At 43.6% G+C, this 71,738-nt stretch overlaps 5 protein-coding genes, 1 long non-coding RNA gene and 1 other non-coding gene across 7 annotated transcripts; 2 read left to right on the top strand and 5 right to left on the bottom strand.

Annotated features, from left to right (window-relative positions):
- Positions 1–5,106: 5,106 nt before the first annotated feature.
- LOC121776068 lies at positions 5,107–5,913 on the top strand. Its single transcript, XM_042173196.1, has one exon. The coding sequence runs from the start codon at positions 5,107–5,109 to the stop codon at positions 5,911–5,913; it is 807 nt and encodes a 268-aa protein (XP_042029130.1).
- A 5,812-nt stretch (positions 5,914–11,725) lies between these two features.
- Positions 11,726–13,027, bottom strand: LOC121776047. Its single transcript, XM_042173168.1, has one exon. It carries the CDS (start codon positions 13,025–13,027, stop codon positions 11,726–11,728), a length of 1,302 nt encoding a protein of 433 aa, XP_042029102.1.
- Positions 13,028–32,193: 19,166 nt separating this feature from the next.
- On the top strand, positions 32,194–34,250 carry LOC121791709 (protein ETHYLENE INSENSITIVE 3-like). Its single transcript, XM_042189568.1, has one exon. The coding sequence runs from the start codon at positions 32,194–32,196 to the stop codon at positions 33,997–33,999; it is 1,806 nt and encodes a 601-aa protein (XP_042045502.1). The 3' UTR covers positions 34,000–34,250.
- Positions 34,251–41,276: 7,026 nt separating this feature from the next.
- On the bottom strand, positions 41,277–41,759 carry LOC121776008. Its single transcript, XM_042173131.1, has one exon. The coding sequence runs from the start codon at positions 41,757–41,759 to the stop codon at positions 41,277–41,279; it is 483 nt and encodes a 160-aa protein (XP_042029065.1).
- A 2,949-nt stretch (positions 41,760–44,708) lies between these two features.
- Positions 44,709–46,170, bottom strand: LOC121775987. The gene is made up of 2 exons (XM_042173110.1): positions 45,985–46,170; positions 44,709–45,578 (listed from the first exon to the last, which is right to left on the bottom strand). The coding sequence occupies exons 1-2, from the start codon at positions 46,168–46,170 to the stop codon at positions 44,709–44,711; spliced, it is 1,056 nt and encodes a 351-aa protein (XP_042029044.1).
- An 8,188-nt stretch (positions 46,171–54,358) lies between these two features.
- LOC121780659 lies at positions 54,359–55,661 on the bottom strand. Its single transcript, XR_006046076.1, has 3 exons — positions 55,252–55,661; positions 55,051–55,148; positions 54,359–54,489 (listed from the first exon to the last, which is right to left on the bottom strand). It is a non-coding gene; the product is annotated as an uncharacterized LOC121780659 (long non-coding RNA).
- A 10,080-nt stretch (positions 55,662–65,741) lies between these two features.
- Positions 65,742–65,842, bottom strand: LOC121793178. Its single transcript, XR_006049018.1, has one exon. It is a non-coding gene; the product is annotated as a U6 spliceosomal RNA (small nuclear RNA).
- Positions 65,843–71,738: the final 5,896 nt, after the last annotated feature.

The raw sequence follows: 71,738 nt of genomic DNA, 5'->3' as shown, positions 1-71,738 counted from the left end.
GTGGTGTCAAGGAAGAGGAAAGGTAAGGTCCACGAGGGTGATGGGTATATCAAAGCTCTCCACAACGATAAGTTGCATCTTAAGGAGAACGTAGCAACGGTTACTTTTGGGGTCGACAACTCGGGTGCAAATGAGCCGGGCATTGGCTCAATGAGTGTATCATGTGGGTTCCCAAGCCAGGAAATGGAGGGCTTCATCGAGGATCTTGATCCAGGAGGGGTTGTCCCATGTGGAGGCACCCCTATCGCGGGCCTCAATTAGGTGACGGACTTAAGTTTTGGGCTGCATCATTGTAATTGTAATAGGGATGCTAAGAGTACATAGATCCACCCTAGTTAATAGGAAGGCCCTCGTTGTACTCTAATTGATCGTGGTGAACCGTCACTTTTGGGCGGCTCAATGGCTGTTTGTTTTAGTTGCAAAAAAAAAAAAACATCAGTAAGGTTGGAGGAAATAAGTATAATCTCACAGTCAAATATGAACTCGGTCTGGTCAACAAAGACAAATTACCCCAATGTCTCGTGCACGGATAACGACGTCCTACTGGACCTAGTCAGCTCCCAACCTCTAGTTTGCGCGCCCCCCTCAATTTTGAATAGTCAACACACACAATCTGAAGATGGGGATGCGGTCATGAGGGAGGAGTTGGAACATACGGCGGAATTTGAAAAAATTTTCCCCCCTTGGCGCAAGGATCCACAAAGCTACTGGCGGCAAGATTCGAGGGGTTAACACATGGCAGTAAGGAATGGGAACGGGTGAGGAACGGTACAGGATCATCGCGGCAGCCCAACGAACCAGCTGAAGGAGAAATTAGAGAGGTGCAACATAAGAACCCACACAAAGATGTTACAAAAGGGCCGACCCTACATACCCCCACGGGGGCGAGTAAGGTGAAGAATGGAGGACCGTCGAGCAAGTGAAACGAATGTATTGTGCTGCAGCCTGAAAAAATCGCAAAAATTAGTTGTGTGGGAATAAGTGAAGGCCGACCATCGCTATGCCTCTCGGTAGAAGACACGAGCTACCTCTCGGCCAAAATGGGGCATGCCATTGTAGGTAAGTTCTCACACTCAATACCATCATCTAACCAAGTGCAGAAAATGCTTGAAAATATCAGGTTCACAAGGAGCTACAGCTGGAACTACATAAACGCCAAACATATCATCGTCCAGCTCGAGGATGTAGAAGACTACGTGAAGATGCTTCAAATGGCTCTCCAGTGTGGTTCATCGACCATCACCCGAAGAGGGTGCTCAAATGGACTCCTACATTTGACTCCTTCTTTGAGACAGCCATTGCAGCCGTGTGATGCAATGTGATTGCACTGCCGATCCAATTGTTTGAAGTCTCGACATTATACGCAATCGGCTCCCTACTGGGTAACCCCATCCAACTGGATCAAGATACGGCCAACAGAAAATGCCTATCTTTCGCTCGCACCTACGTGGAGATAGATATCTCCAAACCTCCAACGGAAGAAGTGGTTCTTGACTTCAAGGGCAAAGAGATGGTACTCAAAGTTAAATGGGACAAAATTCCGCTCTATTGTAGGGACTGCAAACATGTTGGGCATGCAAGCCGGAACTGCCACGCATACGGCAAGAAAGAGGCGTAACCAGAAAGACATCCTAGGCCAACATTCTTCGGGGGCGCAAGGAGAGTATAGGAGGAAACAACTGAAGTGCACAGAGGGGAGAGAGATCTAACGTGCCTCGTCGTCAAAAAATACCCGAGGAGATGAAAATGAAGTGGGGAAACAAAAGGGGCAAGAAAAAGCTAGAGAATTCGACCACAGACGCCAAGGGGTCCTCAACCCACCACCCCGTCCGACATCCCCGACCTTTGCAGACTACGTTTGGGACGAGGGATTCATCAAACAAGGAGGTAAAGGGAGAAGAGGCAAACAGGGGAATATCGTCGAGAAAAATATCAAGAGGTCGAACTCGGCAAATCAAGTTATTCTAGTAGGAAAACACAAGGAGGCAGTAGGAGTGGAAGGGAGGATCTACTTAGCCACAACAGAAAACTTGCAACAGGGGAACTCGGTAGTGCAAAAGCTGAACGCAGCCACAGAATGGGTGCTACAACAGTTTGAGGAAAGTAACCCTTTTCAGCAACTTGAACATGAAGAATATATGGTGGAGGAAGGTAGAACGGTAACACACATGGAAGAAGAAACATGGGGCAGGAGAAAGAGCACAACTACGTTATAACAAGGGAGATCATAGCCCGGGCAGCCAAGTTGAAAACAGGGAAAGAACCACTACTATTGACAGAGGGGCAATCTGCCCCGAAGTTAGTGTAATTGAACCTTGATGCAAAGCTTAATGATTTGGAACGCACGAGGCATGGCTAATGCTAAGACCCAGAGTGTGCTAAATCATTTAATTATACTACATAAATTGTCCTTCGTTGCTGTAATCGAGCCAATAACTCTACCGAGACCAGAGACCTGCAGGCTGGCCAAACTGGAATTCAAAGGGGGGAACATGTCCAATAAAATATGGGTCTTTGCGGAGCGAGAATGGAAGGTAGAGGCCTTGATTGATATAGAACAAATGATCCACGTGCAGGTCACAGCTAGCTGCTTCAGAAAGCCAATCTTCATATCTGTGGTCTACGGCAAATGCTCTCGGGGGGGGGGGGCAGAGTACCTCTGTGGGAATCTTTACGTGACATTGCAGAAGGGATGGAGGAGCAGTCGTGGGCAGTAGGGGAAGATTTCAATATCTATTTAAATGAAATGGAAAGACGGGGTGGAGCATCGGAGGTGTCGAGGACCAAGTCAATGGAAATGTTGGATTTTGTAGAGGCAATTAGCGACTGCCATCTACTTGACCCCCGGCATGATGGTCCCTTGTTCACTTGGGCGAGGGGGGAACTCTTTGAAAGGCTTGATAGAGTCCTCATCAACGAAGGCTGGGCAACTAGCTTCGATGCAACAAGAGTCTCGGTCTTGCCAAGGATTGTATCGGACCATGGGCCACTCTTGATCCGTACCAAGGAGTCGGGAACCAGAGGAAGATGCCCTTTTAGATTCCAAGTCATCTGGACCAGACATCACTTATTCCTCGAGGAAATCAAGAGATTATAGAACGTGGAAACTGGATTCCTCGGAATGAAAAGTCTACAAATCAAACTGGGGCTAGTCAAAGAGGGACTGAAACGATGGAACAAGGAAGTGTTTGGGAATTTGTTCGTATACCTCAAAAATGCAGAGCTAGAGGCTGCTAATGCTCAGACCAATTATGAAATGGTTCCATCGGCTGAAAACAAAGAGTGCTTCAACACAAAAACAACGGAGTATCTGCTATGGCTCATAATGGAAGAAACAACATCACAAAGAACAACAACAGTCGACCAATCAGCCAAATCCTCTCGCCCCTCTCTAGTTTCTCTCTCTAAGCCTTGCACGTACAAAAACGGTCACTGGCGGCCACCACCGTCGTACGGTATACCCGGCACTCCCTCTACCATCCTAGGGGGTCCGGACACCACCGAACGGTCACCGGCGACCTCCCCGCCGCCAACACCACCGAAGCGAAACGTGCCCTACACCTATGGAGGAACCCGACCCCAACGAGAGCCCCCCCGGAGGCCGTCTTTCAATCTGCCGGAGAGGCCATAACAAATGCTTCCATATACAAGAAGGAAGCTCGGAGGAGCGTTGGTGAGCGCTTGAGGCTGAGGAGGTCGACTCCAAGGCAGACCATGAAAGGCATAGGGAATAAACAGTTCATCACTACTCCCTCCCCATGGGCCAAGCCGAAATTCAAGAGAGCCGCGGCTAAAGAAGAAGAAGAGAACATAACAAGGAGCTCTAAGTATAAGAAAAATCTCTTGGAGGAGCTAAATCTGGCCAAGGATATGTCCGGCCAAGGGTTGGACGATGAAGATGACAACAAACCGGAGGACGGGGGGAAGTCTATTCCGATGGAGCCCGAACTCTCATCTCTACACGTGAAGAACTCTTCGCCTGACGGAGCACTTTTCAGCGACGGAGCAGCCACGGCGGCGCCGGAACCGGCTCACGACCCCGACGTTGATGAAGACTTCGTCAGCGAAGCCATGGCTAAGGATCCTCATAGTCCAAGGCGCGTGGTAAAGGGTACAACCGAAGTACAAGTGTCCTTGGGGGATGTGGAAGTCAAACTGCCCGAAATGGATACAACAACAAAATCACTTTCTGAAAGTAGTTTGGTGGCTCTCCAAACCGAGCCATCACATGATGAACAAGCCGTTGCAGCCTATGTGCTGCCAAAAAACGACCCCATCCTGAACCTTGTGTCCCTAGACACGCCGGAGATGCTAGACTCCATGGCGGCGCAACCGCTTTGCATCGACAACCAGTCGGTGGTCCGTACCAAGAATGCCGGACCGTGCTTTCAACTTCCATGGGTGTCCGGTCTGACCTCGGAACCCTCCTTGGCTGCTACGGGCCCATCATTGGAGGATTTCCCTCCTCTTGAATGCGGTAGAACACGGAAAATTCGAGATGTGTTCGAAAATGGTCGACCGCATCCGAGCCAGCAACCAAATCTCGACGAGTACCCCTCTCGGGACAAGGTGAGCTCCTCGGCCCTTAACAAGATTCCCTTGGCAGCTTCGAACCAACTCCCGGATGTCGGCTCGAAAATACACCAAATTGACACGATAATGACCGAATTTGCCGAGGCCCACAGACCCCAAGGTGCGGCTTGTGCCGAGAAGAATGGTAATGCATGGGTGGCTCGGAACAAGAACCCATTGACAAACTCTCGGCCCGAAGGAGATGCGGCGGCCGTGGGAAACTCAAGCGCTCCGAAGACCATAGCTGATATGGTCCGAGAATCCCCGAGCCTCAAAGGGCCGAAGGTCTTCGAACCGGAAAAGATCCAAAGCATCGGCCTTGCAACTATGTCAAACGACATCCCGACAATCTATTTCTCCTGATCGGAAATCCAAAAGTTAGCCACGAGCCTTGGTCATGACATTGTTGGTAAGTTCTCTCATTCCATTCCCGCTTCGCATCACATACAAAAGGCTTTAGATAATATCAAATTTAGTCATGGTTTCACTTGGAAATACATTAATGCCAAGCATATTCTTGTTCAATTTGAGGACATGGCGGATTATGCCCGATTGCTTAGTGGACCGAAAGGTACTCCGGTAAGGTTCATTGATCGTCACCCCATGAGAGTTTTCAAATGGTCCCCGGATTTTGATGCATATTGCGAGTCCCTGGTCGCGGCAATTTGGTGCAATCTTATCGGCCTCCCTATTCACCTATTCGACCATGCTGCCCTATTTGCCATTGGCAAACTTCTCGGAAACCCTATACAAGTGGATCGTGCGATGGCCAACAAGTCAAGACTCTCTTTTGCTCGTATTAGCGTTGAGATTGACATCACAAAGCCTCCACCCGAGGAAATTATTTGTGGCCGTGAGACGATACAACAAGTAAAGTGGGATAAGATCCCAGCCTATTGCATGGAATGTAGGCATGTCGGCCATAGAAGTGAGGTTTGCTATGCGGCGGGCAAGGCGGAGCGACCCCTGAAGAGGAACTACAACAACGTTACGCCGAAACAACAACACCATGTGGGCCATGGATCGCAAGGGGAAACCGTAATAACGAATCATAAGGACCGGACACATCAAGGGAAAGCTAAGGAAATGGAGGAACAACTGAGTAGGATCCCGAATAAAAGTGTCCCCTTGAACCGGGAGTGGTCGGGGCCGGACATCATGGGCGAGTTGCAAGATGGGAGTGGCACGGCGCCCGTCTCCCGAGCCGGGGATGAGGGACGAGGTGGCCGAGGGGGCTTCAATCTTAGTAGAGGCTCGGCATTTAGATCCTTTTCCCAGAGGAGGGGGTCGCGGGGGATCACACAGAGGCTATGCCGAGGGTCGGATTTCATCCGACCCTGAGGGACCGAAGAGTGGCCAACCCGCAAAGACTAAGGATGGGGGTGAACAAGGCTCCCAAAACTTCATGTCCGCCAATCGATACTTCTCTCTTATGGAAAATGAGGGCTTCGGGGAGGACGAGTTAGAAAGGGAGGATGACTTGGATCATGAGATGCCTCCTAACATTGATAACATAGGCGCAAAGTCTCCCCTTAAGGAGATCGGCCTAGATGGTGATGGAGATGCTTTACCAATTGTCGCATTTCAAAGGGGGACTTCAAGCCTGCCGGGTAAGGACCTTTCTTGTTAATCATGTCACTCAATTTCTTATTTTGGAACGCTAGGGGGATCGCGAATGCGTCAACCCAAAACGTCCTCAAAAGAATAATTGACACTTACCATATTATTTTTCTTGCTATTTTGGAGCCTCTCACTACTCCAAACCCGGAGTGGTTCTCTAGAGCTCTAAGGCTGACCTTCAAATGCTCGAATTCAAATGGGAAGATCTGGATTTTTGTGGAGGAGGGAGCTACCTTTGAGATTGAGGTGGACGCGGAGCAAATTCTCCATGGGAGGTTCTCGTGTCCTCGGCTTCCAAATCCTATCTTGATCTCGGCTGTATATGCCAAGTGCACTCGAGGGGAGAGACATGATCTTTGGGACCAAATAAGAGAGATTGCGTGCATTGATGATGGTGTGCCATGGATGATCGGGGGGGACTTCAATACCATCCTCTCTCCCCGGGAAAGAGTTGGAAGTAATACAAACCGCCTAGCGGAGATGATTGTTTTTGCGGAAGCTATTGAGGAGTGTCGACTCCTTGACCCGGGCTATGATGGCTCGTAATTCACTTGGGCCAAAAATGGGCTATTCGAAAGGCTGGATAGGGTGATGGTGAACGAAGCAAGGGCCCTAGAGTTCGAGGGAACAAGAGTGACCAACCTCCCTCGGGTCTCCTCCGACCATGGGCCGGTCCTAGCTCGATGTAAGCTGATGAATTCCCCAACGGGGGGGGAGGGCCTTCCGATTCCAAAATATGTGGCTAAGGCACGAGGGGTTTGCTGGTTTTGTACGTGAAAATTGGGCGCACCCTACCGAGGCGGACGGGCTACTAAATCTTCAAATCAAACTTTCAAGGCTCAAAAAGGCCCTCAAAGTGTGGAACAAGGAGGTGTTTGGGAATGTTCATATTAACCTCAGAAATCTCGAGGAAAGCATTGTCGTGGCCAAAGCCAAATTTGAAGAGGAGCCAACACCGAGTAACAGAACGGAGATGAACAAGCTCATTGCTAACTACATCCTATCGCTTAAAATGGAGGAAGATTTTTGGCGTCAAAAGGCGACTTTGAGGTGGCTTGCGGAAGGTGATAACAACACCAGGTTCTTCCAAAGCTGGGTCAAACAAAAAAGGACCAGGTTGAGAATCCATAGGATTGAAGAGAATGGACAAGAGCTTACGGATGAAACGGAGATTAGGAACTCGGCAGCCAACTTCTTCCAAGGCCTTCTTGCGCCTGAATGCCCGGATCTTGCCGTCCCGGACCTTGACCTCCTACATCACCTGCCCCCCTCGGATCAACTGGAAGACCTCTCCAAGACTCCAGTTTCGGAAGAAATTAAAGGAGCCGTCTTTGATATTTCTAGAAACAGTGCGCTGGGGCCGGACGGCTTCACGGCTACCTTCTTTCAAGCTTGCTGGGAGACCGTGGGGCCGGATGTGGAGGGAGCCATCGACCAATTCTTTCTCGGGGCTTTCCTTCCTCGAAGCATCACTGCTACGAGCATCGTGTTAATTCCTAAGAAGTCAGCCCCTAGGACTTGGGGGGACTACCGGCCCATCAGCCTTTGCAACGTTATCAATAAGGTAATCACAAAGATGCTTGTTAAAAGGCTAACGCCGTTTTTGCCGCAGGTTATCGCCCCCAACCAAAGTGGCTTCGTGAAAGGAAGGCTCCTAAACGACAATGTGCTTTTGGCGCAAGAAATGTTCCACGAGTTAGCCAGATGCTCCCCAGCCCCAAATGTTGCGATTAAGATTGATATGGCTAAGGCTTACGATCGGGTCCAGTGGCCATTCTTACTTAAAGTCCTTAGTAAGATGGGATTCCCGGATGCTTGGATTTTGCTGATTGAAAGATGCATTAGCACATGTTAGTTCTCCGTTCTAGTAAATGGTGCACTGGCGGGCTTCTTCAAATCCTCGCGGGGACTGCGTCAAGGAGACCCCATCTCCCCAGCCCTGTTAGTGATACCGGCGGATTACCTCTCGAGAGCCCTTGATAAGCTTATTTTGGGGCAAAAGGGAATGACTTTCAAGGCGACTCGGGGATGCATGGAGATCAGCCACCTTGCGTATGCCGACGACATCATCATTTTCACGCAAGCGGCCGCGACCCCATTGTGGAGACTTAGAGCTTGTCTTGACCACTACGCTGAAGTTTCGGGGGCAGCAAATTAATCTTGGCAAGAGCAACTTTTATATTGCCGAGAAACATGAAGGTTGGGCGAATGCAATACAGAGTAAAGGAGGCTTCTCCCGAGGTACCTTCCCTTTCCTTTACATGGGAGTTCCTCTCTATCGTGGTGTAAAACGTTCAGATATGTTCATGTTCCTCCGGGAAAAGATCGCCGCTAGGGTCTCAGGATGGGCCCACAGACATCTATCTTTTGGGGGACGTCTAACGCTCATCAAGAGTACCCTTGAGGCTGTGCCGATCCACATCTTCCAGGCTATTGAACCAACGGCCGAGGCTCTGAAGCAATTTGATCAACAAATGGCTCGATTCTTTTGGGGCTCTACCTCCGAGAAGAAAAAGACACACTGGATCGGTTGGGACCAAATATGCCGACCTACTTCTAAGGGAGGACTCGGTGTTCGGAAGTTTAAGGAAGTGTTACGCACGTTCAACCTCAAGATGTGGTGGAGATTTCGGGAGCAAAACTCCCTGTGGGCCAAGTATATGATGGATAAATATTGTAATAAGACCTCCTCCCTTGCTGCAAGACCTAAGAGCAGAAATAGCCCCACGTGGAGAAGACTATTGAGGGTCCGGGGCCAAGCTCAACCACATGTTCGGTGGCTGGTGGGGCTCGGAAATATCTACTTTTGGGATGACATATGGCTTAATAACACGGTTATCAGGGATGCTTGCTTGGATGATAGGGGAGACCCCCGCACCCTTGTGGCGGACTTTATCAAAGATGGAGCATGGGATGAGCCGAAACTACAAGTCTTACATGAGCAAGCTGGTCTGCCGCGATGGATCATCTCAACAATCCTTGCCATGCCAATCAACCCCGGGAGGCCGGACATTCCGAGATGGAAACTCTCTAGTTCGGGAGATTTCTCACTTGCGACAACGTGGGAAACTACTAGGTGCCGAGGGCCGATCATCCATGGCTTAGCCGATGTGTGGAAGGCGGGCTTAACTTCATCCATATCTATCTTTATTTGGAGACTCCTTTCCAATCGTATACCGGTGGATACTAAACTCCAATGGCGGAGAATGGAGTTGGCTTCCAAATGCCAATGTTGTCTCGTTAGACCATCCATCGAGTCCCTACAACACCTATTCATTCAAGGCGAGGGAGCTATAAAAGTTTGGAGAGAATTTGACTCTTGGTTCACGGAGGCGCCCCCCCCCCTCCGATTCAATGACACCATCCCGGAGAGAATTGAGGTATGGTCTCGCCGAACCCAACAGCCGGGTAAGATGCATCTATCCCTGGCCATGCCGTACCTTGTCTTTTAGTTCCTCTGGGTGGAACGAAATAGGAGTCGACACCAATCGGTCCAATTTAAGGCCTATAATGTAGTTTGGCAGGTACAGATGTTTATCCAAAACAGCTTGGCCAATGGTAGATTGAAGCCCAAACATTGGAAGGGCGTGCACTTGCGAATCGCCGTCCCGAGCCATGCGGATATCAGGAGGCCGCGGCCGCTTGTTATGCCGATTAAGTGGAATCCTCCAGATGAGCCATGGATAAAACTTAACACTGATGGGGCGTTTGGTGAAGAGTCAGGAAAAGCGGGAGGGGGCGGAGTTGTCCGAGATCATGAGGGCAAGGTACTTGCAGCCTTCGCCACCCCACTTGAAGCCCACTCAGCCCTTGAAGCGGAGCTCTTGGCTATCCACCACGGCCTGGTACTTGCCTCGGAATTCAGGCTCACAATTTGGGTTGAATCGGATGCGGCCAAAGCCGTTAGACTCCTCAATGGACCAGATTGGGGTCCGGCCCATGTGTGCCGTGCCATGGCTTTTCTTGCCAATCACAAGAGTAATCTTACCATCCGGGTGTCCTTCATTCATCAGGAGGGGAACAAGCCAGCGGACCTCCTTGCAAAGATGGGCCTTAATGGAGATGAGTATCAACGTATGCATGGAGGCTCCCTACCGAGACTTCTTAAAGTTGTGCTCCGGCTGGACGAGATGGGAGTCCCTAACCTCCGCGTCCAAGAAGAAGACCCAGATCCACCCCGATAGCCCTACCGATCGGACCCACCGAACCGTGTGCAAGATTGGATACCGTAGAGTACCTTGGTGTCGGGCCAGCCATGGCGTGTCCCCGTCCTACTCTATAGTGCATCTTTTAATTTTGTGTTGCCGTGTAACTCTTGTGTGTAATTGTCCGAACACTTTGTAATTTTGGGTTTCATTGGCAATATAGGGATGAGGGACCCACGAACCCTCCACCGTAAAGGTGTTTGATTAAAAAAAATGGCTCAGAATGGAAGAAGAATTTTGGCGCCAGAAGGCGGCGGTTCGTTGGATGGTCGAGGGGGAGCGAAATACCAAGTTCTTTCAAGGTTGGGCTCGACAAAGAAGAACCAAATTCCGCATACATGAAATTCAAGTGGGAGATACTGCAATCACAAATGAAGAGGAGATAAGGAACTCAACAGCAACATTCTATGGAAACCTCCTCACATCAGATGATCTCACGCTTGAGGAGCCGCACACCAACATCCTCAAACCAAAGCCAGAGAACATGGATACCGAGAGTTTGAGTGACACGCCGACAATGGAGGAAGTTAAGAGGGTGGTATTCGGGATTTCATCAGATAGCACCCCAGGGCCAGATGGATTCTCCTCGCTCTTCTTCCAGGTCTGCTGGGAGATAGTTAAGGAAGACATCTTAGCAGCAGTAGGAGATTTCTTCAACGGGGCGTACATGCCTCGGAGCTTCACCGCGACCATGATTGTGCTGCTACCAAAAAAGGACAACCCCCACAAGTGGTCGGACTTTCGGCCGATCAGCCTCTGTAACGTTACAAACAAAATTATCTCCAAAGTTATCTCGGAGAGACTCGCGCCCCTACTGCCCACCCTCACAGCACCAAATCAGAGCGGATTCATCAAAGACAGACTCCTAAGCGACAATGTCCTTCTTACGCAAGAAATAATCGGTGACTTTTTTTTTAATCAAACACCTTCACGGTGGAGGGTTCGTGGGTCCTTCATCCCTATATTTCATGGCAAAAAGATGTACAAAACAAGGCCGTGCCCAAAAGTAGCACTCCTACACAAATTAAGCAAGAGTAGTAAAAGGTCCGAGCCTGCAAGCCCCGGACCTCATCATACTCTCTCTTCAAAAAACAATTAAGCACCAAGAAGGTTCCGGAGCTAATTGTGGCCATCTCCTCGAACCCGGATATTATGGATCCCCGTTTCTTCCAAGCGGATCATTGCCTTGGGGAGCCGTGGGGCTGTGATGTTAGTCATGCGGTATATTTCAGCTTTCTCCATGCCCATCTTGGCGAGGAAATCAGCCGCCTTGTTACCTTCGCGGTGGATGAAGGAGGCACGAGGTTCGGTTTGGCGCTTGAGGATCATCAGACGTGCAACTTCATTCGGGTATGAGCCGGACCCCGACTTGCGCCGTTGAGTAGTCTGAGCGCTTGCTCGGAGTCTGATTCAATCCAAATTGGTTGATTGAATTCCATTGCCACGGTCAAGCCTAGGTGGATGGCCTTGAGCTTTGCCTCTAGGGCCGAGTGGCCATTAAGAGGTGTGGCAAAGACGATAATCATCTTCCCCGCGGAGTCCCGGATAATCCCTCCCCCTCTGGCTCTGTCTGTTGCTTCCACATAGGCTCCGTCTGGGTTAACTTTGATCCAGGGCCAATTTCGGGGTTGCCTCTTGATCAGCATGGCAAGTGGTCTCGGTAATCTCGGCTCGACCTCGATAGGTATGTTCATCTTGAGCTTCACACCCTTCCAATGTTTTGGCTTGGTGGATCCATTGGCCATGCTATTTCGGACATACGTTTGGACCTGCCAGACCACATTGAACGGCTTGAATTGTACCATTTGATGTCGGCTCCGATTCCGCTCTGCCCATAGGAACCACAAAATGAGATACGACATGACATGGCTGAGGTGTGTTTTGCTTGGCTGCTGGATTCTTCGTGACCAGACCTCAAGTCTATCTGGAATGGTGTCATTGATCCTAATTGGTGGGGTGGCCCCTTCAAACCCGGCGTCGAATTCTCTCCAAACGCTGGTTGCCCCCGAGCCTTGGATGAAGAGATGCTGGAGTGACTCAGTGCCCGGACGGCGCGGGCAGCATTGGCATTTGGATGCCAACTCCATTATCCGCCATTGGAGTTTTGTGTCGACCGGTATTCGGTTTGATAGCAGCCTCCAAATGAAGATTGAGATTGAGGGGGAGAGGCCAACCTTACAAATATCATCAAGGCCCCGGATTATGGGTCTTTGTGTTCGAATGGTCTCCCAAGCCGTGGCGAGCGAGAAGTCCCCAAGTCGGATGAGGTTCCACCTTGGAATATCCGGCTCTCCGGAGCCAATTGGTGTGTCGAGAATTTGAGTAATAGCCCGCTGTGGCAACCCGGCCTGTGCGTGCAACAACTGGAGCTTGGGTTCGTCCCTTACCCCGTTCCGGATAAAGTCCTCAACCATGGCCTTCGGGTCTCCCCTTTCGTCAAGAGATAATCCCCTAAGGTCGACTTTGTCGAGCCAAATATCGTCCCAAAAGTAGATCTTGCCTCGTCCCACCGTCCATCGAATGTGAGGCTGAGCTTGGGCGCGGACTTTTAAAAGCCTTTTCCATGTTGCACTATTTCTTCCCGTAGGGCAAACCGTGAGCAGAGAAGCATTGCTGCAGTATTTGGTCATCATATATTTTGCCCATAGTGAGGTCTGCTCACGGAAGCGCCGCCACAACTTGATGCTGAAGGCTCGCAGAACCTCTTTGAACTTGCGTATGCCTAAACCTCCCTCGACGGTAGGAAGGCAAACTTGGTCCCATCCGATCCAATGGGTCCTTTTCTAGTCATTGGATGATCCCCAAAAGAACCTAGCCAATTGTTGGTCCAGCTGCTTGAGAGCACCGGCGGTTGGTTCAATGGCTTGAAAGATGTGAATTGGCACTGCTTCGAGAGTGCTCTTGATAAGCACCAGCCTCCCCCCAAAAGAGAGGTGTTGGTGAGCCCATCCGGAGATTCTTGCGGATATTTTCTCACGAAGGAACATAAACATGTTAGTCCGTTTAACGCCACAATAAATGGCCACGCCTAAATAAAGGAAAGGGAATGTACCTCGTGAGAAACCCTCTTCCATCTGGATTGAGTTGGCCCATTGTTTGTGACACTCGGCGATGTAGAAGTTACTCTTGGTGAGGTTAATTTGTTGGCCCGACACCTTCGCATATTCATCAAGGCATGATCTCAGTCGTCTCAAGGATCTTGGGGCCGCTTGAGTGAAAATGATGATATCATCGGCGTAGGCTAGATGGCTTATCTCCATGTAGTGTCGAGAAGCCTTGAAAGTCATGTCTCGATGTCCCAGGATCAGCTTATCAAGCGCCCGCGAGAGGTAGTCTGCCGCGATCACAAACAAGGCCGGGGATATGGGGTCTCCTTGCCTTAGCCCTCGAGTGGATTTGAAGAATCCCGATGGAGCCCCATTGACTAATACCGAGAACCAACATGTGCCAATGCATCTTTCAATCAAGGAGATCCATGCCTCCGAGAAGCCCATCTGTCGAAGGATCTTGAGGAGGAAGGGCCATTTGACACGGTCATAGGCCTTGACCATGTCGATTTTAATTACCACATTCGGGGTTGGCTCGCATCTTGGTATCTCGTGGAACATCTCTTGGGCAAGGAGGGCATTGTCGTTTTAGAGCCGCCCCTTCACGAAGCCACTTTGGTTCGGGGCGATAACCCGAGGGATGAAGGGCGTGAGTCTCTTTGTGAGTATTTTTGTGATGACTTTATTGATGACGTTACATAGGCTGATAGGCCGGTAATCCCCCCAAGTCTCCGGCACATGCTTCTTAGGAATCAGAACAATGCTCGTCGCCGTGATGCCTCAGGGGAGGAAAGCACCAATAAAGAATTGTCTCACCGCCTTCACCACGTCCGGACCCACGATGTCCCAGCATGTTTGGTAAAAGGTGGCTGGAAAACTATCCGGCCCCGGTGCACTATTTCCAGAAATGTCAAAAATGGCCCTCTTGACTTCATCCTCATCCGGAGGTTTAAGAAGGCCCTCCAGATGGTCCTAGGGGGGGAGTTGTTGGATCAGATTGAGGTCTGGTTCGGCGAGCTCCTGGTTTGCCGGGGCAAGCAACTTTTGGAAGAAATCGATCGCTGAATCCTTGATCTTGTTCTGATCCGTGACTTCTTGCCCATTCACACTGATTCTATGGATACGCAGGCGGATCCTCTTTTGTTTTACCCAACTTTGATAGAATCTCGTATTCTTGTCTCCATCCGCTAGACATCGGAGCGCCGCTTTCTGGCGCCAAAAATCTTCCTCCATCTTGAGAAGGAGTATGTATTCGGCGATAAGCTTGTTCACAAGTGTCCTGTTTTCTGGTGACGGATGTGTCTCGAACTCGCTTTGAGATAGTGCCACATTCTCCTCCATGGACCTAAGGTTCATGTGTATGTTCCCAAACACTTCTCTATTCCACCGCTTGAGTGCCCATTTTACCCTTGCGAGCTTTATCTGGAGGTTGAGGAGGCCCTCCGCCTCGGTGGGTTGCCTCCAACTCTAGGACTAATCCACATGTTTTGGAATTTAAAGGCCCTTCCTCCTGTGTGGTTGTTGGCTCTTTTACATCTAACCAGCACCGGTCCGTTGTCCGAGGATACTCGCGGCAAGTTAGTGACCCTTGTGGCTTCGAAGATCTGGGTCCATGCCTCGCTCTCCAAAATACTATCGAGCCTTTCAAATCCCGGTCAAGTAATCTGCAGTCCTCAATGGCCTCGGCGAAGTCGATCATCTCGGCTTGCCGGTTGGTGTCGCTGCCAACTCTATCTTGGGGTATCAAAATGGAATTGAAGTCTCCACCGACATCCATGGGTAACCTTCGGTGAGGAGATGAAGGTCCCTCATCTTATCCCAAAGGTATTGTCTTTGCGTCCTTGTACACTTAGCATAAATAGCCGAAACATGAATGTGACTAGGAAGGCGAGGTGAGGAGAATTTACCGGAGAGGACCTGATCCGAGTCATCCTCCGTGGCAAAGCTCGCCCCCTCCTCCACAAAAATCCAAATCTTTCCAATAGCATTCCAGCCCATATAGACCAGCCCCAACGCTTTAGAGAACCTCTCCGGGTTAGGGCTTGTGAGCGGCTCCATTATTGCAAGAAAAATTACATTATGAGACTTGATTAATCTTTTCAAAACGTTTTGGGTTGGCGCATTCGCGATTCCCCTAACCTTCCAAAACATGAAATTAAAAGACATAATTAACAAAGGTGGTTCGTACCCGGTGGGTGTGAAGACCCCCCCTGAAATTCAGTGATTTGTTGATCATGGCATCCTCGGCTTGTCTCTGGCCCCATCCTATCCGAATCCTCGGTTTTGTTAGACGCCGAGGCATTGTTGCTGTGACCCCCCTTCCCCTTTGCTTTTTTTAACACACCAACGGTGGAGGGTTCGCGGGTCCCTCATCCCTTTATATCAGACAAAATCAAATTACACGAGACATGTCCGAAAGTGACATCAGAAATGGGTGGGAGTAAGAAGATGTCGCGACTCAACCAAGTGGCCGGACACCAACCTATTCCATCCCGGAGTACAATTAACCACAGCTATCAAATGTGAAAAGACCCTAGTTCTACGCCAAAACGTCCTTCATTCGTCCTCTTATTCAATCCTTACATAGGGTGTGCCCATTTGTTCGAGGCGGATGGTTGCTCGGAGTAATGTCGATACGGACTGTGCTGACTAGACTTCCATGTTCCGCGAAGGGGACCCCATTTCAACCAGAAGGGTTGCTGCTTTGTTGCCCTCTTTATGGGTGAGAGAAAACCTGCATCTGCATAGCTTTTGGATCAGCCGAATTTTTGACAAAGAGTGGCGGCTATGGGCCGGACCCAAGGCTCCTTTGTTGATCAAGGAGATCGCTTGGTGTGCGTCGGTTTCAATCCACACCGGTTGCCCTGTTTAGCATGGAGCAGACCTAATTCAATGGTCATTAATGCGGCCTCAAGTGCGGATTTCGCCTTAAGCGGGGAGGTGAAAGCCGACACCATGGCGCCCTCATGGTTCCGTAAAATCCCTCCCCCCTGACGGGGTGTATGGTGGGAGCCTCAACACCACGTAAAACCCATAAGGACGTACCAATCCCACTCGACGCCGGCAAGGTCACACCTTTTGGGACAGCCGGAGACTTTGAAGGTACACCTTATCTCTCCTTTACCGATGTTGAAACGGAATATCTCTCGGATAAACTAGGACTAGCCATTGTTGGGAAGTTTTCCCACTCACTCCCTTCTTCTTTCCAAATTCAAAAAAAGCTTAGGGGGTATGGGGCTAGTTGGTTCTTTCACTTGGAAATACTTGAATGCCAAGCACATCCTACTTCAATTCCAAGATATGGCTGATTATGCTAAGGTCTTAAGTGGCCCTAATGGGAGTCCGGTTTGGTTTGTTGACATTCACCCAATGAGGGTGTTCAAATGGGCGCCGGACTTTGATACGTTCTTTGAGTCGCCCATCGTTGCCGTGTGGTGCAATATCATGGGACTACCGGCCCATCTTTTTGAGGAATCGGCCCTCATGGCGATCGGCAAGCTACTAGGCAAGCCGTTACAAGCGGACCATGCCACAATCAATCAAACCCGGCTCTCTTTTGCTAGGATATGTGTTGAGATTGATATCTCCAACCCCCCGACGGAGGAGATCATGCTAAACATCCTAGGCAAAAATTCAAGACACAAAGTAGCATGGGACCGTATCCCATTGTTTTGCGAGAAGTGTAAGCATGTTGGGCATGTCATTGATGAGTGTCATGCGTTGGGAAGGAAGGGTCGTGTTGGAGGCAAGGATTACCGAACACCAACCAAGGCGTTCTACCCTAGCCACGATCACAAGATCATCCGTCGAGAATGGCGTGCAAAGGTGGAAATTAGGGTTGGCACCTCACCGAACATTGATCACACAAACAAGGAAAAAGATAGTGGCAACCAAGAGAAGAACAAGGAGGGTACAATGAACGTCGATCCGTTGGCTCCTCGAGCGTCCCTTGGGAGTCAACCAAGCATGGATGAGGATGAATTCCAATTGGTGTCGAGGAAGAGGAAAAGCAAGGCACATATGGGAGTCAACCAAGCATGGATGAGGATGAATTCCAATTGGTGTCGAGGAAGAGGAAAAGCAAGGCACATATGGGATACATGCACTCCAAAGCTCAACACATCGACAATTTGAGTTTGAAAGACAATGTCGCCACGGTGTCATTTGATCGGGATGACTCTAGTGCGAACGAGCCGAGCACTTGCTCAATGAATATCTCATGTGGGCTCCCCAACCGGAAGAAGGAAGGCTTCATCGAGGAACTTGATCCGGGAGGGATCGTCCATCGCGGGGGTATCCCTATTGTGGGCCTCAATTAAGTGACGGACCTTGGATTTTGTGATGTGAAGGTTGCACCATGTTAATTGTAATAGAATAGTGAAGAGTACATTGATGACCACTCTAGTTGGTAGGGAGGCCCTCGTTGTACTCTAATTGGTTTTGGCGAGCCGTCACTTTTAGGCGGCTCGGTGTTCCTGGTTGTTCGTTGCAATTGTCCTTAGTAATGCACAGGTGTGGGTCCGCCTGAACCCTCCACCCTCGTGGTGCTTTTGATTAAAAAAAATCCCTCCCCCCCTAGCCGCGCCCGTGGCTGGGAAGAAGGCTCCATGGGTATTCATTTTCAGCCAAGGAGTGTCTGGGGGGTGCCACTTAATGGGGAAAACCAAGCTGATCTACAAGGACAAGAAGATGGATCCATTGATCATTCCAAGTGGGCCAATTACAAGAGCTAGAGCTAAGAAGATAAAGGAGTCCATGTTGCTTTTAGTTGTTGAAATAAAAGCCCAATTACAAGACCATTCTACATTTGGCCAAGTGGTGAATATTATTCAAGTTTGTGGGCAGCCAAAGACGGAGTCACTACATATCACATTTTGGAGGCCCAAATTGATGATACATGATGTATTTTCGTCCAAGTTGGAGCAGCCAAAATGAAAGGTCTATTTTAGTTACATTTTATGTTAAATAAGTGACTTTAGATATCCTAGAGTTACACCAAAGGTTTAGGAGTTACTTTTCTTTTATTATGAGTCATTTTTAAGTGTCTTAAGCTGTACTAATGATGTGACACTTTCAAGAGTCCATTCTAGCCTATAAATAGGCTTGTAAGCATGTCATTTGAAGACACCATTGATCAAATACGAAATAGACTTTGTCTTGTGAGTTGAATTCTCTTTGTAGAGGTTTTCACTTGTTTGGAACTTATCAAGATACTTTGAGCAAGTTCTTGTGGCGTTCAACCATACCGAGGTTCTTGGCTGATCATATAGCCAACGGGTCGAGGTTTTCTAAGCTCTGGAAGTGGATCAAACCAGATTATCAATCAAGGGAGTCCGCTGCCAAACCTTATACGTGGGGTTCTTGGATCAATATATCCAACGGGTCCTTTGTCGTGTCCCAATCTATATCATTTGGTATCACGAGCCAACTGGTATTGATCTATCCTTAGCTTTATCTTACATTGTTTATCTTTCATATCCTTGAAAAAAAAACTGAAAAAAAAGAAAATAAAATGAAATACATATTTCACCTCATATTTTCTTGACCATTTCCTTTCATCCTTCATTCAAGGGCTGAAGTTTGGTTGGTCGTTATTAGTTCTTGATTTGTTTTTTACTTGTGTTATCTTTGCAAAAGAGAAAGAGTGGTGAAAGGCTTGAGTGGTGAGATTATTTGAGGGGAGGTAAAAGCCAACGAGTGATATACACGAGTGTTTTGTGAGGTTTATTTTTGTGTGATACATGAGTGAACTGTGAGGATGGATTCTACTGATGAAAATCAAATTGATCCTACGTTGCAAGCCATCCAACAACATTTTAGAAGGCTTGGAAGTGTTCTGGAAAGTGTTTCAGAGCGCTTGGAGAGGCTGGAACTTCAAGCAAATGTAAACAATAACGAGGAAGAAGAGAGTGGAGGAGAAGGATAAGCAATTAGAGGAGATTGGACCAGAACATGGAGAACTTTTGGTGGTTCGAAGGGCTCTAAACATGCAAAACAGAAACGATGATCAACAAAGGGAGAACATCTTCCACACAAGGTGTTTGGTCCAAGGTAAACTTTGCATAATGATTATTGATGGTGGTAGTTGTGCAAATGTTGCAAGTTCTGAACACTTTGTAGAGAGAGAAGCTCTCCCTTCTCTCTAGATTTCATCCGATTGAACCACCTGCCCCTTACCATCTCACGTCCGAACACACCCACCGAACCATCCCACTCCCGACCACCATCCACCAAAGCGCAGCTCGACCGGCTCCCGCTGAACCACCGCTCGGTTTTTGATCTTTGCTCTACAACTCCGGCTGCCAAAGTTGGTCTTGTCATCCTCGCCCATCCTCCGGAATTGCCTTCGTACCCCCCCTCCGGCATCTTCCGGCCATGCCGGACCCGTCTCCACAACCTTCCCCTCCACCGCCGGACCTCGAAGTGGCAAGGACTATTCCGGACCAACAAATGGTCTTCCTCTCGCGAGAAGATCCAACTCCGAAGCTACCATCCAAAGTCATGAAGAAGAAGACTCAAAAAAACCGGATTGAGGATAGAAAGAACACTCCCGCTCCTTTCTCCAAAGGCACCGGTCGGAAAAGGTTTAAGCCTTCGCCTCTCCCGGAGGACAAGCAATTACGGAAGAAACTTTCCTTCTGTGCGGATGAGTGTCCTACACCCAAGAACTTGAAACCCAAGGGTCTCACTTTTCCGGCGAACCCTCAAGTGATCAAGGAAGGGACACTCATTGAACCCAAGAGCCACCATACGATTCAAGAAGAGGTAACGAAAGGAGACACCAGCTCCGACGAGAATCCGAACTCCGGCCAAGGGTCCGGCGACGGTCGGCCGACCGGTGACACAATTGAAGATCCAACCTCGGCCGCCTCCCCGCCCATTGTCGTAGGTGCATGTGAGGCTCAACACCCTATGGGGGTTGGTGTGGTCAACTTGCCAAAATTGGATATAGGTACAGATTCACTTTAGAAAAGCTCTTTTGTTCCTTACCAACCTAATAGTGGAGTCACATGTGCTGCAAAGGATACCTTGGGAGGTACAATTGTCTCATTTCCAAATTCGGTAGAAAGCACAAAACAACCATTAGAAAGTAGCATTGTCCCTTACCATGAAGGGGGTTCGAGCGAAGCACTAGCCGTTGAGACCATTATGCAGCCACACACACACGAACTCACCTGTCTTGCTAACCCCCACTTGGCGGAAGCCCTTGACGTAATGGCAGCACAGCCTCTACTTTCCGGCGACCCTTTGGAGCATGGATGTTCGGGTCGTGCGGCACGCACCAGCCAGGCGCCGAGGCTCGAGCCACTGAGATCTTCACTTGAGACAACCTTCATCGCCTCACTTGAGGAATTCCCACCCCTTGAGAAGGGTAGAACACTCAGAATTAGGGACATATTTGAGAAGGGTACATCGCCTCGGAAGGAGGAGCTGGCTGCGACGAAACCAAAATGGGGAAGTCCCGTGCACCAAGGAATATAACCGAATTCGCCACTACGACTAGGACATGGAGAACCGAACAATGAAGCAGCCACACCGATGGTAATCGAAGATAGGGAGCCGGAGTTGGGTAATAACTACGAACCACCGAGTTTGCATGGGCCGAACCAACAAAATTCCGAGTTAGGTGCGGGACCTAGCACGGGACCGAACCATGCGAAACAGCCCAAGAAACATGAGCCACACTCGGAACATGCCGGGAGGCCGATAACCATGGCCGATATGCTAAAAGGCTCATCCGACACAAATGGCCCGCAAGTGTTCGAACCGGAGAAAATACAAAACATTGGTTTCGTGTCGTCATCTAACGGCATCCCGGCCATATACTTTTCCGGGACGGAGACACGAAGGTTGGCCGAGAGCATGGGGCACGCAATTGTGGGTAAGTTCTCTCACTCTATCCCCACGGGGCATCAAATACAAAAGGCTCTAGACAATATCAAATTGAGTCGTGGCTTTAATTGGAAATATATTAATGCGAAGCACATTCTTATTCAATGCGATGATATTGCGGATTATGCCCGCCTTCTTAGTGGCCCGAGGGGCTCCCCCATATGGTTCATTGATCGTCACCCGATGAGGGTATTCAAATGGTCCCCGGAGTTTGATGCGTATTGTGAGTCTCCGATTGCGGCAATTTGGTGCAACCTAATAGGCCTTCCTATCCATCTCTATGACCATTCGGCCTTATTCGCCATCGGCAAGCTGCTCGGCAACCCAATTCAAATCGACCGTGCCAGGCCAACAAGTCTCGGCTGTCCTTTGCGCGCATTTGCATTGAGATAGATATAACCAAGCCACCTCCCGAGGAGTTCATTCTCGACATTTGTGGGCGGGAGCTGGTACAACAAGTCCGATGGGATAAAATTCCATCATATTGTCAAGAGTGTAAACATGTTGGCCATACGAGGGAGGCTTGCTATGCAACGGGCAAAAAGGAGCGACCGGCCAAGAGGAACTATAATGTCGCCCCACCCAAACAGCCGCATATGGATGATAGAGGTACAAAAGATATGCAATACATGGATGCTAATCCCAATGAATGGAAACACCAAGGGAGGAAAAAGAATAATGGTGCTGATCGAACATATTACAAAGCAAAAGGGACTAACGGCGTGGAAACAAATTGGCAAGGCCCGGACATCTTGGGCGATTTTAACGTTACCAATGAAGCACCGCCGGAACCGCACCTTGCGGACGGAACGCGAAAAGGCCGAGAGTCCCCAAGCCACCGCAAAGGGTTCAAGCCTTTTATCTACACACACGAGGATGAGACAATGGGTGCTACTAGTCACGACTCGGCCAACAGGGGTGGAAAGTCCGCCTCGGCCTCCAATGGCCCACGCGGCTCACCAACCAAACCCCCTGGGACTAAGGGCAAAAAACAAGAAAAGGCGAGCTACTTGAGTACTAATCAATATTACTCCCTCATGGAAGATGAAGATTATGAGGCGGGTGATCATGAGGATAACGAGACCTTTGAGATGGGCACACATTCTAATGACGATGCTGGTGGTATGAGCAACCGAACCTTGGAGGCCGGGACGGATCATGAAGTGCACGACCAACAAATGATTGAACTCCGAGGAGGCCTTTGCACCCGCCTGGTACGGAACCTCATTGTTAATTATGTCTATTAATTACATGTTTTGGAACGTTAGGGGTATAGCAAATGCTTCAACCCAAAACGTCCTAAAAAGATTAATCAAGACTCACAATGTTTAATTTCTTGCAATAATGGAACCGTTTACTTGCCCCAACCCGGACAAATTCTCTAGGGCGTTGGGGCTAGTGTGGAAGGTTTCGAATGCTAATGGAAAAATTTAGATTTTTGTCGAGGAGGGCGCAAACTTTGTGGTGGAGGATGACTCGGACCAGATGCTTCACGGCCGTTTCACGTCTCCGCGTCTAGAAAGCCACATTTATGTCTCGGCTGTCTACGCGAAGTGCTCGCGGTCGGAAAGATACCTTGTTTGGGATAAGTTGAGGGAGATTGTGGCCCTCACTAATGGGACTCCTTGGCTCGTCGGCAGGGACTTTAATACCATTTTATCCCCACATGATAGAGCCGGGAGTGACACCAACTGGCAGGCTGAGATGGTTGACTTTGCCGAGACTATTGAAGATTGTAGGCTACTCGACCAGGGGTTCGACGGCTCGGCATACCCGTGGGCAAAGAACGGACTCATGGAGAGGCTTGATAGAATCTTGGTAAATGATGCTTGGCCACAAGTCTTCGAGGCAACAAGAGTGTCTAACCTCCCCCGCGTCTCTTCGGACCACGGGCCGGTGTTGGCTACATGTAGAGGCCCTACCCGGCGCCCCGGAGGAAAGGCCTTTCGATTCCAAAATATGTGGATCCGACACGAAGGTTTCTTGAACCTTGTACGACAGACTTGGAGCCAGCCTACTGAGGCCGAGGGTTTGCTTAATCTACAAATAAAGCTTGGGAGAACCAAACAAATGCTCAAACTCTGGAATAAAGAAGTCTTTGGGAACATACATGCCAACCTAAAGGAAATGGAGGAGAAGGTGGCCGGGGCACAGTATGAGTTTGAACTGAACCCGTCTGGTGAAAACCGAACCTTGGTGAACAAGCTCATTGTTAACTACATCCTTCTCCTCAAAATGGAGGAAGACTATTGGCTACAAAAAGCGGCCCTCAGATGGCTAGCGGATGGGAACAAGAATACAAGGTTCTATCAAAATTGGGTTAAACAGAAGAGGATCCGACTGCGGATTCATAAAATATCCGTGAATGGAGTGGAAATCACCGGGGAGGAGGAGATCAAGAACTCGGCGGTGGACTTCTTTAAGGGCCTCCTCGCTCCCACACCCTCGGCCCTCGGTGACCCGGAACTAGATCTTATCCACCAACTCCCACCTTAGAATGAACTTCGGGACCTCCCTGAACCGCCTGAAGGGGAAGAAATTAAACGAGCTGTGTTTGATATATCCGGAGATAGTGCGCCGGGACCGGATGGATTTACCGCTACCTTCTACCAATTGTGCTGGGATATCGTGGGGCACGATGTGGTGCGTGTGGTGAGACAATTCTTCCTTGGGGCGTTCCTCCCACGGAGTGTCACGGCAACAAGTATTGTCTTGATCCCCAAAAAGCTCACTCCTGAATCGTGGGGGGATTACCGCCCCATCAGCTTGTGCAATGTGATCAATAAGATAATAACGAAGGTCCTCACAAAGAGGCTAACCCCCTTCCATCCCCGTGTCATTGCTCCGAACCAAAACGGGTTTGTGAAAGGCCGACTCTTGAACGACAACGTGTTCCTGGCCCAGGAAATGTTCCATGATCTTTCACGGTGCGCCCCTGCCCCGAATGTTGCGCTAAAAATTGATATGGCAAAGGCCTATGACCGCGTTCAATGGCCGTTTCTCATCAAGGTCATACGGCGAATGGGGTTCCCAGAAACTTGGATATCCCTCATCGAAAGATGTGTTAGCACCTGCTGGTTTTCGGTGCTAATTAATGGCGCCTCCTCAAGTTTCTTCAGGTCTACCTGAGGGCTTCGACAGGGCGACCCCATATCTCCAGCCTTGTTCGTGATTGCGGCGGAGTACCTCTCAAGGGCGCTTGACAAACTTATTTTAGGTCATAAAGAGATGGCTTTTAAGGCGGCTCGACACTGCATGGAGATAAGTCACCGTGCCTATGCCGATGACATCATCATCTTCACCCAAGCGGCAGCGTCCTCTATTAGGCGCTTAAGATCATGCCTTGAAGATTATGCGGAGGTCTCGGGTCAACAAATCAACCTCACTAAGAGTAATTTTTACATAGCAGAGATACATGAAGGATGGGCAAGATCAATACATTCGGAAGGACGATTCTCACAAGGTACGTTCCCCTTCCTATACTTGGGAGTTCCCATTTATCGAGGTGTTAAACGCACGGACATGTTCATGTTCATTCGGGAGAAAGTTGCGTCGCGGATATCTGGATGGGCTCATAGGCACCTTTCATTCGGGGGGAGGCTTACATTAATCAAGAGTACTTTGGAAGCGGTTCCCCTTCACATCTTTCAAGCTATCGAGCCAACAGCCGGCGCCCTCAAACAGATTGATCAACAGTTGGCTAGGTTCTTCTGGGGCTCGTCAAATGAAAGGAAGAAGACACATTGGATCGGGTGGGACCAGATTTGCCTACCCACCGCCGAGGGAGGACTTGGCTTCCGCAAGTCGAAGGAGGTCCTCCAAGCCTTCAATGTCAAATTGTGGTGGCGATTTAGGGAGCAAAATTCTCTTTGGGCAAATTATATAATGACCAAGTATTGTAGCACGGAATCCCCACTTGTGGCTAGGCCCTTGGGAAGAAGTAGCCCAACTTGGAAACGGCTCATGAAAGTTCGGGCACAAGCACAGCCGCACATTAGATGGGTGGTGGGACAAGGCAAGATTTACTTATAGGATGACATATGGCTCGGCAATTGTACTTTGAGGGATCTAGCGCTTGATGATCACAGATGCGCGAGGGACATGATCGGGGACTACATCCGGGATGGACTATGGGATGAACCCAAACTCCAACTCCTCCATGCACAAGCCGGACTCCCGCAACATATTATCCAGAAGATTCTTGGGACCCCAATTGTACATGGGGAACCGGACATCCCAAGATGGAACATCTCTCGCCTTGGGGACTTCTCCCTAGCCACAACATGGGAGACCTTCCGTAATCAAGGGCCTATCATCCAGGGCTTGGACGAGATTTGGAAGGCAGGCCTCACCCACTCAATTTCCATCTTCATTTGGAGGCTGCACTCCAACCATATCCCGGTCGACACAAAGCTTCAGTGGAGGAAAATTGAGATGGCTTCTAAATGCCAATGTTGCCCACATTGGCCAAGCATTGAATCCCTACAACATCTCTTCATTCAAGGCTCCGGGGCTACTAAAGTGTGGAGGGAATTCGATGGTTGGTTCGAAGGATCATCACCACCAATCCGGATCAATGATACAATACCGGATTGTTTGGAGGTCTGGGCGAGAAGAACCCGGCAAAATTGCAAGAAACACCTTAGCCACGTCATGCCATACCTTATCATGTGGTTGCTTTGGGCCGAGAGGAACCGCAGCCGTCACCAAATGACCCAATTCAAGGCTCACAACGTGGTCTGGCAGATACAAACTTATATCAGAAATAGCATGAGCAATGGGAGCATCAAGAAAAAGCATTGGAAGGGTGTGAGAATCAACTTACACGTTCCGGTCGAAGCTGAGCCCAGGCTGCCGAGGCCTCTTGCCGTGTCAATCAAATGGCACCCTCCGGATAGAGCATGGATAAAGATCAACACGGACGGTGCGTTCTTGCATTCCGTGGATAAGGCCGGAGGGGGAGGAATTGTCCCGGACTGCGAGGGAAGGATGCTTGCTGCCTTCGCCACACCACTTCAAGCCCATTCGGCCCTTGAGGCCGAGCTCAAGGCCATCTACCACGGAATTATCGTGGCGAAGGAGTTCAATCGACCAATTTGGCTCGAGGTGGACTCCGAACAAGCGCTTAACCTCCTTAATGGTGCTAGCTGGGGGCCGCCCCAAGTTAGACATGATGTTGCTCGCCTAATCATCCTCAAACGGAATACACCGCTTCGAACATCTTTTATTCACCGAGAAGGGAACAAGGTGGTTGACTTCCTTGCGAAAATGGGTGTGGACAAATCAGAGTATCACCGATTGGCCGTTAGCACAACCCCACGCCTTTTAAAGGCCATGATCCGCATGGAGGAGATGGGTATTCCGAATATCCGAGTCCGAGATGAAGAGTCTATCTAGTCTAGGTGCTTTTGAGATTTTGAGCTTTGAATGGAGTAGGGTGTGGTCCTCGCCATGCTGGCACGGACCGTTCAATACTCTAGTTGTACTTTCTATTGGGACACCAATTTCGGGTGTGGCCATGAATTGTAACTTCTTCTTGATGAAATATAGGGATGAGGGACCCACGAACCCTCCACCATGACGGTGTTTGATTAAAAACAGATGTTGCAAGTTCTGAAATGGTGGAAAAGTTGAGCTTAACAACGGAAAAACATCCTAATCCATACAAGCTACAATGGCTTAATGAATGTTGAGAAATTCGAGTAACTAAGCGAGTTCTAATTTCGTTTTCAATTGGCAATTATAAAGATGATGTTCTTTGTGATGTTGTGCCAATGCATGCAAGTCACATTCTTTTGGGGAGGCCATGGCAGTTTGATCGTAGGGTGATTTATGATGGATTTCACAACCACTACACCTTCAAGCACAACAACAAGTCTATTATGCTTGTCTCATTGACACCTCAAAAAGTTCAAGAGGACCAACAGAAATTGTCACAAGCAAGGAGAGCTCGTGAGGTTGAGAGAAAAAAAAAAGTGAGGGCATTGAAAAAGAGTCGAGTGAAAAAAAGAGTCGAGAGAAAAGTAAGAATGGAAGAAAAAAAAGGTGAGGGCATTGAAAAAGAGTCAAGTGAAAAGAGTCCGAGTGTAAAAAAAAATTTTATGTGGGAGCAAAAGAAATAAAGAGTGCAATAGTTGAAAAGGAGAGTGTTTTCATCTTAGTGTACAAACAGTCTTTGTTTACCACTAACGAGTTAACCACTTCTTTGCCAAGTACTTTTGTGTCTCTTTTATAGGAATTCGAAGATATTTTTCCAGTGGAATAATCAAGTGGATTACCTCTATTAAGAGGTATTGAACACCAAATTGACCTTGTTCCCGGGGTAGTTCTACCAAACCGACCAGCCTATAGAGCCAATCCCGAAGAGGCTAAGGAAATTCAAAGGAAAGTGCAAGAGTTGTTGGACAATGGAAAAATCCGTGAGAGCATGAGTCCATGTGTTGTTCAGGTAATTGTTGTTTCTAAGAAAGATGGATCATGGAGGATGTGCATCGACTGTCGAGCAATCAACAAAATCACGGTAAAATATCGCTATCCTATTCCTAGGCTAGATGATATGCTTGATGAATTGCATGGATCTGTTGTGTTTAGTAAGATCGATTTGAAAAGTGGTTATCATCAAATTCGAATTAGAGAAGGAGACGAATGGAAAACAGCCTTTAAAACAAAATTTGGTCTATATGACTAACGCCTTTTGGTTTAACTAATGCACCAAGTACTTTCATGAGATTGATGCACCATGTTTTGAGAAATTTCATTGGAAAATTTGTGGTTGTTTATTTTGATGATATTCTTGTCTATAGCAAAAATGTGGATGAACATCTTAACCATGTGCATGCAGTTTTGGATACCTTATGAAAAGAATCATTGTATGCAAATCTCAAAAAGTGTTCTTTTTGCATGGATAAAGTTGTTTTTCTGGGTTTTGTTATAAGTGCTAATGGGATTGAAATGGAAAAAGAGAAGGTGAAAGCTATTTAAGAATGACCAATTCCTCAAAATGTAGCACAAGTTAGAAGTTTTCATGGTCTTGCAAGTTTTTATAAGAGGTTTTTTTTTTTATCCAAACACCTTCACGGTGGAGGGTTCGTGGGTCCCTCATCCCTATATTTCAAAAGGTTGTGAACTACAGAACGTGGCCATACCCAAAAGTGGTATGCCATAGCGAAGGCAAGAGTAGTATGCGGTCCGAAACCGCAGGGACCGGACCTCATCACACTCTCTTCAAAATTACTATTGCAAGGCACATACAAGAAATTACACATCTTTCCTCGGCACTCAAACCTAATCTTCATCCTCGGTTTGGACCCGAATATTGGGGACGCCCATAGCCTCCAGTCTGACAATTGCTTTAAGGAGCCGTGGGGCCGTTGAGGTGTTATATGAGGTTTGTCAATGATTTTAGTACAATTGCCGCACCTTTGAATGAAATTGTGAAAAAGGATGTTTGTTTTTATTGGAGAGAAAAACAAGAGCATGCTTTTAATCGCCTTAAAGAAAAACTTACAACTGCACCAATTCTTTCTTTGCCTAACTTTGATAACATGTTTGAGCTTGAATGTGATGCATCTGGAGTAGGCATAGGAACTGTTTTGTTGCAGGATGGAAAGCCAATCGCTTACTATAGTGAAAAGTTGAAAGGAGCTCAATAGAACTATCCGACGTATGACAAGGAGTTATATGCTTTGGTTAGAGCTTTGGAAACATGGCAGCATTACTTGTGGCCTAGAGAGTTTGTAATTCATACGGATCATGAATCTCTCAAGTACTTGAAAGGTCAAGGTAAGCTTAGCAAGAGACATGTTAAGTGGGTGGAATTCATTGAATCATTTCCCTATGTAATCAAATACAAAAAGGGAAAAGAAAATATTGTGGCTGATGCATTGTCTCGGAGGTACCTTTTGATCACTACTTTGAGTTCTAAGTTGCTTGGTTTTGAGTTGATTATGGAAATGTATGATAATGTCTGGGCCCGCTCTGATACCATATTAGAAATGAGCCACTCACCCCTCAAAAGACCTTTAAGGGGGAGGGTTATCCACACTTATATAGATGAGTTAGGATCTTCACCAAGTCGATGTGGGTCAAGATTTAAGATTTTTAACAGTTTATATTTTTAGGGAACGAACCTAAATGGAAAGAGTTTTTATTTTTAGGGGACTGAGGGAGTATACAATACAACCCCTACCAACAATTTTTTTTGCGTTCGTCACTGGATCCAACAGTGTATATATATTATATTTGATACTTTTAAAAGTAAATCAAACTTTAACCACAATATTTACCTTAAATCCAACTATTAAAAGTAAATGAAATATTTAAAAAAGAAGGATTTTGATTTCCTCAATATTTAAACACACAAAATAAGAAATGAATTAAAAGGCGACATCCACTTCTCATAAACTAGTTGTGGTCAGAGTTGTAATCAGATAACCTTATGTAACTATAGAAAACGGAATAAATGATGTGCGTAAAATATGTCTCATTTAAATTATTTAGTTACTAAAAGCAAAATCACATATTATTATATCCTTCCAACTTAATGCATTTAAATTTTAAAACAATCTAACCTTTTGTTAGTTTGAAAAGTACTAACAAATACTTCATCCGTCTATGAAATGTTGTCCACATTTGACTCAGTGCAAATTTTATAAACTTTGAAGAAAAGTGAGTAAAAAAATTACTGAAATATGGATTTCACATTTATATATTGGTTTTATAATAGAATGTGAATGTAAGTGTGTAACGAGTTAAGGAAATTGGAGTCCATTTACCAAAAATAGAAACAAGCAAAGTGGAAAACGTTTGGTGAACGGACCGAAATGACAAAAGTGAACAACATTTCACGGATGGAGTATTAGTTTGCATTCATGGGTTGCTTTTGCATTCCACTCAAGATTTCCACATTTTATATGGCATGAGATTTAAGAAGGAGTTGTTAGGTGAAGTAAGTAAAGAGAAAAAAGTAATTAAATATTTTAATAGAGAGAGAGGAGAGATGAATTAATTTTAAAATTAATATTATTATTAATGAAAATTAGTTATTATGTTTTCAGTTTATTGTTTAAATCAAATAAAATGTAAAATCTTGATATATTTCCAAGCATAAAAATAAAATTGTTTGGAATCATATTCTTAGGATTCATTTTTTAATGAATCTTTTTCTTTATCAACTTTACTTTCCAGTCAATCAAATATAGTCTAAAGTGTATGTAATGTCAAAATGTCTGTATTTTTAATTTTTTGAATATGTAATACACTTATTAATCAACCATTTCACCCTTTAGTGCCTTATTCACAAGCCGAAAAAAAAAATCCTAGATCTCCAATCATCCATTTATTGAGCTAAGGGTTCATATTTAACTTTATCTTTGATACTTCTTTTGTCCCATACTAATTTTTGTCCCATACTAATTAAGTGAGATATTGTTTTTGGTACGAGATTTTAAAAAATGAAGTTTTATTAAATGAATAAAGTAAGAGATGGAATATAGTAAAGAGGAAAAAGTAAGTGAGTGAATGCTAAAAATAAAATGAGTCATTTAACTTGTAATATCTCAAAAAGGCTTATGATTTAACAGACCGTCGTCTTCTTAAATGCGTCCACACTTTCGTAGTAAATTCCAATTACTCTCTCATTACTCAATAAAAATACGTATCATTTTTTTCTGTCACATCGAAATATAAACATTTTTATTTATGGAAAGTTGTCTCTATCTCATTACTCAATTTATTTACAACTTAAATTAATATGATCTTCCATTATAATTCATTGGATTTCAATATCCACTAACACTAATTTAACTACCATTCTTCTCATCTCTTTTATTTCACGAATTACATTAATTATCGTCACATTTCAAATTCCAATATTTTTATGTGATAGAGTGTTAATTTTAATCTAATAAAATCTGATAAAAATCATATTCCTCCGTCCCTATAAATTTATCACTCATTTCCATTTTCATTCGTCCCTAAATATTTGTCACCTTTTACTTTTACTATTTTTGGCAGTGGATCCTATATTCCATTAATTCATTCTCACTCATATTTTATTAACGTACGCCATTCTATTTCACTTCTTATTACGTTTGTCGGATCAAACTGCGACAAATTATTAGGAATAGAGGGAGTAGTACCTACACACAACCATGTAATAAGGGATGCCGACATCTTAAACCTCCTCATATACCACTTGAATCATAAATTCTCCAGTTTACAAAATCAATACACACTAACATGTAAAATACACACACACCAACACATTTATATAAACGCACAAACACACGTTCAGAAGGTCTCCCCCTTCTTATTCTTGGCCTCTCTCTTTTCCCATTTCTTTGTAGCCTACGTTACTAATTCGCGAAGAAACCCAGTTCAGGTAAAAACCCCCCAAATTTTGAAAAAAAAATATCTTGTATTTCTCTATGTTTGTGTGTTTACCAAAGAATTTTGTGTTTGATTATGTTGCTCAGTTAAGATAATAGTTTCGTAAAGATTTGATTTTTTTTTAAAAACACTCAATCTTCAGAAATCTAAGTTTCTGGATTTTGGAGATTTTATAAGTTATAACCGAAAAAAATCATTTTTTTGGCGTTTTGTTATATTCTAGTGATTTTGTTTACATATGAAGCTGCATTAATTGGGAGTATCATTTTTGTAGATTGAATTATTCGAGTATATATTCTGAATTTTCATCTTTCCTGTTTCCTTAATCAAGGGCTTTTTCTGGCTGCAAGGAACATTCCTAATTGTGATTTTTAATTCATCTTTACAGGTGGGAAATTGAATTTTAATTTCCCCTTTTGCTGAATCTTGCATAATTATTCAAGTTAATTGATCGATTGTTTGCTAAGATGATGATGTTTGAGGATATTGGCTTCTGTGGCGACCTCGATTTCTTTGCGATGAAGGAAGCAGCAGACGTCTGCACTGCGCAGACGTCTGCTGCTAATGCCGATGCAGAGGCCGAGGGCCGGGGGGTTGGGGAGGATGATGACTACACGGACGATGAGGAGATCGACGTGGATGAGCTGGAGAGGAGGATGTGGAGGGACAAGATGAGGCTGAAGAGGCTGAAGGAGATGAAGAGCAAGGGGAGGGAAGGGGTTGATGCTGCGAAGTCGCAGGAGCAGGCGAGGAGGAAGAAGATGTCGAGGGCGCAGGACGGGATCTTGAAGTACATGTTGAAGATGATGGAGGTTTGCAAGGCTCAGGGCTTTGTGTACGGGATTATCCCGGAGAAGGGGAAGCCTGTGAGCGGAGCATCTGATAATCTGCGGGAGTGGTGGAAGGATAAGGTGAGATTCGACCGGAATGGGCCGGCTGCTATTGCTAAATACCAGGCGGACAACGCCATCCTCCCCGGGGGGGATGAGGGGTCCAGCCCCTTTGGGCCGACTCCTCACACGTTGCAGGAGCTCCAGGACACCACGCTTGGCTCGTTGCTGTCGGCTCTGATGCAGCACTGCGATCCGCCTCAGCGGAGGTTTCCGTTGGAGAGGGGCGTCCCACCTCCGTGGTGGCCCAACGGGAAGGAGGAGTGGTGGCATCAGTTAGGCCTGTTGAAGGATCAGGGCTCCCCTCCTTACAAGAAGCCTCATGATCTGAAGAAGGCGTGGAAGGTCGGGGTTCTGACGGCCGTGATCAAGCATATGTCGCCCGACATTGCCAAGATCCGAAAGCTCGTGAGGCAGTCCAAGTGTTTGCAGGACAAGATGACGGCCAAGGAGAGCGCGACGTGGCTGGCTATAATCAACCAGGAGGAAGCCCTGGCGAGGGAGCTCTACCCTGATCGTTGCCCGCCCGTCTCTGGATGCAGCAGCAGCGGGACATTCCCGATGAACCACAGCAGCGAGTACGACGTGGATGTGGGCGACGAAGAGTCCAATTTCGACGTGCAGGAGCAGAAACCGGCTGCTCTCGGGCTGTTGAACATTGGGATGGGTAGGTTTCAAGACCGGCTTCCGATTCCATTTCAGCAACAGTCCCGTGCGATCGAAGACGAACTAATCACCAGCTTGGAGTTCTCGAGGAAGAGGAAGCCCGGCTGCGAGCTCAACGTGATAATGGATCAGAAGGTCTACACGTGCGAGTTTCTTCAATGCCCGCACGCTGAGCACCACAATGGCTTCCATGACCGACATTCCCGTGATAATCACCAGCTTTCTTGCCCTTACAAGCATTTCAGCGTCAAGCCGGTGACCTTTCCTCAGGCCTTTGTCCAGCACAAGCCATCTCCGTTGTCCGGTAACCAAACTCCAGCGCCACCCTTTGATCTCTCCGGTCTAGGTGTCCCGGAAGACGGGCAGAGGATGATCAACGAGCTCATGTCCTGCTACGACAACAATGTGATAGGAAACAAGAACGCAAATGCCCCCAAGGAGCAGCAACGCAATGTGCATTGCCACCAAGACGTCGGCTACCTCCAGAGCCAAGGAATGGTGCTGGGAGGCGGCCTATTCGATAACAACAACAACAACGTTCATCACAACCCCACAATGGTCCGAGCAGGGGATGGGTTCGATCAGTGCAACCACAACCCTAGTGCGAATTTCCAGCTAATGTTCAGTTCTCCGTTCAACGTTCCCGCTATCGATTTCTCGGATAATTTCGGGCCGAGGGATAGCCTGGCGAAACAGGATATTTCAATGTGGTACTGAAGATAGTCTTGATACATTCTTTTTAAAAAAGTTTCACCTTTGTTTACTTACATCTATCTTGTGTTGTCTTTTTTGTTTATGATGTTAGAGTTTGTAGATGTTGTGTAATAATCAAAGTGGGGATTGTGGTATCGTATGGTGTCCCATCTCTTTAAAGATGCTTTGGTAGAATGGATAGATGTCACATAAATAAGGTTGGATTTTATGATAGTATTTATTTAATACTTATTTAATTTATATTATTGATGTTAGGTTAGGGGCAGCCAGAAATGGATAAAGTAGAGAATTGTGGATGGGCTGTATTTTGTTGACTGAGGAAATTGGATTGTCTTTGTCAATTGTCTTTGTGTTTGTGTGGTGTGGTCACATCTTTAATGGAATTGCAACTACTGTAGGATTGGATTAAATCACTATGATTTATGTCCCATCAATATCCTACTCACTTGCTTGCCCTTCTCTTATCTTTTCTTTCAACTTTATCCTTCCGAAACCAACTATGCCTGGGCCCTTCTCTATCTTTTATTAATGGAAATTTTCATCTAGGTCTACTTGTAGTTTTCATCTTTTTTAATCTTTTATTGATAAAGTTTGTTTGCAGCTTCCTCCACACACACACACACTATCATCAATCCCATGAACAATTGAAAAGTCATTTGGGGATATGCACAAAATGCTCTTCCTTTGGTCATTTTCTCTCTCATTTGGATTGTTTTTTACTATGTTCCATTCCATCAATTATTTCTCATTTTCTTGCTTCGTATGACGCTTTACTTTATTTGCAGTTTCACGCTTTTTATGGAAGAAAATTAAGGTCATTCATAACGTTGTCTCTTATCCGTCTCTTAACCGTCTCATCTTTAACTATTCATGAGCCTCATTGTACTTTTCACTCCATCTTTTAATTAAGAGACAGCACCTGCAACCCTCCATCTCTTATCCGTCTCTTAACCATCTCATCACTTAACTATTCATTCAATTTCATTTTTTATTTTTATTTCCAACAAATTCAATTAATAAAAGCACACTTCATTAAATAAAATAAAATTACAACTTAAAATCCTAAAAAATACATAATTAAATTCGTGGCAAAATAAATAAAAAAAGACATGATTTAAAATACTCCTGCCCTCCCTGAAAATTTGTCACCTATTTCCTTTTTCGTTCGTCCCTAAAAATTTGTCACCTTTCACTTTTACCATTTTTGGTAGTGGACCCTACATTCCACTAACTCATTCACACTCACATTTTATTATAAAACTAATATATAAAAGTAGGACTCACATGCCACCAACTTTTTCAACCCACTTTCTATTATATTTCTTAAAACCCGTGCCGGGTCAAATGGTGACGAATTTTGGGGGACGGAGGGAGTACAATTTTATAGAAATTATAAAAACTACTCCGCCGGCGAATCATCCCCTGAAGACGGTGGCGGTGCACTCAAGCTACCTGGAGGCAGAATACCAATTTGTCTTGCCATATACTCAATTCCGGCAAGATGGGTTTGATATTGTGGAGGCGTCATGTGGGAAGTGTCTGCCATCGTGGTGGTCAAGTACATGGACAATAGGGTGTTCGAGCTCGAGACCGAGCCCGAGCCCGCCTGGCTTGATTCGCCTCGGCCCCTCCTCCCTCTAGCCGCCTTCGTCGTCTTGGTCCCTTGCGGCCGCGGCGCCCATGGGAGGAGCCCCCTGCATCGATGGTCGTGCCCTCAACCTCTTGTGAAGCGTTGCCTGACCCGCCCTCACTAGACGAGTATTGGCCACCCGCCGTGTGCTTCGTGCGCTTCGAGCTCGAGCCCTGGCTGGACTGGACACCGCCGGCCCACCTTTCAACGTCTTTGACGGCCTTCCAAAAATCGACATGTTTGAATTCTTTGCCGTTGTCGTCAAAGAAGACTCGCAAAGCCGCTCTCATAATGTCGGCTCCACTAGCTCCGCTTTGGTATTGAGTTGCTTCATTCTTGCAGATGCCGCAAAATTTTTTGACATCTCTGTCGACGCGGTCAAAATGACTGCGGAGCATCTTCAGGGTGCGGCGGCGGGACCGAGCCGGCTTGTTCTCATTTTAGGCGGCGGTGACCTTTTTCCAAAAACACTTGCGGGTTTGTTGATTTCCGACGATGGGATTGTACGAGACGCTGACCCAAGCATTGAACAAAGTCATCGTGTCCGCCCGGCTGTATGGATGACGGCCTATATCCTCCTCCTCCTCGGCCGCCTCCTCCTCTTCCTCCACGGCGTCGAATGCGCGACCCCTGGAGCTTCCACCGCCTTGTCATCCTTCCGGATTGGGTTCATCCGAAAAATCCTCCCTAATTTGGGATAATCCCTGTGATTGCCCATACCTCGAGGCGAAGGGACAAGCGTATGCATCCACATCAAAATGGGGTGGTTGGTAAGCCGCCGGCGTCGACGAACCGGAACCGGAACCACCCAAGACATTGTACATGCCCCCCAAGTCATATCCGCCGGAGCCACCCTCATTTCCGTCGCCGGACATTTTTTAGATGAAAATTGGAGAGGTGAGATGAAAATTGGATAGGAAATGAAGATGATTTGAGAAGAATAGATGTGTGTTTGTGTATAATGAAGATGAAAGAGGAGTATTTATAGAGTAAAAAAAGAAAAAAAATAATTTTTTTAAAAAAATGACTGTTGAACGGTCATATGACCGTTTTTTTTTTTTATTATAATCAATTTTTTAAAAAAAATAATTTATTGCATCAGCAGTGATGACGCCCACTCGCGGGCCGGTGAGTGGGCGTCACGCCTAGCGCTAGCGCGCCACGTGGCACTGGCGCCTGGCGAGCTTGGCGCGCCATCCGTCTCGCTGGGACGAGACGCGGGGCTGCAACGCCGTCTTGATGCCGTCTCGTCTCGCTGAGACAAGATAGATATGACAACGAGACGCGTTGCGAATGCTCTAATAATAATCATATGTATTTACGATTACCCTTGGAAGTAGAGTAGTTGCTGCAACTTGCAAGTACATAAATACACTGTTTTCTATTTACAAATTTTTGGATCCATCAATTACTACCAATAATGGAGTCAAATACAGAATTGTTATGATTCCTATTTAGGTCATTGTCCTAACTCAATAAACACGATTTACGCCACACTAACTATTATTTCCAATTTTTCGGGCCCATTAACTCCTATTGAGTAAGTATTTGTTGAATGTTAAAAGACCAGAAATGATATGCTACGTAACTTATGTGAGCTCCTTATATGAGCATCACTTTCGTTTAACGCACGTTTAACGTTGTTCGTTTCGATTTATATATCTAGTTTGATTCTAATACATTAAAAAATGTTTTTGAAGTTTTTAATTTTACAAAATTCATAAAAATCAAAACTCGGTTTGCTCGTTTATTAATTTATTTGAAGTTATAGAGAAAACGAGCAAATCGAGTGGCAAGGATTAGGCGAACGACAAGCACGAATTCGGACCAAGTTATATGGAAAGATAACTGAACCGGTTGGATCAGTTAGCAAATGTCGTTGCCACTTGATCAAGTCGATCACGCTTTCGCTCGTTTACCCACCAAAGTAATTTATAACTCCCAATTTTGCACTACTTTAACAGTAAAGCGGCAAGTTCGGGGTCGATCCCACAGAGAAGTTAGTGTATCAAGTGTGTGAATAGTGAACAGGGGGTTGGCTGCTGCCACGCTTTAACTTAGGAGTTTTTAACTACTGATTTTACTCTACACAAAATTAAACTGACTAATTTGAACAAGGTAAATTTAACTACTGGATCAAGTGCATCATAACGAAACTGAAACTAAAGCAGTAAATGCGAGGATCAAAACGAAACCAACTTCGATTAAACTAATCTAACACTCTGGAAATTACGAAAGCAAGTAAAACCGAGAAGAGCCTCGGCGGGAAACTTATGACTTCGCCGACAGATAACAAGTATTCTGCAGCGCTTCTTCAGTCGCCCTTTTCTAACTAAACATTACTTTATCTAAGCTAAGCTAAGCTATTCTAGAGAACTGAACTAAGCTAGAGAACTAAGCTAAACTAGGCGGAAAGTAAAAGATCGGATCTCCTTCATGTGGTGGCACATTCTCTATTTATAGGCTCGGCACGACCTCCAGGTGGATAACGATCTTGGCAGGGAATATTCGCTCATGCTGAGAGTGAGCGACTCATTGATTGTTACGTGCTCTTCTTCTAGAACGACGACGCTTTTCAGTAACAAATTCGTGACTCAGCTCCGTCCTTGCGTCTCATATATCAGCACGTGTCCCCTTCTAGAACGTTGTCCTTGATAACAGAATGTTGCGCACCATCCAGCTCATAGCCTCGCGTGTCCTTCTTCTGACATCCAGTGGTCCCCTCCTTAACTGCTTGATTACTCCCCTTGATCAACTTCCCCTGAAATCTGGCCTTTTCGCCTATTGTACTCGCTTGATCAGTTTGGTCTTGTTGCTTTGGTCAAGCGGCATTCCTGCACATTGAAAACTTGCTTTGCGCGATAAACCGATCAAGTAGAGTACATTTTACCCTTAAACCGATGCATTAAATGAGCCTTATCAAACTGCTGACACCTTAAAACATACTTATCCTCAAGTATAAAGAAAAAGAAAAGGCAAATTTCAGGCATGGTTTACTCATTTCAAGTAAGTAAAAGAAAACGAAAAAGGAAAAACAAGACTCGAAACAAAAACACATATTCACATGTATGCATTAGACCGAATAAATTTTCAACAATCATACCCAAGGTCGAGGTCAATCCATTTGCCAGTAGCTTATGTTTCTTCTCTTTCGCGTTTGCTTGATCAATGTGTCAGTTTGTCAAGATTGCTCAATTTAAACCACTATTGGATTCACTCAGTCACTCATTTCTCATCAGAGATGTTAGGATTGTTCACTCAGTATTGCCATAATTTCAATACCTCAAATCGGACTGCACAAGATAGTTCCTTAAGGTCTTTGTCTTGGGTGTAATGGGGCTTAAGGGTAGTGGTGCATCAAGGTAGGGTCCTAGGGGTTCTAAGTTTAAAAATATAAACTGTAAAAAGGAAAAACACATGAGTCAAGAGCCCAAAGAATTGAACTATTTATTTCGCCACTAGATATCTTACGTGGTCAAGTGGTGACTTATAGCCTTGAATTTTTGGCTTAATTTTCTAACTTCCGACTTGCTGGGTCAGGTTACAAATTTTTCCTGCCCTCTTTTTCTCGAACTTTTCTCTCTCTCTCTCTCTCTCTATATATATATATATATATATATATTTTGCTTGATCAACCCGATTATCTAACTTGATCAACCCAGCTACCCTTTATTTCGACTATTTATTGAACCCCCCTTTTCTTTGAAATTGACTCATCTTTCTGACCCATTTTCCTCACTTGTTTATAAAAAGTAAATGGATGTAGGTCTTGGTTATCAAAGAAAGGGTAAAAGTGTATGGGCTCAACTTGGCTAACTAAGGGGTGCCTTGCTTGACGAGGCGGGTTCGTGGAACGAAGGAAGAGAAACGGCTCAAATGGCTAGGTCCTAGTGCCTTTACTCCTTACTACTTGTGTAATTTTCATCTCAATATTAAAAGTCGGCCTCTCGTAAAATTTTTCTTTTGTAAAAATAGTAGAAAGTTTTCTACTTTGGCTTATAACTCACATATAGAGAGGCTTCACAGTAAGTTAAAATTTGAGCATTTCCATCATACTTACGTCGTTCAAACTGATCAAGTTTTTTGCAATCAAGTTTCTACATGTAAGCATACTAAGTCTTTTTTCTAACTCTTCCCAAAGTAATCATGTCTTCCATTTATCCAATTTCATGCATATTGTCTTTTTATTACTAACTGATATTTTGTATTTTCTAAACTTTTGACATGGAACTTTTGACATGTATTTTCCATAAACTTCTCACACTTAGTCCATACACAGGACTAAGTGTGATAACGGAAACGAAAATTGCAATTTATACAAAGAAACTGAGTTAAGGGTGATACTACTGCCTTCGAGATGGTTGAACTAGAGATGTTGCACGCCTTCCTTATTGCCTCCATTTCACAGGCCTTCCTTATTGCCTGTAGGGGTATGCTGGGCAGCGTTAGTAAGCCCCATACTCTGACTGGTATGGTGGCTTTTCTTGGGATGAGGAAGGATACTCTTTTCCCCCTTTCTCTTGCATTTTTCCTCTGCTGGCCTCCACAGCCTTGCTTACTTCTACGGCCGCCTCGGTCCCTTGATTCGCTTGTCTCTTCTCATCCACCTGCCGCCTTAAAAACTCAACTTCCTTCAGCAGTTGATCCATCATCTGGCGGCGCGTCCTTCCCCGGACAGAGTCTTCCTCCACAGCCGAAAAAGGGATTCCAATCTGCCTCCCTTCGTCGTAGTAGGAGATCTCTGGGGAGAGGCAGAGAGTCTTCTGCTGGTGGTGACGAAGTGAGGTCCTTAGACCGAGAAATTCCTAGGCGAGTTATAAGGGAGGTGTAAACCTCCGAGGGGTCAGTGTTGGTGGGAAAACTTCTGAGTACGGCATCCAAGCGCCTTATGTAAGCCGGTTCTACATATTGGAGTGGATCGATGAATCTAGGAGACGATAATGGGGTTCTGGTGGTCGATGGGGAGAGGTTAGGGTTTTCTGGGCTGGGTGGTGACACGGATCTCCGATTACCGCTGTCGATACCTGCTCCTGAAGAAGAAGAGGAAGTATTGAGTTGAGTGCTCTGCATTTTTTCTGGTGATGATTGTGGATGATTCCGTAGAGAGAATTAGACGAGGACAGAACAAATGTTCTGAAGGCAGTTGACTAAAAGTAGGATTAGAGAGATCCCCTTTTATACTGAAATCCCGACTGTTGAGATCCCTGCGACTCTTCACATACGGGCGCGCCTTTTCAGAATGCCAGGTGGTAGAGCTTCTCCGATACGCTTCCTCCGTCGCTCCAAAACGTCCTTTCATTGCAACAGCTGGCGTCGCCTGACACCTCTCTACTGTCTGCACACGTCCTATCATCACCTGCCCTTATCAACTCAATCACTATACCACTAATTAAATTCAAGTTGCTCTGATCAAGTGGACAATTAATTCTAGATAAAAACTCAATTAGTTCCACTTGATCAGCTTCCGTCCTTACTTCTAACTTTTACAAACTAATAATTAAAAAACTTGCACACAAAAAACTATTTACACTAACTACAAAGGATTTGACCGAGTTCCCCTAGGATGTCACTTGATCAGTTTAATAGATTAAGAATTTGTTGCTTGATCAAGCAGACTACCCACGAGTATCTGATCACTCCTTTTACCTCCTTACTGGCAAGAGTTAGGCATGAGTAGTGGAAGGTCGTCCACCACGAATGCCTCCATTCCTTCTCTGTACGGTTTTACCTTGTGACCATTCACCATGAAGGTAGGCGAATCTGGATCTCTTCCTTGGAGTTCGATTGCTCCATTCGTTCGGATGGCGACAATGGTGTAATGGCCTATCCACCTTAACCTAAGGTTTCCTGGCATCAATTTCAGTCTGGATTGGAATAGCAGTACCTTTTGACCCACCTTGAGTTCCTTCTTGCGAAGGTTCTTATCGTGCCACATCTTAGTCTTTTCCTTGTACCACATGGCAGAGTCATAGGCGTCCAGACAGAGTTCTTCAAGCTCTTGTAGCTGCATTCTCCTCTCTGCAGCTCCAGCCTCGGTATTCATATTAATTTTCTTCACTGCCCAGTAGGCTTGATGTTCCACCCCCACAGGTAGATGGCACATTTTCCCAAATACAAGCCGGTATGGGGACATTCCGATAGGGGTTTTAAAAGCGGTTCTGTACGCCCAGAGGGCGTCCTCCAGCCGATGGCTCCAGTCTTTCCTTGTGGGTTTAACCTTTTTTCTAGAATGGCCTTGATTTCCCTGTTTGACACTTCGGCTTGGCCGTTTGACTGTGGGTGGTAGGGAGTAGACAAGCGGTGGTGAACTCCATACTTTCGCATCAAGACTTCGATGGTTCTGTTTACAGAGTGAGTTCCTTGGTCCGAGACAATAGCCCGTGGCACCCCATATCGGGTAAAGATATTTGATTTTAAAAATTTCGCCACTTCTCTGGACTCGCATGTCCTTGTTGACTTTGCCTCTATCCATTTGGACACGTAGTCCCCCGTCACCAGTATGTAGAGATTGCCTTCAGATGCGGGAAAGGGACCCATGAAGTCCATTCCCCATACATCAAATATTTCACAAACAATATTGGGATCTGAGGCATCTCATCTCTCGTGGATATCCCTCCAGTAAGTTGGCATCTCGGACACCTCTTGCAGAACTCATAAGCATTTCTATGGATGGAAGGCCAGTAAAAACCACTATCAAGTACCTTCCTCGTTGTTCTCTTTGGTCCAAAATGATCACCACAAGCCAGTGCGTGGAAGTGGATCAGCACGTCCTCCTGCTCCCATTCTGGTATACAGCGCCAGATTACTTGATCTGCCCCCATTTTCCATAGGTAATGATCGTCCCAATAGAAGTATCGGGAGTCGTTTTTCAGTTTCAGCTTTTGTGCCCTTGTAATCTCATCACTCCTGGGCAGCTCGCCTGTTACCAAGTAGTTGGCCATGTCAGCAAACCATGGCTCTTTCCGCATGTGTTGTCCCTTGCTTCCTTGCTCGGCTTGATCAAGCTCTTCTAATTGGTTGACCCACTGATGTTCAGGCGTTGACTTGACCAGGTATAGGTGTTCCTCAGGGAAGGCGTCTGAGATGGCTTCACCGTTATCGTTTTGCAAAATTCGGCTCAGGTGATCCGCCACTTTTGTTCTCGCATCCTTTTTTATCCACTACTTCCCAATCAAACTCCTGTAGGAGGAGTACCCATCTGATCAATCGCGGCTTCGATTCCTTCTTTGCCAAGAGATATTTGATGGCCGCATGATCCATATATACTATCACTTTGGACCCTAGCAGGTATGGTCTGAATTTCTCGAATGCGAAGACCACTGATAGCATCTCCTTTTCGGTGACGTCATAGTTCCTTTGTGCCTGATTCAGAGTTTTGGAAGCATAGAAAATGACGTAACTCTTCCCTTCGATCTTCTGACCTAATACTGCCCCCACAGCATAGTCACTAGCATCGCACATCACCTCAAAGGGGTGATTCCAATCGGGGGCACGTATTATTGGAGAGCTTATCAATTGGTCCTTCAGAAATTGGAATGCGGCCTTGCAGGCATCAGAGAATTCAAACTCCACGTCGTTCTGAAGAAGTTTCGTTAGAGGCTGGGCGATTTTTGCGAAATCCTTGATAAATCTCCTATAAAACCCAGCGTGCCCCAAAAAGGCTCTGATCTCCTTCTGGTTGGTAGGATATGGGAGTTTTCTGATGACCGCTACCTTTGCTGGATCAACCTCAATTCCCCTGCTCGACACTACATGGCCCAGGACTATTCCTTTAGTAACCATAAAATGACATTTCTCAAAATTCAGCACCAAGTCCTTCTGTCGGCATCTTTCCAATACCCTGTTTAGGCTATGCAGTTCTTGATCAAAGTCGTCCCCTATAGACAGTAAAGTCGTCCATGAAGATCTCAATGCAGTCTTCCAACATATCAGAGAAGATGTTCATCATGCATATTTGGAAAGTACCCGGGGCATTACAGAGGCCAAACGACATCCTCCTGTAAGCGTAAGTGCCAAAGGGGCAGGTAAACGTCGTCTTCTCTTGGTCTTCTGGATTTACAGCGATCTGGAAGTAGCCATTGTAACCATCCAAAAAGCTGAAGTACTGTTTCCCTGCCAATTTCTCCAGCATTTGATCAATGAATGGCAGAGGGAAATAGTCCTTCTTTGTAGCTTGGTTCAGCTTTCTGTAATCTATGCACATCCTCCATCCCGTGACCGGCCTAGTCGGGATCAACTAATTTTTTTCATTTTTCACGACTTGGATTCCTCCTTTCTTGGGTACCATGTGTACTGGGCTGACCCAGTTACTATCTGGAATGGAGTAGATAATTCCGATCAATACCAACTTAACAATTTCCTTGAGCACTTCTTCCCTCATGTTGGGGTTGAGTTTTCATTGTTGGTCGCGGTGTGGCTTGGCTCCTTCTTCCAGTCGGATGTGGTGCATACACAAATCTGGGCTGATACCCACCAAATCTGTTAGCTTCCAGCCGATAGCCTTCTGATTCTTTCTCAATACATCCAGCAATCTGTCTTCCTACCCCTGGGTTAACTGACTGTTGATAATGACAGGCATTATTTCTCCCTTCCCCAGGTAGGCGTACTTAAGATGTGCTGGAAGGGGTTTCAACTCCTTCACGGGCTTTGGCTCATCGGTAGGCAGAGGATTTTCTGCCGCTTCTTTTTCTAGTGGTTTACCTTGATCAAGTCGCTTTGCTAGACTAGATACTTGAGCTGTCCCACTTGACCCAGCTGGTTTTGGGCGCTCGCAAAAATCTGTTATTTCTTTCGCAATGGCCTGATCGTCCATCTCTCCGACCTTCATGGTATCATACCACTCTTCTACTTCTTTCTCGACCTCCTCGTCTGCAACGGAGTCAGTGAACTGCCTCTTTAGGAATTCTTCTTCCAAATACTCCTGTACCAAGGGCTCAGTCAAATCTATGGAGTATACGTTCTCGCCGTCAGCTGGCTTCTTCATGGCTTCATCAATATTGAGCGTGTACTGCTCTCCTTTGAAATCCAGGCTTATCGTCCCATTTCGGACGTCTATGATAGTGCTGGCTGTGGACACGAATGGTCATCCCAGAAGGATTCCACTCGACTCCTTTGCTGCGGGTTCCGTCATCTTGATTATGAAAAAATCAGGTGGGTATAGAAAGTTATTCACCTTAACAATCACGTCTTCCAGAATTCCCTCACACGATCTATCGGCCAACTGTATCATTATGTCAGTGTTGATTAGCTTTGCCGCTCCTAGCTTTCGATAAATGGAGTATGGCAGAACGTTGATTGATGCCCCCAAGTCACACATGGCGTGCTTTACTTGAATATCCCCGATAGCAATGGGGAGCGTGAACATTCCAGGGTCAGTCTTCTTAGAGGGGAGGTCACTTCTCTGGATCACGGCAGAGACAGTTTCATCTGTAATTAGTCTCCCTTCCTCGTTGATTTTCCCCGCCAAGTAGTCTTTGACGAATTTACTAATCGGGGGCATTTTTAACGCCGTCAAGAGTGGCACCTTCACCTCCACGTCTTTGAACATACTCGCCACATCAATCGTGGCATCTCTCTTTCTTGTCACCATCCCACGGTACGAATATGGCTCAACTTTCTCAGCTTCCTCTATCTGATTTTCTTTCGAGGCTTCACCTCCCACCTTTTCCTTGCCCTTTTCTTTCGCTTGATCCACTCTACTGGATGCTCTCTCTTTTCCATGGCTTGGTCCAGAATCAGTTGCTGGAGATATTGCAGAATGGCTGGGGCCTTGGTAAACTTTCCCCGACCTCAGGGATATTTCACTAATATTCTCACGACCAAGTGGTTGCACAGTGGCTGGAATTTTTCCTTCATTTCCCCTCAGCTCGCCCAACGACATTGCAACTTGAGAAAGTTGTCTTGTCAGTATCTCCAACGCCGCCCGCTGCTCCTTTTGGGCCTCCTGGATTTCCTGCATCGCATCATTTGGATGGTACGGTACCAACATATCTTTGTGTCCAGCATTGGGGTGTCGGTTGTATCTTTGATTCGGCGGTCCCCCACTATAGTTGGGTTGCGGGTAGGCAGATTGCCCGTAGTGTTCTTACTGGTATTGCGGCTTGTTGTATTGTTGATTTCCCAGATGCTGATTTCCCCGTTGGTGTGGTGGAACATAGCTGACCATCTGGTTGTTTGGCTGCCTTCCCTGGTTGCCAAACTGAGGTACTTGGTATTGGTACCCCCAATATCCTTCCTTTATCGGCTTGACTAGTTAGATTATCCTCCACTTGACCAGTTCCCTTGAGATCCACTTGACCAGTTAGATTGTCCTCCCCTTGACCAGTTCCCTTGAGGTCCACTTGACCACCCTGCCTGACCTCCCTGCATTCTGTTTCCTCCAGTATTTGGCCTATCCAGGATTCGAGCAGGCCAGTTGGGCTGCCCGTCAGAGGGTTGTATCTGCTGTGTCGAGGGTGGTAAGCTTTGATTTGGATCACTCCATCTGAAGTTAGGGTGGTCTCTCCATGGAGCGTCTCTCTGTTTACCCTGGATCCAGTTGCCATTCGCATTCCAGTGGCCGACAGCATTCACTTGGGCTTGCGGCTCCGCCTTAGGGGGAAACTCGCAATAGTAATAATGATGCTCTTCTGGCGGAGGTGGTGGCGGATCATACTGCGTCTCTTTCGGTGCAGGTGGTGGAGGCGGTCTGGCTTTCTCCACTGCCTCAAGCAGCTTCTTCTCCATTTACTCAAATCGAGCCTCCAACTTTTCATCATTGCGCGCCTCTTCTACGTGCACTGCCCCTCTTCTATACTGTCCTCGAGACGTCTCGTACGAGCGTTTGGCCTCGATCAGCCTCTCCAGTATATTTTTAGCTTGGCTAAATGGGGTTTTCGAGAAATCCCCTTGAGCTGCGAGGTTTAGGTCGTTCTTGCTGTCGACTGTCAGTCTACCATAGAAGATCGAATAGATCTCTCGCTCCCCTAGCTTGTGGTTGGGGCATGCTTGAAGTAGCCCTTGGAATCTATCCCAATACTGGCTGAGGGGCTCATCGTATTCCTGTCTGGCTTCTGTGATTTCCCTTTTCAGGGCACTCGTTTTTTACGCGGGGAAGAAACGATCTAGGAAGATCATTCGGAATCGGCCCATGTTTAGATGGACCCTTTTGGCAGTCTCGACAGCCATACTCCAGCTTCGCCCTTCAAAACGAAAGGTATTGCCTTCAGCCTATAATCTTCAGACGTAGATCCAGCCGGTATAGGCTAGATATCACAATATCGGCAAAATTCCTCCAAGAAAGCGTACGGACACTCCTTTGAAAGGCCGTAAAAATTGGATAGAACGGCCAGTACTCTAGACTTGATTGCAATGGTCCGCATTCCAGGAATAACGGAAATGGCATGTGTGGCCTCCTTCTCATCATGAGCGTGCAGAGTGCCGATTCCCAAGTCATTGTCGACGAAGGCCATCTCTGCTTGTTCAGGTGGTGGTGGTTTGGGCTGTGTGTTCTTCTCTTCTTCTTCTTCGCTGGTCAGTTGTTCAGCGGCTGCGGCTGCTTGTGCGGCTCTGTAACGAGTGGTAACGACGTCGACTTCCTGGACTCTCCAATGCGCGTAAGTCTCTCTGTGTAAAAAGGGATGATTCCAGTGTCCACCGCGTTGGTACCTTCTCATCAACAGTAAGAAAAACAAAATGAGAAAAGAAAGAAATAAGATTATGTACTCCTACGCACTACGCACAAACATAAAATAACACCATGCTTCCCCGGCAACGGTGCCATTTTGGCGAGGATTAGGCGAACGACAAGCGCGAATTCAGACCAAGTTATATGGAAAGATAACTGAACCGGTTGGATCAGTTAGCAAATGTCGTTGCCACTTGATCAAGTCGATCTCGCTTTCGCTCGTTTACCCACCAAAGTAATTTATAACTCCCAATTTTGCACTACTTTAACAGTAAAGCGGCAAGTTCGAGGTCGATCCCACAGAGAAGTTGGTGTATCAAGTGTGTGAATAGTGAACAGAGGTTTGGCTGCTGCCACGCTTTAACTTTGGAGTTTTTAACTACTGATTTTACTTTAGACAGAATTAAACTGACTAATTTGAACAAGGTAAATTTAACTACTGGATCAAGTGCATAATAACGAAACTTAAACTAAAGCAGTAAATGCGAGGATGAAAACGAAAACAACTTCGATTAAACTAAGCTAACACTCTGGAAATTACGAAAGCAAGTAAAACCGAGAAGAGCCTCGGCGGGAAACTTAAGACTTCGCCGACAGATAACAAGTACTCTGCAGCGCTTCTTCAGTCGCCCTTTTCTGACTAAACATTACTTTATCTAAGCTAAGCTAAGATATTCTAGAGAACTGAACTAAGCTAGAGAACTAAGCTAAACTAGGCGGAAAGTAAAAGATCGGATCTCCTTCATGTGGTGGCACATTCTCTATTTATAGGCTCGTCACGACCTCCAGTTGGATAACGATCTTGGCAGGGAATATTCGCTCATGCTGAGAGTGAGCGACTCATTGATTGCTACGTGCTCTTCTTCTAGAACGACGACGCTTTTCAGTAAAAAATTTGTGACTCAGCTCCGTCCTTGCGTCTCATATATCAGCATGTGTCCCCTTCTAGAACGTTGTCCTTGATAACAGAATGCTGCGCACCATCTAGCTCATAGCCTCGCGTGTCCTTCTTCTGACATCCAGTGCTCCCCTCCTAAACTGCTTGATTACTCCCCTTGATCAACTTCCTCCGAAATCTGGCCTTTTTCGCCTATTGTACTCGCTTGATCAGTTTGGTCTTGTTGCTTTGGTCAAGCGGCATTCCTGCACATTTAACACTTGCTTTGCGCGATAAACCGATCAAGTAGAGCACATTTTACCCTTGAACCGATGCATGAAATGAGCTTTATCATCGAGCTTTGATTTTTATGAATTTTGTGAAATTAAAAACTGCAATAACATTTTTTAATATATTAGAATCAAATTAAATATATAAATCAAAATGAACAACGTTAAACGCACGTTAAACAAGAATGGTGCTCACACAAGGAGCTCAAATAAGGTATGTAGCATATCATTCGTCGTTAAAAGACATCTCCAATTGTACACTAAAATCTAAAATGGAGTATGGATTTAGCTCTAATGGTATTCCAAAACTAATCTTATTTTTTATTTTTGAGTAAAAACTACCCACTTTTAGATCTACACTAACAAAACCAAAAACTTTTTCAAATTTTGTGACCCAAAAGAGCATATAGAGAATATTATTATAAGTTTGAGTTTATTATAAATTATTGAATTAAAATCACTTTTGATATGACATTTATACTAACATGAGTTTGAATTTTAGTGTAAAAATATAAATTATTGGAGATTCTCTATGAACAACTTAGAACACGTTTTTCGAACAATATTCAATTATTTATTTATTATTATTTGAAGATTTTTGGGTTTTATCTTCTAGCTCGTACGAATATATGTTGATACAAATTTGGAACAGTTTTATCATTAAAGAAATGATTGTGGTGAGCACAGGAGTTTGGTATTGCAAAATTCGAAAGAACATAAGTATTTTATAGTGTTTTTCATTACCTAAGTGGATTTCACCTCCACATTGATAAACAAAGTACCCATATACACATGCATCATAGACTTTGTAATAGTATAATTACTCAACTCTTAGTACATCTTAAAATACAAACAAGAGATTTTAAACTTTTCCCCCAAGATCTATGTAACTTCAATTTTTCATGACTTCCAATAATGACAGTTGACTTTAGATGTTAAAATATTACTCTCGTCGCCCTTATGTAGCTGAGTCTATTTCTTTTTTTTTTGTTATTCTCACTGTAGTTAATTCAATTTTATTTTTTTATTTTTTTTGCAAAAAGTAACACATTTCTTATCTTTTACTTTGTTCTCTTTTTATCTTTCTACCATTTTCTTTTTCTACTTTATTTTCTGTTTATTTAATTCCATTAATGCTATTTTTCTTAATCTTTGAGTAAAAAATAAATGTCTCTACTACGAGAAAAGTACCAATTCCAATATCTAAGTATACACATAAGTACTAATAAATGAGAGCGAAATAACAAAGTAATTGACCTAAAGATAAAGGCCAACAAATAAATAAAAACACCAACAATAATTAATCTAAAATAGACCAGAAAGTGAAGTCACCTCCCCTCCCTGGCACTTCCCCCACCCTCACCCACCCTCACGACAGGCACAAAAAACAAAAGAAAAAGTGAACAAAATCTCTCCCATTTCTTCAAAATTATATTTCTCATATTTTGTTCATACATATGCAAAACACATGCCAGACTTGATGAAAAATAAATATATTAGGTGGTGAAATCGATACTTCTTACATTTCTCACTCAGAGCCTACAAAACGAGCTCAGCGTATCTTTTTTTTTCTGCATTCGCTCCTGCTTGTGTGCTTAGGATACATACCCACGAGTATCAACTACAGACTATAGAAAAGAACAAAAAGGGCATTATGGTCTATTCATATTGACATTGCAAATGGGCATTAAGTGGACCTACTTGCATGTTGAAGCAACATTTCTGGCAAAAGAACATGCATGGCTTCTCCTTCATCACCATTCACCACACACAAGTTCATGCACCTAGACAGTCTCTCACAACCCAATAAAAACACTAATTTTGTATTAATAGATCCTCTTAATTATTCCCATCTCATCATTTAATAAATCCACTTTCACGACAAAACTATTCATTAATTATCAAATAAACCTCTAATTGGGAGACAAATGCTTTGTACTACGCTGTAAGAGAACTGTTTGATATGGACAGACTAACTCCATATTTAATTGGAATAAAAATTGATGAATTTATTAAATTATTCAAGTTTATCAGCACTCTTCACACACTTTTTGATAAATAGATACTATTATAATAGTAGTGATCTGGCTAATGTGGTTGTTAATAATTTTCTTGGCGGTTATTGATTGATTAGTGTTTGTTTGTGTAAGGTTTTATGTAATCATAGTTTGGGCATAAACAAAATTTCATGTGACATGTCGATTTATTTAATGGTGGATATATTTTTTTTATGTAACTGGTGTAGCTTATTCTGTTACCTTCTGTTGGAATCAATTAAAATGAAATTGAGAATATAATTAGTAGAAAGGGGACATGAGATCTACAAGAGTGGATATGAGGCTAAAATTTTTAAAGTAAATTCTCTTGGTCCAAGACTTTAGTGGACATTAAATTTATAAGTACTAAATGTGCGAGCACGTAGGTGAGTTGTCAATTTGTGATTTTAACAATTATGATCTAATAATGCACTAATTTACATAAAACAGATTTGTATATAAACTGAAATAATTCAATTGAAATTAATGTATGTTAAATTTTATGCCTTTTCTTCTTTTACTACCTTTTTAATTTAATCATGCTTTACTTTCCGCCCTTCTAGTTTAGATCTAGACATGCACTAATTAAATTATCATGTTAAATACAAATATCAAGCCACAAGCATTTATATGACACGTGTATTATTGTCAAAAGTCAAACTTTGAATTATATTAATACTCCATTTGTCGAAATCTATTTTTACGTGTTTTGAAAAATTATTTGAATGTAATATTAGAATGTGACAGTGGAATATAGGACCCACAATAATTTAATTTTTAATTTCAGATTTTCAGAAAATTTTAAATTATATAATTTCAGTTTTTTACCTTCATTTTGTACATATGCTTTAACTTTGATTAGTTATATCATAGAAAGAAATAAAGAGAGTCGGGCATAGATTAAATAGCCCATATTAGTACAATGGACGGCCCAAAGCACCACTTTAGCGAGCAATTTACAGTTATTATCCTACTTGTGGGTTCGATACCTATTAATTTATCATAGTATTTTTAGAGTTTTTATTACTTGATTGTGAGAAACTCAACTGCATATTTGTACATTAAAAATCACAAGTTAGACCCATGTAGATCCTATGTATTGAGATATTACCAACTCTGAATTCAATGATCCAATGAAATAGTCCACAAAGGCTGCCAAAGAAACCCTACACGCGTAGCATGGCATTGACTGGAAGAAGGGAAGTCTCAGGAAGTCAAACACTAGATAAAGCGCGAGCCAACAAACTCTTCGAGCAGGTGCCCTAAAAAACACAGGCTGTTGATGTTGAAGTCTCCGGTCACGAACGACTACATATGGTGGTCTAGGTCTAATTGGAAGGGTATGTTAAGGGAGCCCAACAAGGCTGCAATGATATGAGTAGTTCAAGCCATGTGGACTTTGAGTACATTAAGAACAAATTGAACTCCGTATTCACTACTTCATCAGTTCACAAAAAATAGTCTCATATGTGAACGACACGGGTCTTAATGTGAAATTGGTAAAGTAAGAAATAGGAGGAGAAAAAGTTGGTAAAGTAAGATAGATAGGGAAAAAAAGTGGGAAAAGTATGAGAGGGAAACTTTCCATTTTAAAAAATGAGGTAATTTTTCGTGGACATCATGAAATGACAAAACGTGACTATTGTTCATGCACGGAGGGAGTATTTCTTTGTTGATTCATTCTTTTGTAACAAGTGAGTGGTTCATATACATGACCAAATTCTTTTGAAATACTAATTTGTACTTCAGAATTTTTAAAACAAATTGGCTTCATTGACATGCAAGCATGCAACTTATACTCCATATTATCCATAGAATTTATTGTCGATTTCTTCGTGTATTTTTCTTTTTTCTGTATCTTTCCTTCGATTAGACAAGTACTTATAAAATCATAGTTCAATATTATGCCGTTTGATCTTGGAAAACTTATAAGGTAAATTACAATCTTAACTTTTTTTTTTGGATTGGGGGTATGGAAATCTTTACCTTTGATTACAAAACATTTCGAGAAAGTTCTACTGTAACATTAATCGATTTTATGAAGTTTCGAAGTGAACAATGCAAGTTTTATGATGCCAACACAACTTTGGACATTAACTATTTAACTGACTCATTGATAAACTACAAATAGAGCTTGCTAATATCCCCTCATTCTTATTAGGAAAATGATTTTTTGACGTTTTGACAATGAAATAATCGTGTTTAAATAGTAATTGTGCACTATATTTTTATTTTTAGTTAAATTTATATTTTGTATATAGAGATACTTAACTACTCTTGCATTAAATTGTGTATTAAAGACACCTATTTATGGACATAGTTCTAACTTAGGCGTATACAATTTTTTGGCATCATATAGTAACCACAAATTTAAGATTAACAATTATTTTTTTTCTTTTCTCCTTTTATTGCATTTTTTAAAGTATTGTAATTTTATTAATTTTATATATTTGGTGCACATTTCTCTATAACTAAATAATGCTATTTAGAGCATCCCCATCCGTGCTCTTGCCAACGAGCATGAATGTGGGCCCGGACCCACTTTTACTCCCTGTCCTTAGGCAAGAGCACAACACCCACATCCGTGCTCTTCCGCAAGGACAAGCTCAAGGGTCCCACCATTCTATTATTCAATTTAAATAAAAACATTTTCACAATATTAAAATGCATTAAAATTACCCGGAATACTATTACAAATTATATAAATAATAAAAATTACAAAATTAAAATTCTAAAAATTAAAAATTACATAATTAAAATCCTAAAAAATAAAAATTACATAATTAAACTCCTAAAAATAAAATTACATAATTAAAGGCTAAAAATACCCCCGTGGAAGACTATTCATCCGGCTCTACCCCCAATGTTCTTTGGAGACCCCATATCATTGCCACATGCGATCGAAGTTGCTCGGGGGTCATAGTTGACCTATCGGCCAAATTGAGTTGGGCCAAAACCCCCCACAACGAGTTGGTGGGGGGTTGAGTTGGCGCAAAGGGAGCGAGAGCGGGATCGGGGCAGATGGAGTCGCGACGCGACGACGGTTGGCCATCGACTTCTTCCTTCCTTGCGGCCGACGTTGGGAACTATTCGGGCCAGCGTCGGGGCTACCCAAGTTAGCTCCGGCGAGCTGGGTGGACACCTCATCGGAGCCGGCGTCGGATAGGGATACCGACCTTGACCGTTTTCCGGTGGAGCTAGAGGAGGATGATACGCCTCCCCTATACTTCGTATGCACACGCACCTCCTGCCAAACATTGAGGTACTTGAACGGTTTGTAGTGTTGGGATTGGTAGGTCGCCAACGCGGCACTAATGATGCCGACCTCGCTTCTGCCTTTCCCCGCCGACCGCTCTTCCTGGAGGTAATACCCCTGGAACTTTCGGATTTCTTCATTGGCTTTGTATATGGCATTGTGCACCATACTCTCGTTGCGCTCGATTGTTCCAGCCGGCCGGTTTTGATTGTACCGGCGACAGATGCGCCACCAAAAATGGTCTCCGGATTGGTTCGTGTCAATCTCCGGATATTCGGAGATAGAAAAAACACTTTGAATAATTGATCCATCTCCCCCGGAGTGTACGGGGTGCGGACACCACGAGTAGGAACATGAGGAGTTTGAGAGCCGCCTCTCCCTCCCGCTCTAGGTACGGGTGGTTCGGGTGCCCACCTGTATTTGTAACGACCCGCTAAGCCGATATTACTATAAACTATATTATTAGCTTGATTACCTATATAAGTGACTTTTATGCGATTAAATCCGAGCTTCGATAGATTGTCGTTGTTGTTTGTTTAGGCGTTATACAAGTAAATAGAACACGTAAATATATTACACCTATATGAATATAATAAATTTAAATTTATAAATAAAGTACCATAATCAAAATTCTAATGTTCGATACATCCAACAAAAGTCCAACAAAATTTAATACATCCCACGTTCTAAGAAAACGAGTACTTCAACGCGGACGGCCCTGAACTTGAACCGATTATACCTACACCAAATTAAATAAACAAGTAAACAAATATTCAAATAATTATTTTTTTTAATAAACAAATAACATATTAAAAAGAGAGAGGGCCGATCTTTTCGGACACAGCATTAAATGCTGCGTTAATGGTTTGCGGAGAAATCATATCCTCTGACACATATGGATAACATCCCTCTGACAAAGAATATTTTAATGATACATGTCCCACTTGCCATCTTTCTCTGTATATGTACAAATCATTTTTTTTCAGTCACACACATCACCATTAGACATCCTAAATTCTCTATACACACTAACACCACATTGGATAGAGGAGTCCGAGTAGAGAGATTTGCACACAAGTCATGCACTACAATCTCCCTTCTTTTCCTTCAAATATGTAAGAGCATGCATATATAAATATGGTTGGAAGTAGAATCTGGCACATCAAGTTAAACAGCATATTTCAATTTTAAATCTTCATATAACAAGGCATATACCACTCCAAATTCACCAAAATTTAGTAAATCAAAATAAAATAGAATCCTACTGCCTTAACAACTAGAAGGAAGGAGAAAAACTTACCTCTATGAATCTGCCGGATTTCGGCAGCGAGCTCGGCAGCCCGGAGACGACGTAGGCAGCCTCACACCTCTATGACTTTCAATAAAATCTTGACAAATCTATAAAGTTAAAACACAAAACAAATAAATGAAAGATTAAATCTTTTTAGAAGATAAAAAAAAGAGAGAGAGAAGAAGAATAGAAGGAAATTTAAGTATTTACCTTCCGGGATTTCGGCGAGGAGGCGGCGGCCGGGGCTGGAGTGACGCCGGGAAGCTGCGCCGGCTGTGCGAGACGTGGAGGAGGCCGAAGCCGCCACCTGTGCATGCACAGTGGCGGAGGCGGCGGCGGCTGATCTGAACGGGAGGAGATCAAGAGGTGGCGGCGGCGTCTGTGTTGCGCACGGTGGTGACGGTGCGTCGTCTGGCTCGCTGCGGTGGTGGTGGTGGAGTGGTCTCTGAGAGAGAGATAGGAGAAGGAAACCGACACAGTGAGAGAAGAGAGAAGAAATAGGGTGAGAAGGGAGAAAGAAGGGAGGAGGAAGGAGGACCACCGCCGGAGGTGGCGGTGGCGCGACGGCGGCACCGGAGGGAGGCTGGCGGCGGCTACGATGTGAGAGAGAGAGAGGGAGGCTGCTGTGTTCTTTTAGGGATTTCAATTATGAAGAATGTGATTTGGGGAAGGGAAAGTCACGTATAGGAGGCAGTGTAATTTGGGCTTCTCACAAATTAATTAGTTGGGCCTAGAGGTTATAAAGTTGGCCCAAATTAATTATCTTTGGGTTAGTTCTTCTTTAACTTGGGCTAATGAATTAAATGGTTTTGGGCCATGAATATAATTAGCAATAGGCTATGCAAAAAAAATCCGAGCCCAATCAATCCCCTTCAAATTAATTTAGGGCTGCAATACATAGTGAGTGTGAGGCCCATTTTCGAATTTATTTAATTTCTGGGCTTAATAAATTAATTGGATGATCTATTTAAGTTGGGCTCCCCTTAAATTGTTTTGAGGCTTTAAAATATTAATTTGAGTGATAAGGTGGAGAATTTGGGTTTTGTAAATAAATCATTAGGTTGATAATTGAATTAATTGTGGGGACTTGTTTATTTAATTTTAGAATTTTTTTTCCAAGGCCGAAATAAATATAAATTCTCGGTGGGAAATTATTACGGTAAGTTAATCATGGGATTGAATAAATTTTTAGGAGTTATTTAATTAATTTCGAAATAATTTTGAAGTATGAATAATTTATCCCAAGCCCGGAAAACATATAATTTTTCTTAACAAAGGGGAAATAGTTGCGATAATTCAATTATGCGCTTAAATAAATTTTGGGATTTTTGTTCGATATTATGATGGAAAATACGAGGAGCTACCGGAGGAATTATGGGCGTAAGCGGCCGACCGACATCGCCCTGCGACGCCTCGGGCGGCCACTAAGGAAATGGAAAGAAAGAGGGAGACGACGTTCTCAAGTCACATAAATAATTATGTTTAATAAAGAAGTGCTATTACTTAAATTTCCCAATTTAATTAATATGCAAGTTTCTAAAATTTTCTAACGGTGAACAAATGATCAAAAAAAAAATAAAGTAGGGGCATGCATTCCTATAAGTATGTGAATTTCTCGAGTCTTATTAGTACGTTGTTTGTTTTCAAAAGGCTATCTCCGCGAGTTAAAGGCGGAGTCAGGAAAATTCAAGTTAAGGAAAACTAAACGATCAAGGTGAGCTTTCCTATACTAAAAATACAAATCGTATTTTGTGATAACACGAACACATGTTCGTGATTTTTTAAAGATGTTTTCTTGCCATAAATGTTTTGTGTATGATGCCTATCTGTTTGGCTAAGGCCAAGTGACTTATGAATGATGATATATGTGAATCGATTCGATTTTGAGTCCTGGTAGGGTGGTGTCCCTACTGGGAACCTCTGACCGTGAACGGCAGAGAAGGTGACCGAGGATGGTGGCCACCTTCCCGGCACATGGAATCCTCTGACATGATGGGCAGATAAGGTGACCGGGCAAGAACACCATCTCGACGGCACAATGTGAGCAGATATGGCTAAGTACATGAACAAGGGCCCAATATGAATATTTTTAGTAAGCTCGGGCCTTTTCAATAAACACCCCCGAGTGTTACTGTGATGATGGCTTGACAATATTTTCAAATGTATACTTGTATTTTCGGCAATGTGTTCACTGAGTACTTTTGTACTCAGCCTTGCATATATTTCTAAATGTGCAGGTTGAGCAGCGAAGTGGTTGGGGAAGTGCTATTGAGACAAGACATTTAATTCGGTCAGATTTTGACTCTCGGAGGTTCATGTCTTCATACATGGAACCGCGTTCATTTGCTTCCGTTGTGCATCTTATAAGACTCAAGTCTATTTTTTTCAAAACTCTGATTTTATTTCGAGCTTTTTCCCATTTGTTTGGAGCTATGGTCGAGTTGTGGTACTTTTCCCCTTTCTTCCCCGCTTCTTTAAATCCTCCCCTAGTCGCGATCAACCGTGTTTTCTATCCTTAGAAAATGCGATCGTGACAGAGTGGTATCAGAGCGATTCTTTCTCGCTCTGAACCCGAGAGTCTTCTTTGAAAATCTTTGGTCTAGCCTCGTTCCACTAGACTATCTAATCGATGAAATGCTCTTAGCACTCCCATCACTCGCACTCAACGAGGAAAAAGGTAAATTGTTCTTTTTCAAAAGAAAGTGAAGATGTTTAAAAGTTTGAAATGGAGAAATAACTCATGCAGTTAATTTGAGTGAACAGATGAAAATACTAAGTTAAAAGAAAGAGTTGATGTTTCTTGATTTGATAGCGTGCTTAAAGAAAGTGTTAGTATGTCTTTTCTTGGCTAAAGACTGTGAATGTATGAATAAAATAAGTAACTTTCCTGAATGGAAAAGGGTACTGAAATATGAAAGTATAAAGTATACGAGTCTGGTACCAATTGTTGAAATGATGTCTCTTTTTGAGTTTGTGAAATGATACATCTTTTTAGTAGTCATTGAATCATGTTGCTAAAATGGGGAAATCAAAATTTCCAAGAACTTAAAATACTTAGTTATGCGTTCCTTCTAGAACACAATATGAACTCGAACTTAGAAGTACTGTATGAACATTTCTCGTTTTCCCGAGAGACGAAAAGAAAAGGACGCGATAAGAAAGAAACTTCGTCACGAGAAAAGCAATCCAACATAAAACAAAACGATGTTTTTACGTCCCAATGACATGAATAATCTGGGTTAACCATTGTCTTTCTTAACAATCCAATCACTCCAAAGGGTAGTACCTTCGATCCAACTAAGTGATATATACATATTTAGCAAGAGAATTGATTGCAACGTAGACAAAGAATCCAGTCTTGCAAATAATAAGTAAGCAGAAACGACGTGTTACGAGGATGAGCGTTATGACGAATAGAGACTACCAAAGAGTCGTAATCCCCACATATGGTCATCTGACGTGATCGTAAAGTGAAAGTAGCTTGTGACCAAAGTTTCCCCTAACTTATTTACCATTCTCTATAAGGAGTTAAACAATGGAGTACCACCATTGTAGTTAACCAAGAAGATTCATCAGCAACGCTTACTTGGATTCCCATGAATTCCATTTTCTCGAATCCCCTGATCCAAATACTTTTGTTGAATTAAGATCTTAAATGACTTCCTTTGCAAGGTAATGTGTCATTATCTTCCCTCTTCTATGTCAAGGTTGTGCATCACTTCTAGTTTTGAGCTTGCTCCCTCATGTTTTCTGATAACCTCCAGTGACTACGGTCCTTCTTTACTCATTCTGTATAAAAGCAATACTTTGACTCTCTGAATTCTTGCCACCAAACTCCTATACTAGGAGTTACTTTATTTATAGCTAGCAGAATGAACATGTTTCCCTGAATTATTATCTCTTCAATGATAATATTCTTCAAAGATCATTAGCAGACCTTTAGTGTTTTCAAATGTGCTTGCTGACACTCATTAATTTATAAAGAATAGTCACATCTTCTTAATTCCACTATAATTATTCCATCATGCTTTGAGCTCTTTAGCAACTCCAAGTCTAAAGTAATTTGCTCTCTTCCCAAACTAGTTTGCTCTGGTTGTCTTCTCTACTAGTTAATTTCCATGATTTGGTTATAAACTTTGTGAATTCATTAACGTGATATAGTATCACGATGTTGTTGACCCAAGAGGGTAGTTCCTTGTTATTCTTCTTTCTCAAATCCACTTGGGACCAATCATTTTCAGTCTTACTATATTTGAGCAGCCATCTAGTGAGACCTTAAACCTTTTAAATTGACCCTTTGTGTTTTCAGACATACTTATTGACAAGCTCTTTGTTTTACATGAGTATTCTCATCTTCTAAATTCAAATATGACTATTGTCTCTTGATTTGAGCTTTTCTGCAAGCTCCATGTTAAAGCTGGCACATTGCTTCTCCCTTGGCTAGTTTCCTCTTGTTGCCCTCTTTATTAGTTAGTTTCCTTGAACTGCTTATAAACTCTAAAAATTTCGTTGATATGATCTTATATCACAGTGTTGTCGAGCAATTGCAATTGTTTGTTTTTCCTATTATTTTCAAATCCATTTGTAACCACCCATCTCAGGTCTTCCTGTTATCATCTTGGGGATACTTGAAACTTTTCTACTTCACTGTTCATTTTGATTATTTTATTGGCAACTTATTATTGACATCTGCATTCTATTCATCATACCCCACTTTTGCAATTTATTCCATCTGGCAAGCTCTTCCCACAATAAAATTCCCAAGCTCTATGGGTATGGCTTAAGCCCTTTGAAGTTGTATCTTTTATTTTCCGGGAGTGAGCATAATGAGCCCAATTGAGCCTAGTCTTTGCACTTCATGAAAACCTTTGTTGCAAGCTACTGGTGAAAGTTTGTGGTGAACCAAACACTCACATAATTGAAATAATTATAATCGTTTTATTTTCATGGCTACCTTGGAGCCTACACAAAGCAAGAACGATTCGAATATTTCTCTTGGAATCCCAAATTCAGTTCCTATCAAAGTTAAAACTGTTAGACCACCTCTAAATTTCCTCGTGTGAGACCCTCAAGGAAGCGCAAGACCGCAAAAAAAAAATCCTACGCCGATGAGCGTCGAACGGAATTGAAATTTAAAATCGAGGAGAAGGTCTTCTTGAAAGTATCTCATTCCAAAGGAATAACCAGATTTGGACTCAAAAGTAAGCTACAACCACGATTTATTGGATCCCATGAAATTCTAGATGACGTAGGCCCAGTAGCATATCGCTTGGCGTTACCACCCAACTTTGGAAAAGTATACAATGTATTCCACGTCTCCCGACTTCGAAGGTACGTGTTCGACCCAAAACATGTGATTCTCCACGAGGAAATCGCTCTAGTGCCTGACCTGAGTTACGAAGAAAAGCCGGTAGAAATACTAGATCGAAAGGTGCAGCAGCTTCGGAATAAGTCGATTACTACAGTGAATGTTTTGTGGAAAAACCACGGGGAGATATATCCCGAGCTTTTTGTCTAAATACATCCTAAATTTCGGGACGAAATTTCTTTTAATAGGGGTAGAATGTAACGACCCGCTAAGCCGATATTATTATAAACTATATTATTAGCTTGATTACCTATATAAGTGACTTTTATGCGATTAAATCCGAGCTTCGATAGATTGTCGTTGTTGTTTGTTTAGGCGTTAGACAAGTAAATAGAACACGTAAATATATTACACCTATATGAATATAATAAATTTAAATTTATAAATAAAGTACCATAATCAAAATTCTAATGTTCGATACATCCAACAAAAGTCCAACAAAATTTAATACATCCCACGTTCTAAGAAAACGAGTACTTCAACGCGGACGGCCCTGAACTTGAACCGATTATACCTACACCAAATTAAATAAACAAGTAAACAAATATTCAAATAATTATTTTTTTTAATAAACAAATAACATATTAAAAAGAGAGAGGGCCGATCTTTTCGGACACAGCATTAAATGCTGCGTTAATGGTTTGCGGAGAAATCATATCCTCTGACACATATGGATAACATCCCTCTGACAAAGAATATTTTAATGATACATGTCCCACTTGCCATCTTTCTCTGTATATGTACAAATCATTTTTTTTCAGTCACACACATCACCATTAGACATCCTAAATTCTCTATACACACTAACACCACATTGGATAGAGGAGTCCGAGTAGAGAGATTTGCACACAAGTCATGCACTACAATCTCCCTTCTTTTCCTTCAAATATGTAAGAGCATGCATATATAAATATGGTTGGAAGTAGAATCTGGCACATCAAGTTAAACAGCATATTTCAATTTTAAATCTTCATATAACAAGGCATATACCACTCCAAATTCACCAAAATTTAGTAAATCAAAATAAAATAGAATCCTACTGCCTTAACAACTAGAAGGAAGGAGAAAAACTTACCTCTATGAATCTGCCGGATTTCGGCAGCGAGCTCGGCAGCCCGGAGACGACGTAGGCAGCCTCACACCTCTATGACTTTCAATAAAATCTTGACAAATCTATAAAGTTAAAACACAAAACAAATAAATGAAAGATTAAATCTTTTTAGAAGATAAAAAAAAAGAGAGAGAGAAGAAGAAGAGAAGGAAATTTAAGTATTTACCTTCCGGAAGTTCGGCGAGGAGGCGGCGGCCGGGGCTGGAGTGACACCGGGAAGCTGCGCCGGCTGTGCGAGACGTGGAGGAGGCCGAAGCCGCCACCTGTGCATGCACAGTGGCGGAGGCGGCGGCGGCGTCTGTGTTGCGCACGGTGGTGACGGTGCGTCGTCTGGCTCGCTGCGGTGGTGGTGGTGGAGTGGTCTCTGAGAGAGAGATAGGAGAGGGAGAGAGAGGGAAACCGACACAGAGAGAGAACAGAGAAGAAAGAGGGTGAGAAGGGAGAAAGAGGGGAGGAGGAAGGAGGACCACCGCCGGAGGTGGCGGTGGCGCGACGGCGGCACCGGAGGGAGGCTGGCGGCGGCGGCGATGTGAGAGAGAGAGAGGGAGGCTGCTGTGTTCGTTTAGGGATTTCAATTATGAAGAATGTGATTTGGGGAAGGGAAAGTCACGTATAGGAGGCAGTGTAATTTGGGCTTCTCACAAATTAATTAGTTGGGCATAGAGGTTATAAAGTTGGGCCAAATTAATTATCTTTGGGTTAGTTCTTCTTTAACTTGGGCTAATTAATTAAATGGTTTTGGGCCATGAATATAATTAGCAATAGGCTATGCAAAATAAATCCGAGCCCAATCCCCTTCAAATTAATTTAGGGCTGCAATACATAGTGAGTGTGAGGCCCATTTTCGAATTTATTTAATTTCTGGGCTTAATAAATTAATTGGATGATCTATTTAAGTTGGGCTCCCCTTAAATTGTTTTGGGGCTTTAAAATATTAATTTGAGTGATAAGGTGGAGAATTTGGGTTTTGTAAATAAATCATTGGGCTGATAATTGAATCAATTGTGGGGACTTGTTTATTTAATTTTAGAATTTTTTTTCCAAGGCCGAAATAAATATAAATTCTCGGTGGGAAATTATTACGATAAGTTAATCATGGGATTGAATAAATTTTTAGGAGTTATTTAATTAATTTCGAAATAATTTTGAAGTATGAATAATTTATCCCAAGCCCGGAAAACATATAATTTTTCTTAACAAAGGGGAAATAGTTGCGATAATTCAATTATGCGCTTAAATAAATTTTGGGATTTTTGTTCGATATTATGATGGAAAATACGAGGAGCTACCGGAGGAATTATGGGCGTAAGCGGCCGACCGACATCGCCCCGCGATGCCTCGGGCGGCCACTAAGGAAATGGAAAGAAAGAGGGAGACGACGTTCTCAAGTCACATAAATAATTAAGTTTAATAAAGAAGTGTTATTACTTAAATTTCCCAATTTAATTAATATGCAAGTTTCTAAAATTTTCTAACGGTGAACAAATGATCAAAAAAAAAATAAAGTAGGGGCATGCATTCCTATAAGTATGTGAATTTCTCGAGTCTTATTAGTACGTTGTTTGTTTTCAAAAGGCTATCTCCGCGAGTTAAGGGCGGAGTCAGGAAAATTCAAGTTAAGGAAAACTAAACGATCAAGGTGAGCTTTCCTATTCTAAAAATACAAATCGTATTTTGTTATAACACGAACACATGTTCGTGATTTTTTTTAAGATGTTGTCTTGCCATAAATGTTTTGTGTATGATGCCTATCTGTTTGGCTAAGGCCAAGTGACTTATGAATGATGATATATGTGAATCGATTCGATTTTGAGTCCTGGTAGGGTGGTGTCCCTACTGGCCCTACCAGGAACCTCTGATCGTGAACGGCAGAGAAGGTGACCGAGGATGGTGGCCACCTTCCCGGCACATGGAATCCTCTGACATGATGGGCAGAGAAGGTGACCGGGCGAGAACACCATCTCGACGGCACAATGTGAGCAGATATGGCTAAGTACATGAAAAAGGGCCCAATAAGAATATTTTTAGTAAGCTCGGGCCTTTTCAATAAACACCCCCGAGTGTTACTGTGATGATGGCTTGACAATATTTTCAAATGTATACTTGTATTTTCGGCAATGTGTTCACTGAGTACTTTTGTACTCAGCCCTGCATATATTTCTAAATGTGCAGGTTGAGCAGCGAAGTGGTGGGGGAAGTGCTATTGAGACAAGGCATTTAATTCGGTCAGATTTTGACTCTCGGAGGTTCATGTCTTCATACATGGAACCGCGTTCATTTGCTTCCGTTGTGCATCTTAAAAGACTCAAGTCTATTTTGTTCAAAACTCTGATTTTATTTCGAGCTTTTTCCCATTTGTTTGGAGCTATGGTCGAGTTGTGTTGCTTTTCCCCTTTCTTCCCCGCTTCTTTAAATCCTCCCCTAGTCGCGATCAACCGTGTTTTCTATCCTTAGAAAATGCGGTCGTGACAGTATTGCCCCTCGAGGGCATCTTGGTCGTCCACCGGGTAAGGCCGATAGCCACCCGGAGCTTGCGAGCCGAACCATTCGCCGGAGTCGGACATTTTTTTGTTGTAAGAGTGAAAGAAAGATTGAGAATTGTAAGAATAGAAATAAGAGAATTTAGATGATAATTGTGTAGTGTGGTGTGAAATTTTTTGTGTGGAAGTGGGGGTATTTATAGATGAAAATGTGAATTTTTGGGGAAAAATTGAAAATAAATTAAAAGTGGGGAGAATACGGAAAAAATATTTTGGGAAGTGGGAAAATATATTTTTTATTTTTAATTGGATTTTTTTAATTAAAATCCGATTTTTTTCCGGTACGGTATGCGGTATGGCACGGTCGGTACGGTATACCGTACCGACCCACCCCTATTTTTGCCCATGACCGTTAACAAAATATTTTTTTTAATAAGAATACATGTTAATAACCTATAACTATTTTATCTTTGTATTAATAACAAGGGTTGTGATTTAGAGATATAATATCTCAATAACATAATAATTTTATGTATTTTTGCCATAATTCTATTTTATATTGTGACTAATTTACGTTAATACTTCCTCCGTCCGTCATTAAATGTTTCATATTTAACCGACACGGGTTTTAAGTAATTGTTGGACTTTACAAAGTAAAGTAGGTAGAAAGAGTTAGTAGAACGTGAGACCTACTTTTATATATTGGTTTATAATAAAATGTGAGTGGAATGTAGGATCCACTTTTCTAATAATTTTATGTATTTTTGCCATAATTCTATTTTATATTGCGGATGCTCTTATTAGCAAGTGAATAGTGATGGATTACTTATCAAACCAGTCTACAAATTTAATTAATAATTTAATATAAAAATATTTAGCTATACGAGTATTAAAAATTTATTATCTAATTTAATACAAAGTAATAAATAATACTCCCTCTGTCCCCAAAGAATATGCACTTTGGGGTCGGCACGAGTTTTAATGTAAAATTGGTGAAGTAAGAGAGAGGTAGAGAGAAAAAGTAAATAAAGTATTGTTAGTGGAGAATTGGTCTCACCTCATTAGAGAGAAAAAAAACTTTCTAAAATTAGAAAGTGCATATTCTTGTGGGACAGACTAAAAAGGAAAGACTGCATATTTTTTAGGGATGGAGAGAAATAACATATGGCAAAAAAAATTACTTATAATTGAATTGTAATTTTCAGTATTGATAAACTTATTCACCTTATCACTTTTTATTCATAAGATTCTGTATAAAATATTAAGAGTTCTTAGCTTAATTCAGTATATTATTTTTCTTTGCTCAATTCAGTATATCATGTAACAAATTAAAATAAAAAGATAACGCAAAAAAAATACTTTATCATAATAACTATATACTCCCTCCCTCCCTCCCCAAAGAATATGCATTTTGGGTTCGACACGTATTTTAATCTAAAATTGGTAAAGTAAGAAGAGAGAGTAGAGAGAAAAAGTAATTAAAGTATTGCTAGTTATTAGAAAGAAAAGTCTTTCCAAAATTAGAAAGTGCATATTCTTGTGGGTAGAGTTGTCAACTTGGCCGGGCTAGCCCGGTCCACCAGTGAAACGAAGCGGGTCTGGACTGGGCTCATTAGTTGAGATGGCTCCAATTGAGCCATTTTGTAAACCTGGGCCTAGGACCATCTAAAGCCCAGGACCAGGCCCATTAGAGGCCCACCTTCTATAATTAGTTTTTTTAATGTAATTATGTGATTAATCACTAAGAGTAACATATTTCTCTATTTATGCATGCCATCTTGTGCACAAGACATGCTAATTTTGTCTATATCATTTCAATTTTTTGGATGTCCCCGAATGGACTGAAACAGTAATAGTTTAATATCAACATAAATTTTCAATGAAATCATGAATGCAACAATCAATCTTGACTACATCTAATTTTTTTCTTATATTTTTTCATCCAACAGGTAAAAAAGATGATTTTGAAGTTTAACTTTAAGAATATTACATATTCAAACTTTAATATTTGATAGAATAATTATAGAATTCTTTAAATTTATTAGTTAGTTCATATACTTGTTGTTTTAAAAATACAACATAGGTAAAAAAGATGATTTTGAAGTTTAACTTTAAGAATATTACATATTCAAACTTTAATATTTGATAGAATAATTATAGAATTCTTTAAATTTATTAGTTAGTTCATATACTTGTTGTTTTAAAAATACAACATCAATCCATATGTCATCATCTACTATCAAAACTAACAATATTGATTATTCCTTTAGTTATACACTTCCTTTTAAATAGAATAAAGAACATGAAAAATATTGTTAATACAAAGTCAATAAATGAACTTAAACACATTATTTAAATTTAGATTTAGTTAATGAGATATAAATACAAATTATATGTTTTAGTGTTTGCATATAATACATTTATGATATCTTTAAATACATAAATAAAAAATTTAAACAAAGCCTAGCCCAGCCCGGACCCACATGGAAAGTGAGCCTGGGTCGGGCTTAGCAAAATTAGAAAAAGCCCAGTCCGCGCTAAGACATGAGCCTAGGCTGGGTCGGGCATGGGCGGGCTCGGTCCAGGCTGGGCCAGCCCGACCCACTTGCAACTCTACTTGTGGGACGAACTAAAATGAAAATAGTGCATATTCTTATGAGATGAACTAAAAAAATCATATGTAATTTAACACTTATCTAAAATTTTAAAAATTACATACGAATTTTTTTGAAATTCATTTATGACTGTGACGCATATTTAAGTTTATCTCTAATTAAGGAACATGCATTTAGATAAAGATATTTAATTTGATTTAATTTTCTTAACTAAATATATATCCATTTTATATGGTGTGCCATTAAATGTTCTATTTTTCATTTTTTATCCGTTCACCAATAAATGTGTCATTTCACTTTTACTATATTAGAAAAGTGGATCCTACATTCCACTCACATTTTATTATAAACCAATATATAAAAGTAGGTCTCACGTTCTACTAACTCTTTCTACCTACTTTACTTTGTAAAGTCCAACAATTACTTAAAACCCGTGTCGGTTAAATATGAAACATTTAATGACGGACGGAGGAAGTATTAACGTAAATTAGTCACAATATAAAATAGAATTATGGCAAAAATACATAAAATTATTATGTTATTGAGATATTATATCTCTAAATCACAACCCTTGTTATTAATACAAAGATAAAATAGTTATAGGTTATTAACATGTATTCTTATTAAAAAAAATATTTTGTTAACGGTCATGGGCAAAAATAGGGGTGGGTCGGCACGGTATACCGTACCGACCGTGCCATACCGCATACCGTACCGGAAAGTACGGTATGAAAAAATTCAATACCGATACCGTACCGAATTTTCGGTATACCGAAATTCCGTTATACCGGAAATTCGGTATGATATTTTTTGATACCGGTTACCATACCGTTATTACGGTATACCGTACCGTGTTTCGGTATACCGTTTTTAACGGTATACCGAAACACGGTATGGTACGGTATACCGTAATAACGGTATGGTAACGGTAACGGTATACCGAAAAAAACCTATTGTGTCCAAAATATTTAAAATAATGATGGGGTACGAACTAAACAAGCCCAACAGCAGTGACGGCCCATCAGCCCAAAGCCCAAGGAAGAGTATGAGTTCGGCATTACCAAAGAGTTCGGAGGAGTTCGGCATTACCAAAGAGTTCGGCCTCAGCCTACAGCTCGGTAAAAGCCAACCAATCAAGCTCTGCTCTCAGGTCGGCATCAAGCTCTACTCTCAGATCGGCAACCAAAGCAGTTCGGTCTCAGTATTCGACCGAACAAGGAGTTAGTGGACCCATGCAGGATTTCCACAACTTCCAATACACCCACTACCACGTGGCGTCAACTCAGGCCACGATCTTAGGCCATGACCTACACGACCTTCACGACCTAGAGTGATGATGTAAGCCACGATCTTAGTTCAATGTATAAATAGAACTTAGATCTGAGAGAAAAGGGGGAGAATCTCTCTAGAGAAATAATCATATAGCAAGTCTGTGTTGTAAGCTGTAATTCGCAGATCAAGCAATACAAACCTGCCCCCATTTCTCCCCGTGGACGTAGATTTACCTCAGTAAATCGAACCACGTAAAATTCTCTGTGTCGTAATTTATTTTTACGAGCATTCATCATCGCCAAAAATTCGCGGAATCATCACTGGCGCCGTCTGTGGGAAATCGAAGAACAAAATTTGTGATAAAGCGAATTTTTGATCCATTTTTTCCACCCAAAAAATGCATACCAGATCGCAGAGTACCCGTATTCCTGCCCGTGAGAACCAGGAGGAAGCCAATCCATCCCATAGGTCCGGAAAACAGCCTAGGGATAAATCCACCACCAGTTCTCATGGCGAAGGAACAGGCCGCCCCAAAAATCGTCCCACTGAGTCTTCCCAGCAGCCTGATTTGAATGAGGCTGTCAAGCTGTTCTTGGCTGAGAAGCAGGATGAGTTCTTAGCCTTCCTGCAAAAGAGCCAAGAGCCGAAGACGAAAACGGTAGATTCTCCTTCCTCATCCAGACATGAAAGTCACTACCGCAGTAGTGCCGTGTCTTCCAGGAAGAAGAATCCTCAACCCCGACACATTCCTGTTCCTCCTCGGTACCGGAATCACAGGAGATCTCCATCTCCTCCATACCGAAGAGATGTCGGGTTCGCCATGTACGGAGCATTGAAGACTCCGTTCTCGGACGATATCACCCGAACTCCCCTTCCACAGAACTACCGAACTCCGTCGATGACCTATGACGGACTCGTGGATCCTCATGATTTCTTGGGACGCTATCAATATAACATGGCGAACCAGGGTCTCAACGAGGTCCACATGTGCAAGCTGTTTCCCGAGCTGCTTATCGGGAACGCAAGAAGGTGGTTCGATAGCCTCCCCCAAGGCAGCATTAGATCCTATCGAGATCTAATGGATGCTTTCCACAGGAGGTTCTTTCAGAAAGCGGAAGCCCGGACCACTTCGGCTCAGCTGCTTTCTATACGTCAAGGTCGCGACGAAAAGATCAGCGATTTTATGACGAGATTCCACAAGGAATGCCTACAAGTAGATAATCTCAATGATCTACTTGTCATTTCGGCATTCCAAAATGGAATCCTGCCCGGAGCTCTCTACAGAAAGCTCGTGGAGTGCGGTCCGCAAACAGCTCAAGAGATGTGGGACATTGCGGACAAGTTTTCTCGTGCCGATGAGGCGGACCGTCGAAAACGGTCTTTAGACAGCTCATCCAGAGAAGACAAAAAGAAGCCCGGTCATAGCGATCAGAGGCATCCTCGCCGAACACCTTCTCCACTAAAGGAGAGATAGCGGTCATCCGAGGTGATCGAAAAAGAGCAAGTGTGTTCGCAGATTGCGCTTAAAAGTGCCGAGCAATCAGTTCGGCACCATCAAGCATAGCAATCACAGCAGCCGGAATCAGAGGCCGGCGAAATGACCGAAGTCACACCGGAGCCGAACTCGATGGTGTACGGCACTGAAGCCGTGATTCGGTTGAGATCGGCATATCCAGTCCCCGAACTCAATTTCTCCTCAGAAATGAATGGTGATGGACTGAGAGCCGAACTAGATCTTGCCGAAGAAAGAAGAGAATTGGCCTGCCTAAAAGCAGCCAAGTACAAGGAGCAAGTAGCCCGGTATTACAACCAAAGGGTGAAGAAGCTGCAATTTCAAGTGGGAGATCTCGTCTTGAGAAACAACGAAGTAAGCCGAGCAGAAAAGCTGGGCGAACTCGAGCCCACATAGGAAGGTCCATATCGGGTGTCAGAAGTCCTCGGCAAAGGGTCTTACAAATTGACTCACGCGTCAGGAGCACAAGTACCCCGAACATGGTACGTTTCCAACCTCAAAAAGTTCCATTTGTAAGAGACAGTCCGGTCAGTCAGTCTTATGTGTTTTCTTTGTTTTTTACTTGTTCTTGTCTCTACGTGCGTTGTGTCTATGTGAGTGTCGTCTCTTACAAATAAAACTGAGGTATCTCGTTCTTCAAAGGCTGATCCCCTTTTTAGAACATACAAGCCAACGATTGTGCGTCAAAGCTTCTAAAGAGGATACAAGACCACAATTCAGCTTAAACAAGCAGTTCGTCTGAAACGAGCTGCAACAAGCCCACGATTGTGTGTCAAAGCTTCTAAAGAGGATACAAGACCACAATTCTGCTTAAGAATCAAGCACTTCGTCTGAAACGAACTGCAACAAAAGTCCGATTCTCGCGATAAAACTTGCCTGAATTAGGACAAGGGAAAGTCCAATCCACGCGATAAAACTCGCCGAATTAGGACGACCAAGTTCGGTCAAAGCAGTTTACCTCATAAGACCGAGGACGACCATGTCTAGTCAAAGAGGTTTACTGCATAAGACCACTTCGGTTAACTGGGAAAGTCCGATCCACGCGATAAAACTCGCCGAATTAGGACAAGGGAAAGTTCGATCCCGGCGACGAAAATCGCCAAATTAGAACACAAAGACGAGTCCGGTCAAAAGATGTTTATTTCATCAGACCAAAGACGAGTCCGGTCAAAAGATGTTTATTTCATCAGACCAAAGACGAGTCCGGTCAAAAGATGTTTATTTCATCAGACCAAAGACGAGTCCGGTCAAAGATGTTTATTTCATCAGACCAAAGACGAGTCCGGTCAAAGATGTTTATTTCATCAGACCAAAGACGAGTTCGGTCAAAGATGTTTATTTCATCAGACCAAAGACGAGTTCGGTCAAAGATGTTTATTTCATCAGACCAAAGACGAGTCCGGTCAAAGATGTTTGTTTCATCAGACCAAAGACGAGTCTGGTCAAAGATGTTCATTTCATCAGACCAAAGACGAGTCCGGTCAAAGATGTTTATTTCATCAGACCAAAGACGAGTCCGGTCAAAGATGTTTATTTCATCAGACCAAAGACGAGTCCGGTCAAAGATGTTTATTTCATCAGACCAAAGACAAGTCCGGTCAAAGAAGTTCACTTCATAAGACCGAGGACAAGTATGATGAAATTTTTTCGCGAAGCTGTAAATACAGTGTTAAAAGCGAAAACAAAATTTCATTTTTCAAATCTTGTTCGGCACACAACTCCGCTACCCTACGAGATGGCGTTACGCTATTACAAAGGACTATTCTACTGTCCAGGGTTGCTAAAGTTGAGCCATCTATTCACAAAATCCTCGTGAAGCTGAGTTCGGGCGTTCCAGGCAGCCGCAGAATAAGCAGGTCGACGAGATGCTCTAATCGACCTGCCACCTCTTCTCTGAGCCCGGGAAGCCCTAGCACCTCGGCGGCGAAGAGTCTCTTCACGAAGCATTTGCCGATCTTGCTCACTCATAACCACAGCTCCTCTGCGAACTTCAGTCCGTCCTCGACTTGACGTCTCCGGTTGTCCCTGAGTTCGTTGCTGACTTGGAGTAGGGTTTTGAGCAAGTGAATCAGAGGTTTGAGCTGGAGTACTAGCATCTGTTGGCGGGAAATGCCGGAGGAATCTCTCAATTGAGGGACGCCGGGCAAGAACAATGTCGTACCGAGAAGCCCAGCGCCGCAATGATTTCACGACTTGTTGGCAAGCCGAGCTCTCCAGCGCATTGTTCCTCCGGAGTACATTATACTCCTCCCACAGTTCGTCAACTCGTTCCTGAACTTCTGATATGGTCATTCCCCCGCGCACACGGATGTAATCCTCGTACGCAGTCCTCTCAGCA

The sequence above is a fragment of the Salvia splendens genome, chromosome 2 (genome assembly GCF_004379255.2).
Source record: "Salvia splendens isolate huo1 chromosome 2, SspV2, whole genome shotgun sequence".
In the NCBI taxonomy this organism is placed as follows: domain Eukaryota; kingdom Viridiplantae; phylum Streptophyta; class Magnoliopsida; order Lamiales; family Lamiaceae; genus Salvia; species Salvia splendens.
The sequence above is the reverse complement of the archived record's forward strand: the minus strand, read 5'-3'. Positions and strand labels throughout refer to the sequence as shown.

What these genes read in the sequence shown, in the direction of transcription:
- LOC121776068 (XM_042173196.1), top strand. Translation starts at nt 5,107, where the DNA reads ATGGCGGATTATGCCCGATTGCTTAGTGGACCGAAAGGTACTCCGGTA.
- LOC121776047 (XM_042173168.1), bottom strand. Translation starts at nt 13,027, where the DNA reads ATGACCAAATACTGCAGCAATGCTTCTCTGCTCACGGTTTGCCCTACG.
- LOC121791709 (XM_042189568.1), top strand. Translation starts at nt 32,194, where the DNA reads ATGATGATGTTTGAGGATATTGGCTTCTGTGGCGACCTCGATTTCTTT.
- LOC121776008 (XM_042173131.1), bottom strand. Translation starts at nt 41,759, where the DNA reads ATGTCCCCATACCGGCTTGTATTTGGGAAAATGTGCCATCTACCTGTG.
- LOC121775987 (XM_042173110.1), bottom strand. Translation starts at nt 46,170, where the DNA reads ATGGCAACTGGATCCAGGGTAAACAGAGAGACGCTCCATGGAGAGACC. An exon ending in AGGAAACAGAATGCAGGGAG is followed by an intron (nt 45,579 to 45,984) that starts GTCAGGCAGGGT and finishes GATGCGATGCAG; the next exon opens with GAAATCCAGGAGGCCCAAAA.